The sequence below is a fragment of the Hoplias malabaricus genome, chromosome 18 (genome assembly GCF_029633855.1).
Source record: "Hoplias malabaricus isolate fHopMal1 chromosome 18, fHopMal1.hap1, whole genome shotgun sequence".
NCBI classification, from domain to species: domain Eukaryota; kingdom Metazoa; phylum Chordata; class Actinopteri; order Characiformes; family Erythrinidae; genus Hoplias; species Hoplias malabaricus.
Window position 1 is genome coordinate 18,593,920 of NC_089817.1, and position 58,048 is coordinate 18,651,967.

General features: G+C 37.3%; 1 protein-coding gene and 1 pseudogene across 1 annotated transcript; both read right to left on the reverse strand.

The window, feature by feature from the left end:
- Nucleotides 1-1,702: 1,702 nt before the first annotated feature.
- LOC136675191 (zinc finger protein RFP-like) lies at nt 1,703-17,413 on the reverse strand (annotated as a pseudogene).
- An 8,421-nt stretch (nt 17,414-25,834) lies between these two features.
- On the reverse strand, nt 25,835-34,140 carry LOC136675193 (E3 ubiquitin-protein ligase TRIM35-like). The gene is made up of 5 exons (XM_066651618.1): nt 34,131-34,140; nt 33,578-33,942; nt 31,210-31,305; nt 30,838-31,090; nt 25,835-25,926 (listed from the first exon to the last, which is right to left on the reverse strand). The coding sequence occupies exons 1-5, from the start codon at nt 34,138-34,140 to the stop codon at nt 25,835-25,837; spliced, it is 816 nt and encodes a 271-aa protein (XP_066507715.1).
- Nucleotides 34,141-58,048: the final 23,908 nt, after the last annotated feature.

The following is a 58,048-nucleotide window of genomic DNA, read 5'->3' on the forward strand; positions in this document are numbered from 1 at the left end:
TCTGTTTTTTTTTTTTTTTTAATCTTGGCTTTGGACTTGGTTTATTCCTTTGATCAGTTTACCCTTAGGATTATGGTTGTTTTTTCTCGGATGGTCTTCATGGTTTTTTGACTCCTCTTCAACTTGGTTTTTGTCTCTTGAATAAACCTGCAACTGACTCCCAAACATTTTGTAAGACTTAAATTTATGACACATTATTACAAATCCGGTCACAAAAAAGGACGCATTTTTATTATGCAACATTTACAGACCACCAGGGCCTTACTTAGAATTTCTGAAAGAATTCAGCGATTTTGCTGCAAACGTAGCGGTTTGCAATCACAAAGTTATAATTGTAGGAGATTTCAATATCCATTTTGAGAAGGAAAGTGACCCACTAAAAAGGCATTTACCTCAATCTTAGACTCTATTGGTATTACTCAAAATGTAACAGGGCCTACACACTACTGCAGTCACACTTTAGACTTAGTTCTGACACTAGGTCTTAACATTGACAAAATTATTTATATATATATATTTTATATATATATATATTATATTGACATAATATATGTAAGACCCCTCGCTATTCTACAAAGCGTATAATAAAACTATCTACCGCCCTAAAATTTATAGAAAACCTCCCAGAAATATCAACACCAGTTCCCACTCCATCAGACCCAATGGAGCTAGATGTACTAACTGACTATTTAGAAAATACCTGTCAATCTACTTTAGAAAAGGTAGCACCACTTAAGCATAAAAGTATAAGACAGAAAAAGCTCGCACCATGGTATAATGATAAAACCCGTACTTTAAAACAAACATCACGGAAACTAGAGCGGAAATGGCGATCAACCAAGCTGGAAGTGTTCCATTCGGCCTGGAAGGACAGCCTTATAGAGTATAGAAATGCCCTTAATAAAGCTCCCTCAGCATATCTGGCCTCGCTGATCTCCAATAATAAAAATAATCCTAGAGTACTGTTTAGTGTGTTTGTCAGAACTACAAAAACTCAAGCAGGTTCCGAACAACTAATTCCAGCAACTCTCACCAGTAAAGATTTTATGGATTTTTTAATAATAAAGTTGAGAATATTAGACAACAAACTCAAGCCACAGGATTAAATCTGACCTGGCTGCCACCCGATGTGACTGATATAAAACATAATGAGGCTCCCAGTGTATGGAGTTGCTGCTGGGTAAAATAGAAATATATATTGTTGCTAAATGAAAATACAATTCCCTGGCAAACACTTAACACGAAACAAAATGAAAATAGGAAATATTTTGTGAGGTACAAAGTGAAATATCCTAGAATATTCCTAGAAAATAGATACAGATGTGTTGAAGACAGGGCTGGTGATCAAGTGGCTAGAGACGGATATGTGTGATCAGCAAGTGGTGTGACAAATAGTTTCTGCAATTTTTTCCCCAAAAACTAAACGTGAAAGTTAATAATAATAATAATAATTGTAAAGAAATTGAATATAAAATGCTAATTTTATATATCTCTATTAATAACAGTGGCAAAGAAGAAACTTTGAGTGGATCTAAATCCATTGTTTTATCTACGGATTACTTTCCCTGTCGTGTTCTATCACACACTTCCCAGTAACTTACAAAAATAAAGCTGTGTAGCCATAGATTATATGCTGTTGTGTGTTTTATATTTCAGTATCTACCTCAGTAGGTTCAAACAAAACCCTAAAAACACATTCAGTTTAACTGTGCTGTTCCACTTTTACTGATGTCTTTAGTGGCAAGATTTTCAGAGGATGAACAGAGCTGTTCCAGAAATAGGCTAAAACTCTGTCAGTAAAAGTCTGTGTAACAGTGTGCAGGTGGGTGTTGCTCAGAAGATCAGTGAATGTCACCTTGCCCACGTTAAAGTCTAGCTGCACTCTGACCCTCTGCATTCTCTCTTTTGGGGTGATGCAGTGTAGTGGCTGTCCAGGGCACAGTATCCAGTATTCATTGGTGCTCTTACTGTATTCCAGGCTCCACTGTGCACCCCAAAAAGAGCCCCCCTTTCTCGTTTCAGACTCCTTAATTACCCCTAGCCTCCAATAATCACAGTCTCCAACCTCTACATCCCAGCAGTGTGTCCCTGAATTAAATTCCTCAGAGCTCAGAACACACCAGCCTACATCAAACCTCTCTGGATTATCTGGAAGAGTGGACTCTTGTTCTCTGTATTCTACAGAGGTCAGGTCATCAGACAGGTGGAGCACAGAATGTGCAGTATTAGGGTCCAGAGTAACAGGAGCTGAGGAGAAAGAATATTATATATATTATGTAAGGCGTTTACCTCTACAGAGTATTTTCTACAGAATATTTCTATTCTGATCTTGTCTGTCCCTATAACGACACGAATACATGGACACATATTACCAGAGCGAGGTGTTACTCAAAACAAACAGGGCTGTGAATTTGTTTATCAGTCGGACACTTATAGAAAAGTAAGTTAGTAATAAATATCTAATTCCCAGCAATACCGTGTTCCTGATTACTTGATTGATAAAATGTTAAGGTGCTTGGTTTTAGAAATGTTCAAAAACTTAAATGTTATCTTGTTGCTTTCTGGTAAGCGGGTTGCTTTTAATATCATCTAAACACGGTGCTTCAGTTTTGTAACTTTGTATGAACAGACAATAACAGGCTTTCCATGGTGATACATACACTATCAGCAACTGAAAAGATAAAATATTTTTATAGTTTGTTATTATTGTAAACAAAGACATTTATATGAAGCACCAAAGCTTCTCCAGACCTTCCAATGACAAGAGTATGTATTTTTGGCTTCCCTGTTTTTGAAACAGGAAAAAACCTGTGACAATGGCTATATGGCTAATGGTGGTCCAACTAAACTATGCCTGCCTAGTTTCTCTCTTTGCTCGTTTGTCTGTGCATATGTGCTTACTGCTGACGACATCAGCCAGTACCAGCAGTAACATGCAGACTGTGTTCCAAATAGCTCTGTGCTTCCTACACAGTGCACTGAGTGAGTGATTAAGTTTCTTCACAAAAATAATGCACTAAATGTTAGAAAAGGAGCTATGCCAATGATAGCTGAATACAAATGGATTTGTGTTAGACAACTTGTGCAGTCCTTGGTTGTAGAAGCCATTATTTAAGGACCTAGATTGATCAATATAAAGGGCTTAGGGGCCCATTTGGGATGTAACTGTCTCAAATGCCATTTCAAGGACAGATTTATTCACATTACAGATCACTTACATTTATGAATGTGAACCGGCAAGATAGCCAAATCTGATCTGAGCAAGAAATCTGAAGTGTTTAATGTGGCTTGTAATGTAAACGTAGTTTTAGTTATTAAGACCCTGTCAACGGTCCATACTGCTCTGGTTTTACTGCTACAGTTGCCCTTTTTAATACTGCCAGACACTTTATTATACTGTATGTAACTGCACATTATTCAACTCTGTTGATTTATTTAAATCATTGCTATTTATTTTACAGCATCTAGTAAGGTAAATGAAAAATAAATCACATTCTACTTGTGCAAAGTCCATAGAGACATTCACTTCTCTGTTCTGTTAATTAAAATCTGATGCATTTGTACTTTTCTTCAATATATATTAATTATGATACTTAAGCTTTACATTAGTGAAGTATGTAATATTCCTTATTCTAGCATTGCCATTTAGTTACTAATCACTCATTGCATTTAATTGATGAAAGTGTTTGTACACTGTAAAAAATGTGACCCATTAGTTACTTAAAAAAATTATGGCAACAAAGTGACACGTAATATTAATGAGTAGATTCTAATTTTCCAACTTTTAAGTAACATTCATTGAATAAATTAACTAAATTTAAGCAAGAAGATTATGTAAATGTTAATAAAATGCACAGTTAAAATGTGTTGGATTTAGTAATAACATGCCTAAATATGAATTAATATAGCTCAAAAATATTGAGTAAATACAACTTAATTTCACAAGGAAAGGACAATTTACCTGAGAAAACTTAATTAATATTTACTAAATATCTTGCAAGTATTGATTTACATTTACTAAATATCTGGCAAAAATTGAGTAGCCTGTACTAGGTTTCTGGAGAAAGCTTGTTTCTATTTACTGATTATAGTAACTTTACATCTATTCAATAATATCATGTGTCACTTTGTTGCCATAATTTTTTTTATGTTAAATCTACTTAATATGTCCTTTTTGTGCCATGTTCGAGTCAACAGGTCAATGTGCATAAAAATGATACCAGGTAAACATTTATTCAACTCTTGAAACATTTATTCATACAAACATTGAAAATTGATACAACTACATCAAGGATCACAGGCAGAATATATTTTGGAATGTGATGCAAGGCCAAAACTTGTTGATGCACTTAAATCTCAACAATGTTTTGAGACTGCACTCATCTTATACCAGATCAGTTTAATTAGGATTCAGCAGGCACCTGCAAATAGATGAATATTAGCTTTAACTTCATAAGCAAGTGTAATGTTTTAGTGTTGGTCTTTTCTATTCATCTATGTTTAGGTGCCCCCTGAGTCCTAATTAGATTGACTGGGTATAATTGTTAACAAAATATGATATCTTGTATTTGAAATACATTAGGTACATAAAATATAAACAGATATAACCTTGCTGTACAGTCAAATCATTTAAACCAGACTGTAGACAGAGAGCAAAGACAGGTCATAAAATTGTATAGAAAAGATTGGAATTGGAATTTTTCTTGTTTTTAATAAGTACTAATTATATTGTTTATAGTAGTGCCCTCAAGTCACGCTCGAATTTAGTTTTACGATTCAGATTCACAGCAAAAAAGTAAACTACGAGCCATATCGGCTACAGGCCGCGGTCACGCCATCTGCACTTCGCGAAAACGCAGTCACGCCATCTACACTAGGATTTCTTGTGCGCTTCTACATCACAGTTTACGGTAGAACGTGTGCGAGCGAGAGGGGGGACTCGCAGAAAAGCGCAGATATTGAAAATTCATAAGAAATTAATTTAAAACATAATTCAATACAGTTAATATTAAAAACAGGCCTGATTGGCTAAAAGAACGGTTTGTTACCAGAAAATCTCACTGTTGTATTGAAAAACATGTCCTCAGGTACACAGGGTATAATATTTATGTGCATTTACTGTAAGAATTAGAAGTAATAGGCTTGAAAAAAACTTCAAAAAACCCTATGGATATTAAATTCCATAAAATGGTTAAATCAAACTGTTACCAGACCACTCCACTGCATTCTTGAAGAGCATGTTCTCAGGTACTCATGGTATAATTTCATGGTTAATAATACATTTTTACTGTAGGAATATGAAGTAATATTATTTGATGATGTTTAATTTACATATATGGACAATTTTGAGTTCTATTAAAGGGTTAAATCAAACTGTTACCAAACCACTCCACAGCAGCCTTGAAGAACATGTTCTAGAGTACCCAGAGAATAATTGTCAAACATTTTTACTGTAGGAATTTGGAGTAATATCATTTCAAACTCATAAATATGCTGTTTAATTTACAAATATTGCAGAATTTTGAGAGCTATTAAAGGGTTAAATCAAACTGTTACCAAACCATTCCACTGCAGCCTTGAAGGACATGTTCTCAGGTACCTAGAGAATAATTTTTATAAATTTCTACTGTAGGAATTTGGAGTAATAGCATTACAAACTTCATAAGAATAACAACACAATTCCACAAATTGCAGAATGCTGAAGGCCATAAAATGGTTAAATCAAACTGTTACCAGACCACTCCACTGCAGTCGTGAAGAGCATGTTCTCAGGTATCCAGAGAATAATTTTCATACATTTTTACTGTAGGAATTTGGAGTAATATTATTTCAAATCTCATAAAAAATGATGCTTAATTTACATATGTGGCCAATTCTGAGTGCTATTAAAGGGTTAAATCAAATTGTTACCAAACAACTTCACTGAAGCCTTGAAGAACATGTTCCAAGGTACCCAGAGAATAATTGTCGTACATTTTTACTGTAGGAATTTGGAGTATAAATATTTCAAATCTCATTAAAATGATGTTTAATTTACATATATGGCAAAATTATGAGTCCTATTAAAGAGTTAAATCAAATTGTTACCAAACCATTCCACTGCAGCCTTAAAGAATATGTTCTCAGGTACTCAGAGAATAAGTTTTATACATTTTTACTGTAGGAATTTGGAGTAAGAGCATTTCAAATTTCAGTAGAAATGGTTAAATTTGCAAATATTGCAAAATTCTGAGAGCTATTAATGGGTTAAATCAAACTGTTACCAAACCACTCCACTGCAGCCTTAAAGAATATGTTCTCGGGTACTCAGAGAATAATTTTTATACATTTTTACTGTAGGAATTTGGAGTAATATCATTTCAAACTTATAAATATGCTGTTTAATTTACAAATATTGCAAAATTGTGAGAGCTATTAAAGGGTTAAATCAAATTGTTACCAAATCACTTCACTGAAGCCTTGAAGAACATGTCCCAAGGTACCCAGAGAATAATTGTCGTACATTTTTACTGTAGGAATTTGGAGTAAGAGCATTTCAAATTTCAGTAGAAATGGTTAAATTTGCAAATATTGCAAAATTCTGAGAGCTATTAATGGGTTAAATCAAACTGTTACCAAACCACTCCACTGCAGCCTTAAAGAATATGTTCTCGGGTAATCAGAGAATAATTTTTATACATTTTTACTGTAGGAATTTGGAGTAATATCATTTCAAACTTATAAATATGCTGTTTAATTTACAAATATTGCAAAATTGTGAGAGCTATTAAAGGGTTAAATCAAATTGTTACCAAATCACTTCACTGAAGCCTTGAAGAACATGTCCCAAGGTACCCAGAGAATAATTGTCGTACATTTTTACTGTAGGAATTTGGAGTAATAGCATTACAAACTTCATAAGAATTTTGTTTAATTTGCATATAAGGCAAAATTGTGAGTCCTATTAAAGGGTTAAATCAAACTGTTACCAAACCACTCCACTGCAGCCTTGAAGAACATGTTCTAGAGTACCCAGACTATAATGTTCATACATTTTTACTGTAAGAATGTGGAGTAATAGCATTACAAACTTCATAAGAATAAAAACACAATTCCATAAATTGCAGAATTCTGAAGGCCATAAAATGGTTAAATCAAACTGTTACCAGACCACTCCACTGCAGCCTTGAACAACATTTTCTAGAGTACCCAGGGTACAAATTTCATACATTTTTACTGTAGGAATTTGGAGTAATATTATTTCAAATCTCATAAAAAATGTTGAACTTACATATATGGCAAATTTTGAGTGCTACTAAAGGGTTAAATCAAACTGTTACCAGACCACTCCACTGCAGTCTTGAAGAGCATGTTCTCAGGTACTCAGGGTATAATTGTCATACATTTTTACTGTAGGAATTTGGAGTAATAGCATTACAAACTTCATAAGAATAACAACACAATTCCACAAATTGCAGAATGCTGAAGGCCATAAAATGGTTAAATCAAACTGTTACCAGACCACTCCACTGCAGTCTTGAAGAGCATGTTCTCAGGTACCCAGAGAATAATTTTCATACAATTTTACTGTAGGAATTTGGAGAAATATCATTTCAAACTTATAAATATGCTGTTTAATTTACAAATATTGCAAAATTGTGAGAGCTATTAAAGGGTTAAATCAAATTGTTACCAAATCACTTCACTGAAGCCTTGAAGAACATGTTCCAAGGTACCTAGAGAATAATTTTTTTAGAGAATTAATTTTTATACATTTTTACTGTAAGAATTTGGAGTAAGAGCATTTCACATTTCAGTAAAAATGGTTTAATTTGCCAATATTGCAAAATTGTGAGCGCTATTAAACGGTTAAATCAAACTGTTACCAGACCACTCCACTGCAGTCTTGAAGAGCATGTTCTCAGGTACCCAGAGAATAATTTTCATACATTTTTACTGTAGGAATTTGGAGTAATATTATTTCAAATCTCATAAAAATGATGCTTAATTTACATATGCGGCCAATTCTGAGTGCTATTAAGGGGTTAAATCAAACTGTTACCAAACCATTCCACTGCAGTCTTGAAGAGCATGTTCTCAGGTACCCAGAGAATAATTTTTATACATTTTTACTGTAGGAATTTGGAGAAATATCATTTCAAACTTATAAATATGCTGTTTAATTTACAAATATTGCAAATTTCTGAGAGCTATTAAAGGGTTAAATCAAACTGTTACCAAACCACTCCACTGCAGCCTTAAAGAATATGTTCTCAGGTACTCAGAGAATAATTTTTATACATTTTTACTGTAGGAATTTGGAGTAATATCATTTCAAACTTATAAATATGCTGTTTAATTTACAAATATTGCAAAATTGTGAGAGCTATTAAAGGGTTAAATCAAACTGTTACCAAATCACTTCACTGAAGCCTTGAAGAACATGTCCCAAGGTACCCAGAAAATAATTGTCGTGCATTTTTACTGTAGGAATTTGGAGTAATAGCATTTCAAATCTCATAAAAATGATGTTTAATTTACATATATGGCAAAATTGTGAGTCTTATTAAATGGTTAAATCAAATTGTTACCAAACCACTCCATGACAGCCTTGAAGAACATGTTCTAGAGTACCCAGGGTACAATCGTCATAGATTTTTACTGTAAGAATTTGGAGTAATAGCATTGCAAATTCAGTAAAACTTTTTAATTTGCACATATTGCAATATTGTGAATGCTATTAAAGGGTTAAATCAAACTGTTACCAGACTACTCCACTGCAGCCTTGAAGAACATGTTCTAGAGTACCCAGATTATACTTTTCATACATATTTACAGTAGGAATTTGGAGTAATATTATTTTAATTCTCATAAAAAAATGATGTTTGATTTACATACATAGCATTTTTGAGTGCTATTAAAGCGTTAAATCATACTGTTACCAGACTATTCCAATGCAGCCTTGAAGAACATGTTCTAGAGTACCCAGAGAATAATTTTTACTGTAGGAATTTGGAGTAATAGCATTGCAAAATGCACTAAAATATTATGTTTAATTTGCACATATTGCAAAATTGAGTGCTAATAATGGGTTAAATCAAAATGTTACCAGATAATTTACAAGAAACTGTCCACTGTAGTCTTGAAGTACATATTTTCAGTTTCCCTGGGTATAATTCTCATAACTTTTTACTCTAGGAATTTGGAGGAATAGTATGGTAAAATTCAGAAAAAATTATAATTTAATTTTATGAATCTCGTAATGTTTAAGACCGTAAAAAGTTTATAGTACTAGGTACTAATTACCAGGGATATGTACTGCATTTACAAAGAACATGGTCTCAGGTAAGTATGTTTTTTTGTTTTTTTGTGGGAAATTTTAAATATTACTATTCCGAACACACAAAAAAACAAAAAAACATACTTTTTTTTGTTACCCAGAGAATAATTTTTATACATTTTTACTGTAGGAATTTGGAGAAATATCATTTCAAACTTATAAATATGCTGTTTAATTTACAAATATTGCAAAATTGTGAGAGCTATTAAAGGGTTAAATCAAATTGTTACCAACCAACCTCACTGAAGCCTTGAAGAACATGTTCCAAGGTACCCAGAGAATAATTGTCGTACATTTTTACTGTAGGAATTTGGAGTAATAGCATTACAAACTTCATAAAAATGATGTTTAATTTACATATATGGCAAAATTGTGAGTCCTATTATAGGGTTAAATCAAATTGTTACCAAACCATTCCACTGCAGCCTTGAAGAACATGTTTCAAAGTACCCAGAGAATAATTGTCGTACATTTTTACTGTAGGAATATGGAGTAATATTATTTTAAGTCTCATAAAAATTTTGTTTAATTTGCATATATGGCAAAATTCTGAGTCCTATTAAAGGGTTAAATCAAACTGTTACCAGACCACTCCACTGCAGCCTTGAAGAATATGTTCTCAGGTACTCAGAGAATAATTTTTATACATTTTTACTGTAGGAATTTGGAGTAATATCATTTCAAAATTCAGTAAAAAATTTTAATTTGCCAATATTGCATAATTCTGAGAGCTATTAAAGAGTTAAATCAAACTGTTACCAGACCATTCCACTGCAGTCTTGAAGAGCATGTTCTCAGGTACCCAGAGAATAATTTGTATACATTTTTACTGTAGGAATTTGGAGAAATATCATTTCAAACTTATAAATATGCTGTTTAATTTACAAATATTGCAAAATTGTGAGAGCTATTAAAGGGTTAAATCAAATTGTTACCAAACAACTTCACTGAAGCCTTGAAGAACATGTTCCAAGGTACCCAGAGAATAATTGTCGTACATTTTTACTGTAGGAATTTGGAGTAATATCATTTCAAAATTCAGTAAAAAATTTTAATTTGCCAATATTGCATAATTCTGAGAGCTATTAAAGAGTTAAATCAAACTGTTACCAGACCATTCCACTGCAGCCTTGAATAACATGTTCTAGAGTATCCAGATTATCATGTTCATACATTTTTACTGTAAGAATGTGGAGTAATAGCATTACAAACTTCATTAGAATAACAACACAATTCCACAAATTGCAGATTTCTGAAGGCCATAAAATGGTTAAATCAAATTGTTACCAACCAACCTCACTGAAGCCTTGAAGAACATGTTCCAAGGTACCCAGAGAATAATTGTCGTACATTTTTACTGTAGGAATTTGGAGTAATAGCATTACAAACTTCATAAAAATGATGTTTAATTTACATATATGGCAAAATTGTGAGTCCTATTATAGGGTTAAATCAAATTGTTACCAAACCATTCCACTGCAGCCTTGAAGAACATGTTTCAAAGTACCCAGAGAATAATTGTCGTACATTTTTACTGTAGGAATATGGAGTAATATTATTTTAAGTCTCATAAAAATTTTGTTTAATTTGCATATATGGCAAAATTCTGAGTCCTATTAAAGGGTTAAATCAAACTGTTACCAGACCACTCCACTGCAGCCTTGAAGAATATGTTCTCAGGTACTCAGAAAATAATTTTTATACATTTTTACTGTAGGAATTTGGAGTAATATCATTTCAAAATTCAGTAAAAAATTTTAATTTGCCAATATTGCATAATTCTGAGAGCTATTAAAGAGTTAAATCAAACTGTTACCAGACCATTCCACTGCAGCCTTGAATAACATGTTCTAGAGTATCCAGATTATCATGTTCATACATTTTTACTGTAAGAATGTGGAGTAATAGCATTACAAACTTCATTAGAATAACAACACAATTCCACAAATTGCAGATTTCTGAAGGCCATAAAATGGTTAAATCAAACTGTTACCAGATCACTCCACTGCAGTGTTGAGGAACATGTTCCAAGGTACCCAGAGAATAATTGTGGTACATTTTTACTGTAGGAATTTGGAGTAATAATATTTCAAATCTCATAAAAATTATGTTTAATTTACATATATGGCAAAATTGTGAGTCCTATTAAAGGGTTAAATCAAATTGTTACCAGACCACTCCACTGCAGTCTTGAAGAACATGTTCCAAGGTACCCAGAGAATAATTGTCGTACATTTTTACTGTAGGAATTTGGAGTAAGAACATTTCAAATTTCAGTAAAAATTGTTAAATTTGCAAATATTGCAAAATTCTGAGAGCTATTAAAGGGTTAAATCAAACTGTTACCAAACCACTCCACTGCAGCCTTAAAGAATATGTTCTCAGGTACTCAGAGAATAATTTTTATACATTTTTACTGTAGGAATTTGGAGTAATATCATTTCAAACTTATAAATATGCTGTTTAATTTACAAATATTGCAAAATTGTGAGAGCTATTAAAGGGTTAAATCAAACTGTTACCAAATCACTTCACTGAAGCCTTGAAGAACATGTCCCAAGGTACCCAGAGAATAATTGTCGTGCATTTTTACTGTAGGAATTTGGAGTAATAGCATTTCAAATCTCATAAAAATGATGTTTAATTTACATATATGGCAAAATTGTGAGTCTTATTAAATGGTTAAATCAAATTGTTACCAAACCACTCCATGACAGCCTTGAAGAACATGTTCTAGAGTACCCAGGGTACAATCGTCATAGATTTTTACTGTAAGAATTTGGAGTAATAGCATTGCAAATTCAGTAAAACTTTTTAATTTGCACATATTGCAATATTGTGAATGCTATTAAAGGGTTAAATCAAACTGTTACCAGACTACTCCACTGCAGCCTTGAAGAACATGTTCTAGAGTACCCAGATTATACTTTTCATACATATTTACAGTAGGAATTTGGAGTAATATTATTTTAATTCTCATAAAAAAATGATGTTTGATTTACATACATAGCATTTTTGAGTGCTATTAAAGCGTTAAATCATACTGTTACCAGACTATTCCAATGCAGCCTTGAAGAACATGTTCTAGAGTACCCAGAGAATAATTTTTACTGTAGGAATTTGGAGTAATAGCATTGCAAAATGCACTAAAATATTATGTTTAATTTGCACATATTGCAAAATTGAGTGCTAATAATGGGTTAAATCAAAATGTTACCAGATAATTTACAAGAAACTGTCCACTGTAGTCTTGAAGTACATATTTTCAGTTTCCCTGGGTATAATTCTCATAACTTTTTACTCTAGGAATTTGGAGGAATAGTATGGTAAAATTCAGAAAAAATTATAATTTAATTTTATGAATCTCGTAATGTTTAAGACCGTAAAAAGTTTATAGTACTAGGTACTAATTACCAGGGATATGTACTGCATTTACAAAGAACATAAAAACATACTTACCTGAGACCATGTTCTTTGTAAATGCAGTACATATCCCTGGTAATTAGTACCTAGTACTATAAACTTTTTACGGTCTTAAACATTACGAGATTCATAAAATTAAATTATAATTTTTTCTGAATTTTACCATACTATTCCTCCAAATTCCTAGAGTAAAAAGTTATGAGAATTATACCCAGGGAAACTGAAAATATGTACTTCAAGACTACAGTGGACAGTTTCTTGTAAATTATCTGGTAACATTTTGATTTAACCCATTATTAGCACTCAATTTTGCAATATGTGCAAATTAAACATAATATTTTAGTGCATTTTGCAATGCTATTACTCCAAATTCCTACAGTAAAAATTATTCTCTGGGTACTCTAGAACATGTTCTTCAAGGCTGCATTGGAATAGTCTGGTAACAGTATGATTTAACGCTTTAATAGCACTCAAAAATGCTATGTATGTAAATCAAACATCATTTTTTTATGAGAATTAAAATAATATTACTCCAAATTCCTACTGTAAATATGTATGAAAAGTATAATCTGGGTACTCTAGAACATGTTCTTCAAGGCTGCAGTGGAGTAGTCTGGTAACAGTTTGATTTAACCCTTTAATAGCATTCACAATATTGCAATATGTGCAAATTAAAAAGTTTTACTGAATTTGCAATGCTATTACTCCAAATTCTTACAGTAAAAATCTATGAAGATTGTACCCTGGGTACTCTAGAACATGTTCTTCAAGGCTGTCATGGAGTGGTTTGGTAACAATTTGATTTAACCATTTAATAAGACTCACAATTTTGCCATATATGTAAATTAAACATCATTTTTATGAGATTTGAAATGCTATTACTCCAAATTCCTACAGTAAAAATGCACGACAATTATTCTCTGGGTACCTTGGGACATGTTCTTCAAGGCTTCAGTGAAGTGATTTGGTAACAGTTTGATTTAACCCTTTAATAGCTCTCACAATTTTGCAATATTTGTAAATTAAACAGCATATTTATAAGTTTGAAATGATATTACTCCAAATTCCTACAGTAAAAATGTATAAAAATTATTCTCTGAGTACCTGAGAACATATTCTTTAAGGCTGCAGTGGAGTGGTTTGGTAACAGTTTGATTTAACCCTTTAATAGCTCTCAGAATTTTGCAATATTTGTAAATTAAACAGCATATTTATAAGTTTGAAATGATATTTCTCCAAATTCCTACAGTAAAAATGTATAAAAATTATTCTCTGGGTACCTGAGAACATGCTCTTCAAGACTGCAGTGGAATGGTTTGGTAACAGTTTGATTTAACCCCTTAATAGCACTCAGAATTGGCCACATATGTAAATTAAGCATCATTTTTATGAGATTTGAAATAATATTACTCCAAATTCCTACAGTAAAAATGTATGAAAATTATTCTCTGGGTACCTGAGAACATGCTCTTCAAGACTGCAGTGGAGTGGTCTGGTAACAGTTTGATTTAACCGTTTAATAGCGCTCACAATTTTGCAATATTGGCAAATTAAACCATTTTTACTGAAATGTGAAATGCTCTTACTCCAAATTCTTACAGTAAAAATGTATAAAAATTAATTCTCTAAAAAAATTATTCTCTAGGTACCTTGGAACATGTTCTTCAAGGCTTCAGTGAAGTGATTTGGTAACAATTTGATTTAACCCTTTAATAGCTCTCACAATTTTGCAATATTTGTAAATTAAACAGCATATTTATAAGTTTGAAATGATATTTCTCCAAATTCCTACAGTAAAATTGTATGAAAATTATTCTCTGGGTACCTGAGAACATGCTCTTCAAGACTGCAGTGGAGTGGTCTGGTAACAGTTTGATTTAACCATTTTATGGCCTTCAGCATTCTGCAATTTGTGGAATTGTGTTGTTATTCTTATGAAGTTTGTAATGCTATTACTCCAAATTCCTACAGTAAAAATGTATGACAATTATACCCTGAGTACCTGAGAACATGCTCTTCAAGACTGCAGTGGAGTGGTCTGGTAACAGTTTGATTTAACCCTTTAGTAGCACTCAAAATTTGCCATATATGTAAATTCAACATTTTTTATGAGATTTGAAATAATATTACTCCAAATTCCTACAGTAAAAATGTATGAAATTTGTACCCTGGGTACTCTAGAAAATGTTGTTCAAGGCTGCAGTGGAGTGGTCTGGTAACAGTTTGATTTAACCATTTTATGGCCTTCAGAATTCTGCAATTTATGGAATTGTGTTTTTATTCTTATGAAGTTTGTAATGCTATTACTCCACATTCTTACAGTAAAAATGTATGAACATTATAGTCTGGGTACTCTAGAACATGTTCTTCAAGGCTGCAGTGGAGTGGTTTGGTAACAGTTTGATTTAACCCTTTAATAGGACTCACAATTTTGCCTTATATGCAAATTAAACAAAATTCTTATGAAGTTTGTAATGCTATTACTCCAAATTCCTACAGTAAAAATGTACGACAATTATTCTCTGGGTACCTTGGGACATGTTCTTCAAGGCTTCAGTGAAGTGATTTGGTAACAATTTGATTTAACCCTTTAATAGCTCTCACAATTTTGCAATATTTGTAAATTAAACAGCATATTTATAAGTTTGAAATGATATTACTCCAAATTCCTACAGTAAAAATGTATAAAAATTATTCTCTGATTACCCGAGAACATATTCTTTAAGGCTGCAGTGGAGTGGTTTGGTAACAGTTTGATTTAACCCATTAATAGCTCTCAGAATTTTGCAATATTTGCAAATTTAACCATTTCTACTGAAATTTGAAATGCTCTTACTCCAAATTCCTACAGTAAAAATGTATAAAACTTATTCTCTGAGTACCTGAGAACATATTCTTTAAGGCTGCAGTGGAATGGTTTGGTAACAATTTGATTTAACTCTTTAATAGGACTCATAATTTTGCCATATATGTAAATTAAACATCATTTTAATGAGATTTGAAATATTTATACTCCAAATTCCTACAGTAAAAATGTACGACAATTATTCTCTGGGTACCTTGGAACATGTTCTTCAAGGCTTCAGTGAAGTTGTTTGGTAACAATTTGATTTAACCCTTTAATAGCACTCAGAATTGGCCACATATGTAAATTAAGCATCATTTTTTATGAGATTTGAAATAATATTACTCCAAATTCCTACAGTAAAAATGTATGAAAATTATTCTCTGGATACCTGAGAACATGCTCTTCACGACTGCAGTGGAGTGGTCTGGTAACAGTTTGATTTAACCATTTTATGGCCTTCAGCATTCTGCAATTTGTGGAATTGTGTTGTTATTCTTATGAAGTTTGTAATGCTATTACTCCAAATTCCTACAGTAGAAATTTATAAAAATTATTCTCTAGGTACCTGAGAACATGTCCTTCAAGGCTGCAGTGGAATGGTTTGGTAACAGTTTGATTTAACCCTTTAATAGCTCTCAAAATTCTGCAATATTTGTAAATTAAACAGCATATTTATGAGTTTGAAATGATATTACTCCAAATTCCTACAGTAAAAATGTTTGACAATTATTCTCTGGGTACTCTAGAACATGTTCTTCAAGGCTGCTGTGGAGTGGTTTGGTAACAGTTTGATTTAACCCTTTAATAGAACTCAAAATTGTCCATATATGTAAATTAAACATCATCAAATAATATTACTTCATATTCCTACAGTAAAAATGTATTATTAACCATGAAATTATACCATGAGTACCTGAGAACATGCTCTTCAAGAATGCAGTGGAGTGGTCTGGTAACAGTTTGATTTAACCATTTTATGGAATTTAATATCCATAGGGTTTTTTGAAGTTTTTTTCAAGCCTATTACTTCTAATTCTTACAGTAAATGCACATAAATATTATACCCTGTGTACCTGAGGACATGTTTTTCAATACAACAGTGAGATTTTCTGGTAACAAACCGTTCTTTTAGCCAATCAGGCCTGTTTTTAATATTAACTGTATTGAATTATGTTTTAAATTAATTTCTTATGAATTTTCAATATCTGCGCTTTTCTGCGAGTCCCCCCTCTCGCTCGCACACGTTCTACCGTAAACTGTGATGTAGAAGCGCACAAGAAATCCTAGTGTAGATGGCGTGACTGCGTTTTCGCGAAGTGCAGATGGCGTGACCGCGGTGGCTACAGCCTGTTTTCGAACGCTACAAAAACTCGAAACACAAATTAGTGCAGTTAAACAGTGAATATAACACCGTTTCTGACACAGAAATAACACAGCAGTAAAAATGTCAGAGTGATCTGAATGGTCTACTTTAACAGAAACCATCGGGTATATGGCGCGAAAAGAGAAAAATGCGATTGGGAAATAGATTAAAAAAAACTTAGCAGAAAACCAAAGAGATTAAAAATAAAAACAAATGTAGCTAGGTGTTCCTACACAATATTATGAAAACATGCATTTTGATATACTGAGTATGGAATGCTAACATAATACGTAAAATGTTAAATGTTTAGTAAACAGAGGAATCTTTGCCTCTGATTTCGTGGTGTGCTGTAATTTGCTGAACTCTATTCAAACGCAGCTCTGTGTATGAAGTGAGAGTGCGCTAAAGCTGCAATGACCGTTTGAAAGTATACTCTCACAGAGACTGAGCGTCCTGTCATGGCTTCAATATACCGTCAACAGACACATGAAACGACATGCAAACTACAGAAAGCACAACATCAGCTTCTTAAAACCGTAATTCAGGATTGTAATCACAAAAACACTTTGTTTTTTAATCAAACGTTGTTCCTCACCATCAGCTAACTCTGCAGTCTGTGCTCGAAACCGGTCCTGAAGCACCAGTGTTTGTAAATAAACCGCCTCAGTTACATGCTAGGTCTCTCTCTCCCTGCTCATAGCAGAGGCATCTGGTGTTGTTTTAGACAGAGAAAAGAACTCCAAACGTTGAAAACAACGAACAGAAATGAGGATTACTCTATTCCTGCTCCATGGTTTTGCGGTTTCGGATCTCTTAAGGTGGAAATGCCTCCAAACTCCGGAGACAGCTAACTGCATTAGCGACAGTGCTACAAACTAAACACATCGAGTTACAAATGAGTGTCTCTGGTAATTCAATCAGTGAAACTTACAGACAAGTTAAACTTCATCCACATACAAACAACTGTCGCCCCCCCCCTCCAAACACACCGATCCACCTTAAAAAACCGCGGTAAAGTTGGCTCAACGTTCGATATTCGCCAGACATTCACCCACGAATATTCCGGTTATTAAAAAAAACTAAATGTACACACCAAATGACTGTTTCAGTGCAATTACTATATATTGTGTAAAGGTCTTGGGTATGAGGCATTTAAATATCAGCATTTAAATAAGTAAACCCTGTAACACAGTTTTGAAAGCTGATTGAACATCAGCTTCCCTATGTGTTCCATGTAAACCTTGTAAGAAATTTGTGAAAACACATTTTATATGAGATTTTCTATATTTTCTGGTTTCGGACTACGAAAGATGGGTTTCACAATTAAATGACATGACCCAGGGACCCAATTTCAGTCCTGTGATGAAGTACACCCAAGGACCAATACATTGCATACTCATTTGGACATGTGAACCTTGTAACAAATTTGTGAAAACACATTTTATATGAGATTTCCTATATTTTCTGTTTCTGGACTAGGAAAGATGGGTTTCACAATTAAATCACATGACCCAGGGACCCAATTTCAGTCCTGTGATGAAGTACACCCAAGGACCAATACATTTCATGCTCATATGGACATGTGAACCTTTTAACAAATTTGTGAAAACACATTTTATATGAGATTTTCTATATTTTCTGGTTTCGGACTATGAAAGATGGGTTTCACAATTAAATGACATGACCCAGGGACCCAATTTCAGTCCTGTGATGAAGTACACCCAAGGACCAATACATTGCATACTCATTTGGACATGTGAACCTTGTAACAAATTTGTGAAAACACATTCTATGTCAGATTTCCTATATTTTCTATGGGTTGATGGGTTTCACAATTAAATGACATGACCCACGGACCCAATTTCAGTCCTGTGATGAAGTACACCCAAGGACCAATACATTTCATGCTCATTTGGACATGTGAACCTTGTAACAAATTTGTAAAAACACATTCTATCTGAGATTTTCTATATTTTCTGTTTTCGGACTAGGAAAAATGGGTTTCACAATTAAATCACATGACCCACAGACACAATTTCAGTCCTTTGATGAAGTACACCCAAGGACCAATACATTTCATGCTCATTTGGGCATGTGAACCTTGTAACAAATTAGTGAAAACACATTTTATATGAGATTTTCTATATTTTCTGTTTTCGGACTAGGAAAAATGGGGATCACAATTAAATGACATGACCCAGGGACCCAATTTCAGTCCTGTGATGAAGTACACCCAAGGACCAATACATTGCATACTCATTTGGACATGTGAACCTTTTAACAAATTTGTGAAAACACATTTTATATGAGATTTTCTATATTTTCTGGTTTCGGACTACGAAAGATGGGTTTCACAATTAAATGACATGACCCAGGGACCCAATTTCAGTCCTGTGATGAAGTACACCCAAGGACCAATACATATCATACTCATTTGGACATGTGAACCTTTTAACAAATTTGTGAAAACACATTTTATATGAGATATCCTATATTTTCTGTTTCTGGACTAGGAAAGATGGGTTTCACAATTAAATCACATGACTCACAGCCCCAATTTCAGTACACCCAAGGACCAATACATTGCATACTCATTTGGACATGTGAACCTTGTAACAAATTTGTGAAAACACATTCTATGTCAGATTTCCTATATTTTCTATGGGTTGATGGGTTTCACAATTAAATGACATGACCCACGGACCCAATTTCAGTCCTGTGATGAAGTACACCCAAGGACCAATACATTTCATGCTCATATGGACATGTGAACCTTTTAACAAATTTGTGAAAACACATTTTATATGAGATTTTCTATATTTTCTGGTTTCGGACTACGAAAGATGGGTTTCACAATTAAATGACATGACCCAGGGACCCAATTTCAGTCCTGTGATGAAGTACACCCAAGGACCAATACATTGCATACTCATTTGGACATGTGAACCTTGTAACAAATTTGTGAAAACACATTCTATGTCAGATTTCCTATATTTTCTATGGGTTGATGGGTTTCACAATTAAATGACATGACCCACGGACCCAATTTCAGTCCTGTGATGAAGTACACCCAAGGACCAATACATTTCATGCTCATTTGGACATGTGAACCTTGTAACAAATTTGTGAAAACACATTCTATCTGAGATTTTCTATATTTTCTGTTTTCGGACTAGGAAAAATGGGTTTCACAATTAAATCACATGACCCACAGACACAATTTCAGTCCTTTGATGAAGTACACCCAAGGACCAATACATTTCATGCTCATTTGGACATGTGAACCTTGTAACAAATTTGTGAAAACACATTTTATATGAGATTTCCTATATTTTCTGTTTTCGGACTAGGAAAAATGGGGATCACAATTAAGTCTTAGAACGGCATATTTTATTTAAGTTGGTTGTAGATGCTCTAAAATATAAATTTTTAGCATACAACTATGCAATATCCTACTGAACAACAGAAACTACTATTTAACTATTTACATCAACACACACACAGGGTCATATTACACATCAGTGCAGTGTGGACAGTGCCAGTCCTGTCCAGCTTGAGATAACGTCTCCCATTCTTCTGGTGTCATTGCCAAACATTTCTGGTGGAACCAGAAATTGCACACATTACACTGTATCTGCAGAGTAAAAATTAAAAAAAAGAAAAGAAAACGAAACATGTAATTGACTGTTATTTAGAAACCGACAAAAGTTGATCTTTTACAAACAAGTGGAATACTGACCCACTGTGTATAACAGGGATAAAACCTCCGTGCGCACATGTGGCATAATTCATCCAGATTTTCTGAAATAGGTAATTTTGGAGAAAATTCAATTAACATGACATTTTTACTGATTCCTATATCTTTTATTCTTCGTGAGTTTTTATTTTAATATATATTGTATAAATTGCTGTTCACTCCCAGTGTTTTTGATTATTTGTAGGATTCAAGCTAATTATTTTGTTGATTTTCATAGAACACACAAACTTTGGTTTTCCCAAACCGTATATATTTATTTTTAAATGCAACATTTCAAATAACATTTTTTCTCTTGATGAATAGTTTCCATAAATTCCCAACTCTAATGATCATGTTGTAATACAGCTGCTTCAGTTTGTGATGAACTTTGCAAGTAAGTGCCTTTCCTCCTATTCCTAATGTAACACATTGAGCAGCAATTAATTTAAGTTATTGGAACCTCTAGCATTACCTGAACAGCTCAATATTTCTTCTGCAAGTTCCAGTCTACGCTGTGCAATTTCTGCTGCACTTGATTTTATTTCTATGTTGTCTGGAACATGCGGAAAGGCAGAAATGATGCTTGACCCCATCTGCGCATACATAAATATATATAGGTAGGCTTTTCACTATTGCTTACCCTGTTACAAGAAATGCAATATTATAAAAAGTGAAATTATCCATACATTGTAATTACAGGTACACTACCTATGAATAAATGAACAATCAATGTAATTCCAACAAAACTGCTAATATATTTGTGTGGAAATACTACATCCATAAGCTGGAAACGTGTATTTAATAATCCCGTTCAAATGATGATTTTTACCTCCATCACAAAGATTCCACAACTTGTAGTGTCTTTTTGCCTCGTGTGTGGGATGACACCAGGCTGCCATCGAATGTCAACCCATTCTTCTTTGCCGAGTGTCGTTCTCCGTCTTTTGAAGAGTTCACTTAACAAAAAGCGTATAAATTCATACTGACACTTGTATTAGGCTATATGAACTTATTTAAAGTGTAAATTACTGCCTTTTATATAAAATAGCAAAGTATGTTGTATCAGATTGAGCTTACACTTTCTTTAAATACAGATTAGATTGCTTTGAGTATGTCAAGTTTTAAACATCTGGTAATGTTCCCAGCTACCAGCTCTTCTATTACTGATGCCATTCCTATTTTTTTTATGTATTTATCTTTTTATTTCTGACTATTGCGCTAAGTGCAATAAACTTGTTTTTAAGAATAAGTGGAAGAGAAAAATATCTAAAAAATGTATATAATCTAACTATATAAATATAATGATAATAATAATAATAATAATACTTCAGTTCCAAAAAAATGTTTGTTAATTTGAATAGATTTATTTCTTCCAGTTGGGGGCGACTATTAGCAAATTGGAGTGAATACTCTCAGATATATCCGTATTATCACAGATAATTAGTGCAATTAAAACTGTTTTTCGAAATTGAAGACACATAGTACAGTGGGTAAATAGTCAAGTCAAGGTAAATGAAAATTAAGTTCAGTTCATGGCATGATCTATAGAATCTTTATATTTGTTCTGTGAAGGAAACTCATATTAGCATATATGTGTTTTAGCGGAAAATTTCCAAAGCTGCTGAAATAGCCTTAAAATTAGCTGAAGCATGAAATCAGCAATCAAGCCAAGAAGAAGAAATTAATGGAATGATGTTGGGGGTGTTAAAAATGTGGCAAAACACTTCAGTACTTTTCAAATTTTGCCAAAAAAAAAATACCCTTCAAGTCAGATATGTGGCACACATTATCATTAAGGATTTTTAATGATGACAGTCTTGTGAACAGAAAATGGTTATCGGTGGCATGGAACAGCAACAGACAGAGTCTAAGAGAGAAAGTTGAGGAGTTGAAAAGAGAGTCAGCATTTGCTAAGTCATGTGAGAACGAAATATGTGATGAAACTACAAGCTGCCAAAAAGAAGCTGACAACATGGATGAAAAACAGGATGATGTTCCTGTTGAAAATTTGAGTGAAAGTGAACAACAAGCTAACTCTGATCGAGATCTTAATACAGATGATGCTAGCCACATTCTGACTGAACATAATACTTGCCAGGTCAGTGAGGCAGAAACAGACAAGACACAGTCAGCACATAAGAAAGTGCAAAAACAATGGTGCAAAATAAAAAGTGTTCCTAAAACATTTCACATTACTATCAGCGCAAAGAAATGGAAAAAAATTGCTCCAAAAATAAATGCAAAGCATTTACATAAGTCATGGACACGTGTTTTACAATTCCTTCAGGAAAAGAAATCCCTCATGTACCCTTTCTTTTAAATATCAGTGGCTGAAAAAATCACTCAGCAGAAAACAGCAGGCCCCATTTTTCAAGGCATGTGCCTTTTGTACCTTTTCAACTTGTAAGGCCAAATACACATTTCTTATTTCACACAAACCAGAGGAGGATAAAATGATAAAGGTCCAAGTGAGACGCCAGGGCCGTGTCCTTCATAGAGTGGGGGAATTCCGTCACAGATGGGCAAGCATTCGCAGGAGGGGTAAAATAGCTAAAGCATTATCTCAAGGCATCAGTAATGCATATTACAGCCAATTGCAAGTAACCCCAAAGGAAGAACTGGTAGCTGGGAACATTACCAGATGTTTAAAACGTGACATACTCAAAGCAATCTCTTCAGAGATAAACAAAGCCAACAGACTTCATGACAACGTCATGCTTGAAATGATGCTCACCCAAAACATACTAAAGGAATGTGACACAAATTACACAAACTGGCCTGGATATATTCAGCACTTGCAGGTAAACCCATTTGCTGTTCACCTGTACACAGAGCAGAGTATGTCCATCCTGGTAGCATATCTGCGAAAAAAAAGAAACCTTTCCCTTTATTCGGATGCAACAGGAGGTGTGGTAGCAAAAATTCCACAGCAGTCAAAACGAGTCTTGTACTACAGTTTAACACTTCCAGGGATGAATCATGATGCACCGCCACTCCCAGTGGCTGAAATGATATCCAATGACCATGATGTCCGAACCATTTCATTTTGGTTACTGAAGTTTGCAACCAACTTGGCAAAATGCACAAAGATTCGCATCCACAAAGTAGAAGTAGACTACAGCTGGGCATTAATTCAGGGCACCCTTTTGTCTTTTAATAAGGACAACATTCGTCAGGACCTTGAGAAGGCATTCTTGATTGTCACAGGAAAGGTAAAGGATGTGGATTTCACTGTAGTTCACATATGTGCTGCTCATGCAATAAAGGCATTTTCAAACGCTGCTGGCCGAAAGATTAATGACCGAGGGCTGAGAGAGTTTGCCACATTTTGTTTTGGCCTTCTTCAGAACACCACAATGTTTGAAGAAGCAAAAGAAATCTTCAGGCATATATGTATGGTGTTCACAACAGAACATGAAACCCAAAGGGTACAGGAAAGTGTTAATGAGTTAAGGAAGCTCATTAACAAAACCTCTGATGTCGAGCTCTGCTCCCATATGTGCAGTGAGGAAGAGGAAATTCAAACAAGCCTGAAAACTATCAGTGGTGGATCACCATTCACAGCTGCCTTCAAGGCAGTTATAAATTATGCCAAGGGTGACTCTTCAGTGGCACACGATCAACAGGAATGTGACAAAAATATGTACTTCTGCCCAGACATCCCACAAATTATGTTCGATTCATATTTAGGAATTTTTCCATTATGGAGCGGGCTGCTTCTTGGAAATTTAACACGACACAGCTCTATGGAACAACCATTAACAATTCCTAAAATAACTAGAGATACCAACTGCCATGTTGAGACCTGGTTTGGAATCGTGAAGCAATCAGTTCTAAGGCACAAAAAGAAAGTGCGTCCTGCAGAGTTCATCCGTTTAATGCACTTATCACTAAAGGGGAGATACATTGAACATGTAATGAAAATGGGCATGTCCACAGATCTAACAAACACACTTACTGCATCCATATCTTCTCTGGACACATCCAAAGAACAGTGGGCAAAGCGAACTCTGTCCAATATGCCTCGGACATCAAAATATTTTTCCATTCCACAAAGCATACCAGTGCCCAAGGGGAAAACAACCAAAAGAAAAAAAAAGAAGGCTGGTCTGTCCATCAAGAAAATAGTCAAGAATGATGAGGTACATGATTTTAAAATTATAAGTTCAATTTTGCTTTAACAGTACAATGTTGTACAAACATTTATAGAATTTTGTTTAATTCTTTGTAGGCTACAATTTCTACCACAGTACTAACTCCTGCAAATGTGTGCATGCAACAAAGCACTGCAGAGACAGTGTGTGCCAAAGAAAATGTAAAGTATACCTTTAAATATATTGTATACATTTTTATATATAGCTATATGACAATGTCCTTACTAGTTTTTTGGTTTTTGTTTTTTTTTGACTATGCAGGTGAAAAAGCTCTTTACTAGTAAAGGAGATGAAAAGTTGGTATCAGTGGTGAGCTGCACAGATGTCACTGCTACTCATGTAGTTCGACTTAAAGAATTCAAATCACTGCAACCACATCAAGACATTTATGGAGAGGTAAATCACCTCTAAATTTATTCTACATGAACAGCAGCTGATATAGTATGACAGTAAAAACTAAGGTCAACAAATATATATTTTTTCACAGATTATAGATTTATTCTTCCAACTTCAGAAGAATAGGAGTCCAGGTGGAAGACAGCTGTATCACCTCAATCTTTATACAATGGGGGTTATCTTCAGAAGTGAAGAAAAAGACTTCATCAGACAACGCCTTGGACGAGTATGGCTTTTACTCTCTGACAAGTTTCACTCAGTACATGACTATGTATCAAGCTCATGAGGCCACTACTTAACATAGTAGTATACTCTGAGATGACATTAATCACAGTATTTTTCGTAAATCTAGTCTTGTTTGTTTGATTGGTTTTATTTATTTATTTATTTATTTATATGTTAAAGGTGAATCTCTCAAAATATCAGGGGATGATTGGAGCATGCAACACTGGGGGTCACTGGATATTGGTGGTAGGAGAGAAAGTTCACCACCAAATTTTAACCTTTTAAATAATGTATGGAGCTTTAAATTAAGCTCAGAATATGAGTGATATAATAAAAAAAAACTGAATAATTCTATTTATAGTATCTCAATTCACCTCAAAGTACCATTTACGTCCTTGATCCTCTTGGACATGAAGAGCCGAGGAAGTCCGAGATGGCAGTTAAAAGGTTCACGTATGTAATCTGGAAAAAAATATTTGATTAAAAGAGAAACTGTCTAATCTGTATTTAAAGAAAGTGTAAGCTCAATCTGATACAACATACTTTGCTATTTTATATAAAAGGCAGTAATTTACACTTTAAATAAGTTCATATAGCCTAATACAAGTGTCAGTATGAATTTATACGCTTTTTGTTAAGTGAACTCTTCAAAAGACGGAGAACGACACTCGGCAAAGAAGAATGGGTTGACATTCGATGGCAGCCTGGTGTCATCCCACACACGAGGCAAAAAGACACTACAAGTTGTGGAATCTTTGTGATGGAGGTAAAAATCATCATTTGAACGGGATTATTAAATACACGTTTCCAGCTTATGGATGTAGTATTTCCACACAAATATATTAGCAGTTTTGTTGGAATTACATTGATTGTTCATTTATTCATAGGTAGTGTACCTGTAATTACAATGTATGGATAATTTCACTTTTTATAATATTGCATTTCTTGTAACAGGGTAAGCAATAGTGAAAAGCCTACCTATATATATTTATGTATGCGCAGATGGGGTCAAGCATCATTTCTGCCTTTCCGCATGTTCCAGACAACATAGAAATAAAATCAAGTGCAGCAGAAATTGCACAGCGTAGACTGGAACTTGCAGAAGAAATATTGAGCTGTTCAGGTAATGCTAGAGGTTCCAATAACTTAAATTAATTGCTGCTCAATGTGTTACATTAGGAATAGGAGGAAAGGCACTTACTTGCAAAGTTCATCACAAACTGAAGCAGCTGTATTACAACATGATCATTAGAGTTGGGAATTTATGGAAACTATTCATCAAGAGAAAAAATGTTATTTGAAATGTTGCATTTAAAAATAAATATATACGGTTTGGGAAAACCAAAGTTTGTGTGTTCTATGAAAATCAACAAAATAATTAGCTTGAATCCTACAAATAATCAAAAACACTGGGAGTGAACAGCAATTTATACAATATATATTAAAATAAAAACTCACGAAGAATAAAAGATATAGGAATCAGTAAAAATGTCATGTTAATTGAATTTTCTCCAAAATTACCTATTTCAGAAAATCTGGATGAATTATGCCACATGTGCGCACGGAGGTTTTATCCCTGTTATACACAGTGGGTCAGTATTCCACTTGTTTGTAAAAGATCAACTTTTGTCGGTTTCTAAATAACAGTCAATTACATGTTTCGTTTTCTTTTCTTTTTTTTAATTTTTACTCTGCAGATACAGTGTAATGTGTGCAATTTCTGGTTCCACCAGAAATGTTTGGCAATGACACCAGAAGAATGGGAGACGTTATCTCAAGCTGGACAGGACTGGCACTGTCCACACTGCACTGATGTGTAATATGACCCTGTGTGTGTGTTGATGTAAATAGTTAAATAGTAGTTTCTGTTGTTCAGTAGGATATTGCATAGTTGTATGCTAAAAATTTATATTTTAGAGCATCTACAACCAACTTAAATAAAATATGCAGTTCTAAGACTTAATTGTGATCCCCATTTTTCCTAGTCCGAAAACAGAAAATATAGGAAATCTCATATAAAATGTGTTTTCACAAATTTGTTACAAGGTTCACATGTCCAAATGAGCATGAAATGTATTGGTCCTTGGGTGTACTTCATCAAAGGACTGAAATTGTGTCTGTGGGTCATGTGATTTAATTGTGAAACCCATTTTTCCTAGTCCGAAAACAGAAAATATAGAAAATCTCAGATAGAATGTGTTTTCACAAATTTGTTACAAGGTTCACATGTCCAAATGAGCATGAAATGTATTGGTCCTTGGGTGTACTTCATCACAGGACTGAAATTGGGTCCGTGGGTCATGTCATTTAATTGTGAAACCCATCAACCCATAGAAAATATAGGAAATCTGACATAGAATGTGTTTTCACAAATTTGTTACAAGGTTCACATGTCCAAATGAGTATGCAATGTATTGGTCCTTGGGTGTACTTCATCACAGGACTGAAATTGGGTCCCTGGGTCATGTCATTTAATTGTGAAACCCATCTTTCGTAGTCCGAAACCAGAAAATATAGAAAATCTCATATAAAATGTGTTTTCACAAATTTGTTAAAAGGTTCACATGTCCATATGAGCATGAAATGTATTGGTCCTTGGGTGTACTTCATCACAGGACTGAAATTGGGTCCGTGGGTCATGTCATTTAATTGTGAAACCCATCAACCCATAGAAAATATAGGAAATCTGACATAGAATGTGTTTTCACAAATTTGTTACAAGGTTCACATGTCCAAATGAGTATGCAATGTATTGGTCCTTGGGTGTACTGAAATTGGGGCTGTGAGTCATGTGATTTAATTGTGAAACCCATCTTTCCTAGTCCAGAAACAGAAAATATAGGATATCTCATATAAAATGTGTTTTCACAAATTTGTTAAAAGGTTCACATGTCCAAATGAGTATGATATGTATTGGTCCTTGGGTGTACTTCATCACAGGACTGAAATTGGGTCCCTGGGTCATGTCATTTAATTGTGAAACCCATCTTTCGTAGTCCGAAACCAGAAAATATAGAAAATCTCATATAAAATGTGTTTTCACAAATTTGTTAAAAGGTTCACATGTCCAAATGAGTATGCAATGTATTGGTCCTTGGGTGTACTTCATCACAGGACTGAAATTGGGTCCCTGGGTCATGTCATTTAATTGTGATCCCCATTTTTCCTAGTCCGAAAACAGAAAATATAGAAAATCTCATATAAAATGTGTTTTCACTAATTTGTTACAAGGTTCACATGCCCAAATGAGCATGAAATCTATTGGTCCTTGAGTGTACTTCATCACAGGACTGAAATTGGGTCCGTGGGTCATGTCGTTTAATTGTGAAACCCATTTTTCCTAGTCCAGAAACAGAAAATATAGAAAATCTGACATAGAATCTGTTTTCACAAATTTGTTACAAGGTTTACATGGAACACTTAGGGAAGCTGATGTTCAATCAGCTTTCAAAAGTGTGTTACAGGGTTTACTTATTTAAATGCTGATATTTAAATGCCTCATACCCAAGACTTTTATTTTGAAAAGAAGTTGCGTCGCTAAAGCGCGTCTCCGCCAGAAAGAACTTATCGGTAAATCACATAATGATATTTTCACATCTTACAGCCGTAAAAACATTGAACGCCAGTGTGTGTGAATAAGTTCACAATATGTAGTAATTGCACTGAAACAGTCATTTGGTGTGTACATTTAGTTTTTTTTAATAACCGGAATATTCGTGGGTGAATGTCTGGCGAATATCGAACGTTGAGCCAACTTTACTGCGGTCTTAAAACCGCCCGGAGCTTATAACTGCGTGTCCCCACATTTAAGAGCGCCTCAAACAAAATACACAAATTTAGATAAAAATTGTTCTTTTGCTGTTAATAATTTAAAAGCTGTTCACTTTAGGAAGTCCGTGGACGTTCAGAACCCAACAATGCTGGTGTCCACGAGTTTCAAAATGCGTTGGGCGGAAGTGTATGATGATTAAAATTAAAGACCTCCCAATGAGTAAAATCTATTGCATTTTCTGGATCTTTGGTGTTACTCATAAAATATGAATAAATTCTATTCAACATATCACAGCTAATTTTATTTAGCCAAAATTGTGTAAATTGCAATTAATACTTTGTTCAAATTTGTTGAATTTAGCTCAATTTTATTTCAAACTACATGAAGTCTTTTTATTAAGTTCGAGTTACTATTAGTTTTTAACTAAATATTAATTTACCCAGTCCCACTTTTTACAGTGTACTGCTTTGTGATACCTTTCACATTTGAGGTTTATTTTTTATCTAAGACCAGAACTGGATCAAGCAAAAGGGCCCAAACAAACCTCTGGAGATATGCTGAATGGATTAAAACTTTCTACTGCATTTACAAATATATTAGTAATTTGATCTGCTACCTTTAGTGTTTACTTCTATATCTTCAGCTCTTGCTTATTTTTAATCCCCACCTCACTACACATCCCTGGTTACAGTCCAGTGGCAGATATAACCTGAGTGAAGAATTGTCTAAGGTTCATTCTTAGGGAAAGACTCTTTTATAAATATTTTTGGGGTGTAAAAAACAGTCTGTTTCTTTGAGTTTTCATTAGAAACAGACTATGTGTGTGAGACATTAACTGTAAGAGAAATAGGTTCTCTAGTTCTTCGCAATTTAGGTGTACTTCTTGACTCCTCTCTCTCCTTTGAAGCTCATATTTAGGCCTTAACCAAAACATCCTTTTTCCATCTACTTCATATTGCTCACTTTCGTCCCCTGCTTTCTGTTAAGGATGCCAAAATTCTGGTCCATGCATTCATCTCCTCCTGTTTAGAATACTGTAATTCTCTCTTCATTAGCCTTCTTTAAAAACCATACATTCCCTTCAGTTTGTTCAGAACTCTGCTGCTTGAGTTTTCTCTTATTAAATAAAAAAAATCAGCTCATATCTCCCCTGTTCATCATCTCTCTCTGTATTCAGTTTAAAGTTCTCCTGTTCACATTAAAATCTCTGCACCGCCTGGCACCAGCCTACTTTCTGAATCTTTACACCTCTATGGTCTTTTGTCAGTACCTAAATTCAGATTAGTTACTGCCGGTGGTAGATCATTCAGAGATATGGCACCTATGCTCTGGAATTCTTTACCATAAAGTCTTCACCTCTGCTCTTTGTTTTCTGCTTTTACATCTTAGCTAAATACCTACCTATTCTCTCAGTACTTCTGCACTCCTCTGCAGGTATAAGTGTCTTTTATTTTATTTATTATTTCCCTCTTCCTTGTGTAAAGTGACCTATAAAAGCACTATATCAATATAACCTATTATTATATTTTTGTTAATATTATTATTATTACTATTATTATTGTTATTATTATTACTATTATTATTATTATTAAAGAACTTACTGAAATGGAGATTTTCCTGCAATTGTAAGAATGAAATGTCCTCAGCTTCCATTTCCTTCTGTATGCTTCTAATTGTGTCTGTAAGAATAGATATTTCTCCAGTCATCTCTTCAATTCTCTTTTTAATCATGTCACTCTTTTGCTTCTCCTCCTCCTTCAGTGCAGCAATGCTTGCTGTTTCTTCATCTCTTAGAAATTGGTGAAGCCTCTCAAACTGCTCCTTTATCTGCCGTTCTATGTGCTGGGCCTGGGTCTGGAATCAGCAACCATTATGAAATAAAACCTTAACAGATGTCCTACAAGCGTTTACAACCTATAGGATCAATTGAATATAATCACTCAACCATAGCAAATTTTAAACTGATAATTTACCTTAATGTAGGCAGCAGTTTGGTCATAGTCTTGTTTTACCTCTTTTAAGATATTTAAATTCATCTCTAGAGGCTCCAAAGCATCCTTGAGTTTATTCTGCAATAAAAAAATAAAACGTTTAGCTGAGTGGATTCATCATCATTCAGAAAATTTGATCAATTCAACAATTTAAATATGATGGTAGGCCAAAGAGTTTTTGTATATGAACATAGTGCAATTCTGCCCTCTATCTTAAATTCAGAATAGGTGTTTTCATTCTTGTCGATAACTCACCTGTTATTTATTGCTCTTATGCCTGTAACCACAAGCATGGCCAGAACTTCAACAAACATAATAGGTTATTATGGTAGTTAAATGTGTTATCTTAAATAATTTGGTTGTTTTACATCAAACTACTAGAAGCGTTAGCTTCAGGGCTGGTTCTATACTATTTGATGTATGGGTACACACAGATGAGGGGACACTGTATCCCTCTGCTTGCCAATTAGTTGTAAGAGCAGAACTGTGCATCTAGTAATAAGTCTTTTTAACATTAATAGTTAATATGATTTAACCTTGAAGCGGGCATTTCTCTTTCATGGTTGAGAATGAAATAACAAATTAACATTAAATAATTTTTAGTAACTACATAGAGTTTATATGCATTTTCATTTTATATACAGTTTATATAATCTATCTTGTCAGTTTTGTACCACTTGTCAAAAATGCACCCACATGCCTCTGACACATACAGGTGCTGGTCATAAAATTAGAATATCATGAAAATGTTGATTTATTTCAGTAATTCCATTCAAAAAGTGAAACTTGTATATTATACTCATTCATTACACAGACTGATATATTTAAAGTGTTTATTTCTTTTAATTTGATGGTTATAACTGGCAACTAATGAAAACCCCAAATTCAGTATCTCAGAAAATTAGAAAATTACGTAAGACCAATACAAAAAAAAAAAAGGATTTTTAGAAATGCTGGCCAACTGAAAAGTATGAACATGAAAAGTATGAGCATGTACAGCACTCAATACTTAGTTGGGGCTCCTTTTGCCTGAATTACTGCAGCAATGCGGCGTGGCATGTAGTTGATCAATCTGTGGCACTGCTCAGGTGTTATGAGAGCCCAGGTTGCTCTGATGGTGGCCTTCAGCTCTTCTGCATTGTTGGGTCTGGTGTATTGCATCTTCCTCTTCACAATACCCCATAGATTTTCCATGGGGTTAAGGTCAGGGAGTTTGCTGGCCAATTAAGAACAGGGGTACCATGGTCCTTAAACCAGGTACTGGTAGCTTTGGCACTGTGTGCAGGTGCCAGGTCTTATTAGGAAATGAAATCTGCATCTCCATAAAGTTGGTCAGCAGCAGGAAGCATGGAGTGCATCAAAACTTCCTGGTAGATGGCTTGCTACCTCAGAAAACACAGTGGACCAGCACCAGCAGATGACATGGCACCCCAAACCATCACTGACTGTGGAAACTTTACACTGGACCTCAAGCAACATGGATTCTGTGCCTCTCCTCTCTTCCTCCAGACTCTGGGACCTTGATTTCCAAAGGAAATGCAACATTTACTTTCATCAGAGAACATAACTTTGGGCCACTCAGCAGCAGTCCAGTCCTTTTTGTCTTTAGCCCAGGCGAGTCACCTCTGACGCTGTCTCTTGTTCAAGAGTGGCTTGACACAAGGGATGTGGACTCCAGCTGCAGTCCAGTCTTTGTGAATCTCCCCCACATTTTTGAATGGGTTTTGTTTCACAATCCTCTCCAGGGTGTGGTTATCCCTATTGCTTGTACTTTTTTCTACCACATCTTTTCCTTTCCTTCACCTCTCTATTAACGTGCTTGGACACAGAGCTCTGTGAACAGCCAGCCTCTTTAGCAATGACCTTTTGTGTCTTGCCCTGCTTGTGTAAGGTGTCAATGGTCGTCTTTTGGACAACTGTCCAGTCAGCAGTCTTCGCCATAGCCCACAGAACTAGACTGAGAGACCATCTAAAGGCCATTGCAGGTGTTTTGAGTTAATTAGCTGATTAGAGTGTGGCACCAGGTGTCTTCAATATGCAACCTTTTCACAATATTCTAATTTTCATTTGATATTTTCATTATCATTCATAATCATCAAATTAAAAGAAATAAACACTTGAAATATATCAGTCTGTGTGTATAATATACAAGTTTCACTTTTTGAATGGAATTAAATCAACTGAAATAAACCTTTTCATTAAATTATAATTTTATGACCAGTTTATTTTTATGACTGTCATATACTTCTGTTCATTAATCCAGCATAAATGTTTACTTTTTAGCGCCACAGTTTTAGTAGCGCACAGCAACATTTACTAGGTAAAAATCTATACTTATTATGTGTCATACCTTAAGGTCCGTGAGAGTGTCGTCTATTGAATGGCAGTCATGATTCTGGTGAATCTCCGATGCCTGACAATGCACACACACAGGCTGGTAATCAATGAAACAAAAGAGTGTGAGTTGTCCATTGTGTACACTGCAAATCCCCACAGATCTCAGAGTTTGACTCTCTGAGAAAGTCTGACACATTTTCTGCAGATGCAAGTTAATAGGAGGATACTCTTTTGAGGACCGTCTCTTACAGACTGGACATTCTCGAGATTCTGTAGCTTCCCAGACCTCATGTAGACAGGTTTTGCATGCATTGTGTTTGCACAACAGTAGAAGAGGCTCCCTGAAGATCTGACTACACACAGGACATGTACACTCCTCTAAAAATGGGTTTGTAGTGTTGTGAAAAATAATTTTATTACTTTGTATTAGTGGACAAATATCATTGAATGATGATTAGTTAAAATTAGAAAGTATAATTACATATTCATTGTATGAAACCTTGTATTCATATGAATGATTAACCAGTATTTTAACCATGCATTTAAACAGTTTAGAATCTGCACACCTTCTGACATGCTGACTCAGTGTTTACATCTTTCTAATTCCTTAGATCTTTTAACAGATCTGCACTTAGGCTGGTAGTATAAATTCCAAGTGTTAGTTAGGACAGTTGAACTTTAGGGCACCTCAGTGACCTTAACTCCATTAGTGACCCCTCTGAATCTTGGTGACAGAAAAGGAGTGTGGGTAATAAAACCTACAGAGTCAGAAGGGCAGGATGAGTGTTTTGGGGTCATAGGTGCATGGGAAACCTGCACGCGAGAAACCTGAGTACTAACATGTCTAATTATGCATATTAATATATGTTAATCAGCCAGAAACGCCTTGCCAGCAGGGTATTCGTCATTTGGGGTATAAAAACTGTGGAGTCAGATGGGAAGGTCAGAACTCTGCGTGGAAGTGCACTAGGTTGCGTTTCTCATGTATTAGTTCTCCTGGGTCCAGTATTAAAATAAATACTTTGGTTTGCTTTGAACTTCACTCGACTGGTTTTTGTGAAACTTCCGGAACGAGCACGCCTCCCTCAGGAGAGGGGGTGTATTTTGGATCTTTTGGAGATCTTCTAAATTTTAATTACTTTGGGAACGGTCCAAAAAGAACTTTAATTCTTCAATTGGTGACACCGGACGTGCGGAAGTGTGAGAACAAGACCGACTTCGGACTCCTTTCCACTCGCGGCCGCAATTTATTGAGGTGGGTGAGCAGACCCTGTTTTATTCAAATTCTGCATATTGGAATTTCTAAATCAGAGTGGTGCGGAGGTCTGAAGGCGGTCTGGAGTGAGGTAATGAGCAAATCTATTTATTTTAAATATGTTTTTATAATTTGTTATTGGTTTATACATTTGGGGTTGCTTGGTTATGGAATTAAAAATGGAATTTATAATGGTTTAGATGGATGTTGTGCCCATCATGGAATTTATAATGGAATTTAAAAATGGATTAGATGGATGATTGGTTCCCATCTTCAAACTGAGTGGTGGCGTCCTCCACTGGAACCTGACGAGGTGTCCAGTTAATTGCCCGGTCGGGAAGCCCGCCCGTGGGATTGGTTTCCCCTAAAAGTATATTCAAAGCGGAAGTTGTTCCCGCGTATTTATTAATTTAAAAAGAGCGGAAGTTGTTCCCGCCACGGTTTGAAGTGTATTTTAATGCAACCTGATTGTGTATTAGTGTGTTCTATGTTCTAAGAGGCTGTGTTATTTTTTGGGCTATTTGCATGACTGTTGTGTATGTCTCTGCTCGCTAGAGGGCGATAGAGGAGTGTCTTGCTGTGTATGTGTGTGTGTGTGTGTCAGCTGAAAGAATTTTTTTTTGGGAGAGAATGGAGAAAGTGGGGGACTGATCAACCCCCTTTTCTTCTGCGGTTGTTTTTGACTGTGTGTGTGTGGAAAACCCTCCATGGGCTGTAAAGAGCCATAAATTTTATGTGAGTGTGTTTAGAGAAAAGGGGGGAAAGGACATCTCTGTTTTAAGAGTGTCAGTGAGAGAGTGTGCTTAATGAGAACGGAAAGTGTCAGAAAGAGAGATTTAGAAATTAAAAGGGAAAGAAATTTGTAATGGTAAAATTTATGAGCTTCGTTCAAGGACAGTTATTTAAAGTATATGAACCTCAATAAAATGAGGGGTTTGTTTATCTATGACAATGAGCTTGAACGGAAGACGTTTTAAAACAAAATATATAAAGTAAATTAAATGAGCTTTCTTGGAGACTATACATTAAGAAAATATAGACAATGAGCTGCAGAAAGACGTTTTTAGAGGTTGAGAGTAGGAGAAAGGAGAGCAAGGTGTAAAGCTGAGTTATTAATAGGATATATTGAGGTAATTGTAAGGTTTAAAAATGGGAATTAAAGGGAAAATTGTTAATTGAACACTTGCTCTAATTTTGAATCTGGTTTCTTTGATATTGTTAATTTAGGCTAGTGGTGGATAAAATATATTTTGTTTACTGCTTATTGTCCTAAGAATCTTATTTTTCTGGTTTAGTTAGTATTTTTTAACTATGGTAATTAGTCTAAAAAAAAAATAATAATAATTTTATTTTCTGCCACGGTTTGAATTTTTCGTTAATCATAACATATTTTGTAACCTGCTTGCTATTTCTCTAGTTCATTAAATTTTGCTTTCACTTGCTATAATATATCTTGTGATTTCACTGTGGCTTGTGGACTGTTGAGTGTGGCTGGAACCTTGTTTTCGTTTTTAAAATATAGTCGTTGGTTTAATTCTGTGTTGTGTGATACTAGTCCTGCTTTTCTTGCTTTTTCTATTTACTATAAATTGTATTTCGTATATTGGCGTGGTATTTGCTTCTGCCTAACAAGCTTTTTCGGTCCGTGGGTCGGTTTCATAATTAATGTAAATTAGGCTTGACTTGCTTTTAAATTCAATACTGTGTTTGAAGACGAACTTATGTTTTATATCTACCTGTGAAATTCTTCACAGGGTTGAGGAGGTTCTGCTTTTATTGGCTGAGTTTGTAAACTTGACTGTAAAACTTTGGACTTTTTATTTTATATAAACTAAGGCGGACTGTGCTGAGAGCAGCGGCGGCTGCGTGGGCGATTTGCGTGGGTGTTGGGAAACTGTTTTAATTCACTCTGAATTGCAATGAAACCTAACGGTGATAATTGATTTGCAATTAAAGGGTGAACTAGAACGAAGACCATTTCAGGTAAGGTCCAATTTTTTAATCAGCTTCTTACAGACACTATGGCTACTCCTAGAGACTTACATAATGAATTAAACGCCATTTACGGCGTGGGGAATTGGGAATGGAAACCGTTTGTACAACAAATTGAAATTATTACTGAGGGATTAAAACTGGGAGAAATATATTTGGAAAAGCGGGTTATTGTGCACAAAAGTGTGCTACAGAGATTTGAAATATGGGCTAAAAATACACACAGGAGAGAAAACTTCTTTAATTTCCGGTATTAATCAGTTGAAAAGAGAGTTGGAGGAAAGATTATGTCAGGCTGAAGCAGAGGTTAGTAAGGCTAGCCTTTTCCAAAGACCTAAGGCAAACGCAAGTTTAAAAATAGCTAAAATAGACATTGCGGAGCTTCTAAATTTTAAAATGGCATTCCTCAGTCTCATTCCGCAGCTCTTACTTTGAAAACAACAGGTCAGTCACACTCGAACGCCGTTTAACTCACTGCCGTGAACACGGAAGTGGACATTGAGTATATGAAACACAAGGGGGAGGAGCCTACAGCTCCTACAGCTCCGCCTCCCCCATATAACATAGGTCACGTCACACCAGTTGATAATGTCCCACCAGTTGATAATATCATCCCTGTTTTCAGTGTTGATTCCGGCAAAGTGAGCGTACAGACAGACACAAGAGGTCGGGATTTTGCTTGTGAGCAGCCAGTTCAAAGTGACAAACAAACAAAAGCACACACAGACGACCCATTCCAATTGCGAAAGCCACATGAGTCAATTTTAAATACACATATGGATATTAATACTGACCGTTATGACATTATTGATGACACGGGAAAGCATGTAGAACAGGATAATCTGCGCCTTGTCGATAAACAAACACTAACAACACCATTTAAGAACTCGATGCCACGTAAAAATAAACAAAAAATTAGGATTAAAGCAGATTTAGAGGGCCATGTCACAACGGCTGACTATGATCAGGATGACGGACATATAGCAGATGATGAGGACAGTGCGAATGGACGACGTGGTGGTAGACGGCTTTCTGATTTGAACAAAACATTATGTGCCATGGAAAAACTCATATTAGAAGAACAGAGACAGTTGGACTTAAAAAAACAGACTTTAGAATGCGACATGCAAACTTCAGACAAAACGGACATTTTGAGACGGAGCACCAGACCACGACACCCGCCTGACAGATATACAACTGACATTAACGTTGACACTATGTTTCCATTAGTGGCTACTAGTACAGGAACATATAAATATGTACCATTATCGCTGACTGATGCACAGACTTTGGTCGATCAGCTTCTGCCTTTATGTAGTGGAGCGGCTGCTTGGATTAGAAAGCTGGACAGTCTGACAGGTGGCGTGACTGTAGCACTTGGGGATTTTAGAAATAGTATTAAAAGATCAACTACTTCCATGGAAGCAGCTGAAATAGAGAAAAAGGCTGAGACATTTACTGAACCTGACTATGATCTTTTCTATATGAACAATCATAAGGAAAAATTAGATAATAAAGACAAGGAGATACTTAAGTTACAAAGAGACCTACTAACTGTTCAACTAGCAGAAGCCAGGAAATCTATAAATAATAATAAAAAGCAAATAAAGTCTGATACCATGATGCCTATGACTGCACTGCCACATATGCAATCACCACTAACATTTATGAACAAAAACACATATATGCCTATTCAATCAGGGCCACCACAAAACCCACCGTATAATTATGGACCAAGTCCATATTTCTCATATCGGCCCTACTCATGGGGCAGGGGGCGTGGTAATGGTGGGAGGAGGGGCAGGGCCCGCCGTCGGACAGCGGCATGTCTAAGATGTGGAGCTTTGGACCACTGGGTAGCACAATGTGAGGCACCACACCCACAGGCGGCACCAAAACCGGAGCCATCACATCTTCCTGCTGGCCAATACAGCATGGAGCCGTGGGGTGGACATTGACGGGCCATGAGGAGCACCAGGACAGCAGGGCCAGGGCAGAACCCATGCTGTCATTAACTGTGGGGGCCTCCGAAATCTTTTTTCTGGTAGACAAGAGGAGCCACATGGTCAGCCATCAATAAAGTATTACCTGCACATCTGATGAGCGCTATTTTATGCCAACCAGATGGGATCACACTTATGTGGTTGGACGGACACAAAACTGTGGCAGTGGTGGGGTACACTGACGGTATGTACCTGATGAGACCTCAACAGGATGAGTCGATAGACATTTCCTGGGCTTTAATGACTGGACAGACGGACCGGTCACCACGACTCATTGCCTTGTTCCACCACTGGTCGACTTGGATTACAGCCATGGCACCCTACGTTCCTCCGCCCGACCCATTCCATGTCACTCTGTTTTATGATGTAGGGGGAGATTTAACTTATTATGAATATTTTCAAACAGAATTAGAGGGCATACAGTGGTCAGTTAATACCACAGGGATTTATGTGGGTCTTGAAGGGGTGGCATCTCCTGTTTCACTAACACCACAATAACATTGTTGGTACAACCTGTCTGACACGGCGGCACCACACATTTCACTAGCTGTTGATCAAGAGACACAAGGCCAAGCAGTTGGGCCCTATGGTAAAAAGAGCAAGTGAGGCCACGGATTGGGTCAGGACACAGCTGCTTGGTCTCATGTTTTCGCAGTCCACACAGACATATCACATCACTGATAACTCACTCATCTTGGTCACATTGCACCATTAATTGCTGCCTAGACACCATGGTTGTGAGGACTGTGATTATCTACAGATGGAGGTATTATTAGCATCACTACCTGACACATTGTGGTCCACAGGACCAGATGATGTATGATAGACTAATCAGACATTTGTCTATTTTTGTATGAATATTACACAACCAATTTGGATTGCCCAATATAAAAAAAAAACAAAAACCTGAAACTGTGAAAGACATGTTAGCATTTTTAGGACTGACTGGCTACAGCAGACAATACATTACTGTGTCGGACGAACATAACCTTTTAGGGACATGGTGAAATCGCTAGGGATGAGAAATTTGTCTGGTAAGCTGAATTGGACGGTGGAGTCGGTACAGGCGTTTATAGACGTTAAACAAGCCTTATCAGTTGCAGTTTACTTAGCCAGACTTGACTATTAATTACCTTTTTACACAGATGTTTCTGAAACAGACACTGTGATTAATGGTGTACTGTTTCAGAAAAAGGGGGAAGGTAGAGCAGTGTTAATGTATTTAAGTGTCCCATTGGACCTTATAGAGAGGAGACAACCACAGTGCACAAGACATGTAGCAGGACTGACTAAATTAGTTCAGAAAACAGCACATTTGGTAGCAGGATATCCATTGCGCATTCTAACCACACATGGAGTAGTAGCGTACATAAACTCACAGATGTTCACACTCACTACATTGAGACAGAGACGCATTTACAAAGCATTGACTGCACCCAACATCACCTACACACGAAGGAGTTAATATGGCAGATGGGATGATGGAAGGTCCACCACATGAATGCGAGGAACAGGTGGAAAGGCAAGGAAAAGTAAGACCAGACTTACAAGCCACACCCATTCCAGGGTCATGGAATTTATGGACGGATGGGTGTGGGTACAGGGCAGATACAGGTGAAGTCAGAGCAGGATACGCAGTAGTTCAGGAAGCGAAGGGGGAAACACAAGAGTTTCAGACAGTTATTGCAGACGAAGTGAAACAAAACCCATCGGCGCAGAAGGCAGAACTGCTAGCAGTAATTTCAGCATTAGAAGTGGCACATATAGGAAAACAACAAAACACTGGAAAATTAAAAAACAATGGTGGCACCCATACATGTCAGCATTAGTGGTTGATTACATCACTAAACGTCAGATTTGTAACACTTAGAACGTAACAAAAGCATTTAAAGTAGTTCCAGGAAGGTTTCCATTGCCAGATTTTCATGGACATGAGATTAAAATGGATTACACAGATATGATGACCCCGTTAGGAGATATAGATATCTCCTGGTCGTTGTAGATAGATTCTCGGGATGGGTAGAGGCACTCCCCACTCTGAGGGAAGATGCAAAATCAGTCTGTAAGTTTCTGATTAATTGTTGGATTTCGAACCATGAGTTTCTTAGGAAAATTTTTTTTTATTTTTTATATTTTTTCAGAAAGCGGGAGTCATTACATGAGTAAAACACTGCAGTGGGTGGAGCAGTCGTTGGGGCTGCGCCATAGCTATGGTTGTGTGTATCATCCTGCCTCACAAGGTCAGGTGGAGAGGATGAATCAAAATTTGAAAATCAAATTAGCAAAAATCAAACTGGCCACGGGCATGAATTGGCTTGATGCCCTTCCAATTGTTTTAATTAGTGTCTGTAGTTCAGTAAATAGAACTATAGGATTTACTACTTTTGAATTAGGGAGGGGCATCCCTTTTTAAGGCCCCTCCAGCGCGCTTGCGTCCCCCCAGAAACTACCTCAAGCAGAGTACCGACAGCTATATGAGAACTAAAAGCTGTTTGTAAAGATTTCTCTGTATAGGTGCAGGAAAGGAGAGAAGGAGAAGAAACGGAGGACAAGGATCCAGAAGTGACAGTCTCACCCTGGGTCCTCCTGAAGGTTATCAAGCGGAAGTGGTACGAACCTCGCTGGACAGGACCCTACCAAGTGACAGAGAGAACCAGTTGTGCAGTCCGGCTGGAGGGTAAAGGCTTATAGTGGTACCACCTCACACAGTGCAGAGCCGCACCGACACCTAACATCAAACATTCACTGAAGGAAAACAACACCTCAGAAGAGGCTGATCAAGCAGCCTCAACCAACATAGGGGCAGAATAATCCCCTGAGGCAGGGGCACGACAAGGAAAGTCTATCCTTGCCCCCAGCGCAGATCCCTACCAACGGATGAAGAATACACTTTAACACATACACATATAGGGCTCATTGTAATCTCTTAGTCCAGAGAGTGAGTGGTAGGACAGAGGTGTCCACTCCTAACAGGAGTGGTGTAATTGCCCGCTACCACCACAATCTGCCATCACGCTCTACCTAAGTCACTCGCCAAACCGGGGGTGACCTAGGCAGACCAATTTAACATTAATTACTTACCATTTATTTAAATGTATTGACCTGTCAGTTGGACAGGTCAAAAGGGGGAATTGTTGTGAAAAATAATTTTATTACTTTGTATTAGTGGACAAATATCATTGAATGATGATTAGTTAAAATTAGAAAGTATAATTACATATTCATTGTATGAAACCTTGTATTCATATGAATGATTAACCAGTATTTTAACCATGCATTTAAACAGTTTAGAATCTGCACACCTTCTGACATGCTGACTCAGTGTTTACATCTTTCTAATTCCTTAGATCTTTTAACAGATCTGCACTTAGGCTGGTAGTATAAATTCCAAGTGTTAGTTAGGACAGTTGAACTTTAGGGCACCTCAGTGACCTTAACTCCATTAGTGACCCCTCTGAATCTTGGTGACAGAAAAGGAGTGTGGGTAATAAAACCTACAGAGTCAGAAGGGCAGGATGAGTGTTTTGGGGTCATAGGTGCATGGGAAACCTGCACGCGAGAAACCTGAGTACTAACATGTCTAATTATGCATATTAATATATGTTAATCAGCCAGAAACGCCTTGCCAGCAGGGTATTCGTCATTTGGGGTATAAAAACTGTGGAGTCAGATGGGAAGGTCAGAACTCTGCGTGGAAGTGCACTAGGTTGCGTTTCTCATGTATTAGTTCTCCTGGGTCCAGTATTAAAATAAATACTTTGGTTTGCTTTGAACTTCACTCGACTGGTTTTTGTGAAACTTCCGGAACGAGCACGCCTCCCTCAGGAGAGGGGGTGTATTTTGGATCTTTTGGAGATCTTCTAAATTTTAATTACTTTGGGAACGGTCCAAAAAGAACTTTAATTCTTCAGTAGTAGCCATTTACTCCAACTGCAGCCGTGCTCTTCCTCTGTAACCACTCCTCCTGTCCAAATTCCACTTTTAAGGCATCTGCAGAGATCAGAGCAGATCTTTATTTTTTAAATTTTTAGCTCTTTCCAAATATATCAGCTTAAATACAAACACATTTAACATACAACCACCATTTAACAGCTTGGTCTCTCTGAGTGAAGGCAGAAAAAGAAAGTTCCGAAACAAAGAGGACTTTGAAAAAGGAGGAGCCAAGGAGCCAAACACAAGCACTATTGGAGCCGGATGCTTTCTACACTAGATGGCAGCAGTTGTCTTACAACCTGAAACAAGAATCTCTGTAAAGAGCCCATTTTAGTCCCAGCAAAGTAAATGTGTGGATTTTATGCAATAAATTTAAATTGGAATGGGATGTTGTTAGATTTCACATTTCAATATATGACATATAAGCTGTAATTAAAGCATAAAAAGCAGGTTGTTGATCCGAACACTGACCAAAACACACCTGCATCACTTCACAGGGGTCATCAGGTAGGCACCTCCACTTTTCAGTGTTAAGTTGAATTAAGCCTCCAAAAGTCTCAACAGTGAAGTCTGGCGTCCCAGACCCACCCCCTACCAAGCTAGCTTTACAGTCCTAACTTACCCTTAAGCACCAAAAGCTGTAAATCCACACTGGCCTCCCTGGTGACTAAGGCTGTACCTAGCTCCACTGGCACCATCAATGCATGCTCAGTGCTACCAGTTCCATGTGATCTGTACATGCTACATCACCAACCACCACAACAGCACCTCTACAGTGCATTTCCTGTTTGTGGCAACCCGTTTGGCTGTGCCTGTACCCGTTTAGAAGAAGCTGTTTTGATCGCTCTAGTTTTCCTGTTACTTGTTTCTACTGTTATTTCTTTACTTATTTCTGTTTTTACCACTTACTAACCATCCATAGATCTATTTTTTAGAGATTGTCTCCGCAGCATTATTTATTACAGAGACACTAAAACTGTCACCGGCTCCTGCAGTAACGTTTCTGGTGTAAGTTCCTATAATCAACCAAAAGCTGCAAGTACCTGCATTACCATGGCTAATGCTGGCTGTTTTGCCTGCTCAGAGTGTGGCATGTTTAGTTTAACCCCCTTTTCCACCTCTAGCTACAATGATAGTGGTTGTGTTTGTGCTGTGTCAGCTAGTTATGTTAGCTCTCTGGTGGATAAAGTGGACCAGCTAATAGTGCGCATCCGGAGCTTATTGTTATCATCAAGGGATAAACAAAGAGATTCAATGCTAGCAACTCCAGGTGCCTTAGGGAGAGTTAGCACCCCCTCGACTCTGGCATTAAAGCCCTCACAGCCGTGTGAATGGGTGACGTCTCTGCGACATAGCCGGAAAGCTAAGGCTGATGCTAACGCTGAGGCCAAGGCTAGCCCACCGGGACACCATGCTCCTCCGATTCGTGTGTCAAACAGGTTTGCCTCGCTCAGCGAAGCACCTGCTGAGGAGCCTGTTAAGAGTGCTCTGGTTATAGGAGACTCTATTGTTCGACACGTGAAATGAGCTACTCCTTTAGGGGCACCAGCAGTAACAGTTAGCTGTTTATCGGGAGCCAGAGCGCTGGACATTATTGGCAAACTTAGACTGCTAGCTATTAGGAGATATTCGAGGATAGTCATTCATGTAGGGGCCAATGATATTCGTCTGCGGCAGTCTGAGCTAACTAAGGGTAATTAGAGAGGTGATTAAACTGGCCCAGACGATGTCCGATGCCGTAATCTGCTCTGGCCCCATCCCAATGCAGTGCGGCGCTGAAGCCTACAGCAGTCTTTTGGCGTTAAACTGCTGGATGTCCAAGTGGTGTTCCGAAAATCAAGTGGGCTTTATAGACAATTTGTTACATTTCGAGGGCAAGCCTGGTCTTATAGTTAGGGATGGTTACCACCCCACGTGGGAAGGTGCTGCCTTACTTTCTTGCAGCATAGCACATAGTCTTTTAGTTAGTCAGCTGACAATCCAGAGCCAGGACCAGGCCACAGACAGACAGGCTAAACCGACCGTCTGTCATGGCTGCACAGGGAGGACGAGGAGACGGACGTAAATGCAAGGAATTTTATTTAACAAAGACAGAATCAAAATAAACACGGGTAGTAAAGACAAAACTAACTAAACAGAGCTTAACAAGGACTGACAGGGAAGAGCCATGAACCGGGGTAGACACGTGTGAACAGAGAGACTGTGAAACACATATCTACACACACAAGGACACCTGAGACTAATAATAAAGGGGCAGGGTTACAAACACTGACGAGGACACTGACAAGGAGGAGGAAAGAAGGTGGGACATAGGCGGAGACAAGGACAATAACAAACAAAGCCATGTGCTACATGAGCACATGGTGGGGAAAACAGACAGGAACGGGCCAGGATGTGACAGATGCCCCCTCCAAGACCCGCAACTCCCAGGGCGCATAAAGCTAGACTCCCCAGGAGCCAGCGAAAGAAGCATGCTGGAGTCTCCCCTTTGCTGGAGGATTACCCCCTCGGTGAAGCTAACAAGGGCGCACCTCTGGGGGATCCATGGTTGAAGAAATCCCTCAAGAGTGCACCCATCAGACCCCCTAAACCCTCAACGGCTCCAGCACATGCCCTGCGAGCATCGCAAGCCCCTGCCTCCATGGATGTCGTTGCAGGGCCCCCTGCCTCTGTGGACGTCGCTGCACGATCCTCTATCCCTGAGGACATCATTGCAGGACTGCTTACCGCTGCTGCTCCAGTGTGCGCAGCACCTCCAGCCGCTCCTGTCTCTGTGAAGGCGGCAAACCCAGCCGCTCCTGTACCTGTGAAGGTGGGAAACCCAGCCACTCCTGTCCCTGTGAAGGCGTCGAACCCAGCAGCTCCTGTCCCCAAGAAGTCAGCGAACCCAGCCGCTCCTGTCCCAGAGAAGGCGGCTTCCTCGGTCGCTCCTGTCTCAAAGAAGGAGGCTTCCTTAGCCACTCCTGTCCCCGTGAAGGCAGCGAACCTGGCCGCTCCTGTCCCTGTGAAAGCGGCAAACCCAGCCGCTCCTGTCCCCGAGAAGGCGGCTTCCTCGGCCGCTCCAGCTCCAGAGAAGGCAGCGTCCCCCACCGCTCCAGCTCCAGAGAAGATGGTCTCCGCTGTACCTACTCCTGCGAAGGCGGTGTCTCCCGCCGCTTCTGCACCCGTGACTGTGGCCCAGGCCGCTTCTGCACCCGTGGCTGTGGCCCAGGCCGCTTCTGCACCCATGACTGTGGCCGTGATTGTGGCTCCGGCCGCAAGTCGTGTCCGTAGGTCGGCCCCAAGGACTTCAGGGCCGATCCCTGGAGCTGTGCCCAGGCTGGCTTCTTGGACAGCCCCACAGACTTTGGCCAGTCCTGGGCACCCTCCTGTTATTCTGGTGTTCTGTCATGGCTGCACAGGGAGGATGAGGAGGCAGACGTAAATGCAAGGAATTTTATTTAACACAGACAGAATCAAAATAAACACGGGTAGTAAAGACAAAACTAACTAAACAGAGCTTAACAAGGATGGACAGGGAAGAGCCATGAACCGGGGTAGACACGTGTGAACAGAGAGACTGTGAAACACATATCTACACACACAAGGACACCTGAGACTAATAATGAAGGGGCAGGATTACAAACACTGACAAGGAGAAGGAAAGAAGGCGGGACATAGGCGGAGACAAGGACAACAACAAGCAAAGCCATGTGCTACATGAGCACATGGTGGGGAAAACAGACAGGACTGGGCCAGGATGTGACACTGTCTGTGAACTGCCTTCAGGCGTCACCTAGGTTCAACTGTATTAAGACTGTGTTTTTCCCCCGAATTAAATGTAAAAGAAAAACAAAATCAGCCTGTTTCAGCAACCTAATCAATATTAAATCATACATATATGATAGCAGCAACACATCAGAACTACAATTTGGGTTACTCAACATAAGATCACTAAACTCAAAAGCAGTCATCGTAAATGATATCACAAGTGATCATAAATTCAATGTTTTCTGTCTCACGGAAATGTGGGTTAGATCAAATGAATATTCAGCACTAAATGAAGCCACCCCCCAGACTATAATTAGGTACATAGCCCAAGATTATCAGGCAAAGGAGGTGGAGTATGTGTAATTTACCAAAATACCCTAGAAATTAGTCTTAAACAATGTGACATCTTCACTTCTTCTGAGGTTCTCTCCACCATTATTACAAATCCGGTCACAAAAAAGGACGCATTTTTATTATGTATCATTTACAGTCCCCCAGGGCCTTACTCAGGATTTCTGAAAGAATTCAGTGATTTTGCCGCAAACCTAGCTGTGTGCATTAACAAAATTATAATTGTAGGAGATTTCAATATCCATTCTGAGAAGGAAAGTGACACACTAAAAAAGGCATTTTCCTCAATCTTAGACTCTACTGGTATTATTCAAAATGTAACAGGGCCTACACACTACTACAATCACACGTTAGACTTAGTTTTGACACTAGGTCTTAACATAGACAAAATTAATATCTTATATCTATCCTCAGCAATCTCCATTACCTAATTTTATATGAGCTGCGTCTTAGCCATAATACATTCAAGTCCCCTCACTATTCTACAAAGAGTATAATAAAACCATCTACCACCCTACAATTTATAGAAAACCTCCCAGAAATATCAACCCAAGATCTCACTCCATCAGACTCAACGGAGCTAGATGTACTAACTGACTACTTAGAAAATACCTGTCGATCTACTTTAGAAAATGTGGCACCACTTAAAACAAAAAGTATGAGACAGAAAAAGCTCACCCCATGGTACAATGATAAAACCCGTACCTTAAAACAAACATCACGGAAACTAGAGGAACTAATGGCGATCAACCAAACTGGAAGTGTTCCACTATGCCTGGAAGGACAGCCTTAAATAGTTTTGCACATGTTGCGGTGGCATAAGCACTACATATCGGAGTCAATGATAATTAATTATGATTTTATTAATAATTAATTATTTAATTCATTCTGCTAATCTCCATGTTTAAGAGCCATTAAATAATATGTAGTTTCCTTACCTGTCTTAATTTTAGCTTAGACAAGAAGGCCATCTTCACATACAGCAGAATTAGCTAGAATTAACTATTATTAATGAATTATGCTCATTGACCCGCCGTGGGTTCTTGACTCTGAAATTGAATTTGAACTAGAAGTTATAATTCCATACAAGAAAAGTACACACACAACAAATAACCAAGGATTGGTTTTATCACACAACTGGTTTATTAATTGTAAAATAGAATAATGAATATTGATTATACATTCATATAATGAAATGGATTACCGCAATACATGAGGGAACAGGGAAATTAATGTATGAGGGAACTTCTCTATGATAATTATTGCCCTAAGTTCTAAGAAAGGCTATTGTTTATCCCAGCAAACTTTCAGTACCAACTCATGAGCCATGAGAGACATAAGACCATGTGACCTTACATATCCAGAGATGGACAGGGTGCATGTCGCTGACAGTGCTTTCCAGCACGACTTCCTGGAGAATTGCAGATGCGGGCCTTGTAGGTTGCTCTGGACCACCGCGACCCTGAATTGGAGAAGCACTTACAGATAATGAATGAATGTTATTTTTGGACCACAAGGGGCCCAAGACTGTTGAAGAGAGCCATGAGAGAGCCTGCGCCTGCAGAGACGTCTGCAGAGCAGGAGAGCTCTCTGACTACCCTATCTGAGAAGCATTGTCTGCTGGAATCAGGAGAGAGACGTTCTTTAGAAAAACGTCTTCCTCTCCAAAATTCTCAAAGAGTGTGTCTCAGAGGAGTGTTAAAAGAGTGAGCTAAGTGTGGTGTGTGACTGGCTTTTACCAGAGTTTAGAAAACCCATCAGTACCTTGGTACTGACATCACATACAATTTATGACCCTGGACAAGACAAAGGCTTGAAGACCATCTCCTTTCAATGAATCTCCAAGATTTTGAATCATACTTTTGCAATATAAAAGATTAGATGCTAACACAAAGTAATATCATCAAGACAACCATGTTCTACATAATTATTAACCAACTTCACACATAGTATGTGGATACCTTGGTTCTACATAAATTCATATAAAACAAAAATGGCGTTAAACACGTGTAAATTAATCCCACCCCTTTTGATTGTCCAAATGGAATTAATTTCAAACAGTTATGCCCATGTGCAACTTGTTTTCCATGTAAGCACTTGAGTCTTTTAGAGTTAACAGTCTTTAAAAAGGTGTAAGAGGACATGGAAGAAAGGTGGGTCTGTGTGTCTCTCTGCATTTTGCAAAGATTCTTTTCTTCACCCAGGGGGTCCTAGGGTCACAAAAAAGGGTCCTTGGAGAGGTTTATGAGCCTGCTTTCTGTTATCTGAAAATCCATCTGGCTTGTGTGGAGGAGATGTTTCTGAGACAATATAAAGTTTGGGTATTTAAAATAAAACTCAGAAAGTCACATTTCATATTAGGAATTAATACACATTCATCATATCATACTGCAGCCTTATAGAGTATATAAATGCCCTCACTAAAGCTCGCTTAGTATATCTGGCCTCGCTGATCTCCAATAATAAAAATAATCCTAGAGTACTGTTTAGTGTGTTTTCCAGAACTACAAAAAATCAAGCAGGTTCTGAACAACTCATTCCAGCAACTCTCACCAGTAAAGATTTTATGGACTTTTTTAATAATAAAATTGAGAACATTAGACAACTCAAGCCACAGTATTAAATCTGACCTGGCTGCCACCCGATGTGGCTGATATAAAACAATGTAATTGTAAAAGAAAGACTTGAAACCTTTTACCCACTCCCACAGTTAGAACTAGTGAAAATTATCACATCTGCAAACTGTACAACTTGCACACTTCATGCAATTCCCACAAAGTTACTCAAAGAAGTACTATCAGCTATTATCAGTCCTCCTTTAACTATAGTAAACTCATCCATTAGCCTGGGTCACGTACCCAAAGCTTTTAAACTAGCAGTTATTAAGCCTATGATCAAGAAACCAAATCTTGATGCTAGTACACTGTCTAATTACAGGCCTATTTCTAATCTGCCATTTCTATCCAAGATCTTAGAAAAAGCCATGGCCCAACAACTTAGTTCATATCTACATAAGAATCATATATATGAAAAATTCCAATATGGATTCAGACCACATCATAGTACAGAGACAGCTCTAGTCAAGATAACAAACGATCTTCTTCTTGCCTCTGATCAAGGCCACGTATCCCTGTTGGTGCTTCTTGACCTCAACGTAGCTTTCAATACGATAGACCACAATATTCTCCTAGAAAGGTTAGAAAACATGGTTGGAATCACAGGGACAGCCCTATTATGGTTCAAATCTTACTTAATGGAACGTTATCAATTTGTAAAAGTAAACAATTTAAATTCAAATTATTCTAAAGTAATATTTGGAATTCCACAAGGCTCTATTTTAGGACCATTTTTATTTACATTATACATGTTATCGCTAGGCACAGTTATAAGAAACCATGACATTAACTTTCACTGTTACGCAGACGACACACAATTGTATATTTCAGCCAAGCCCAATGACAAACACAGATTAAAGAAAATAGAAGACTGTTTAAAAGACGTGAAAGCCTTTGTCTTGTCCAGGGTCATAAATTGTATGTGATGTCAGTACCAAGGTACTGATGGGTTTTCTAAACTCTGGTAAAAGCCAGTCACACACCACACTTAGCTCACTCTTTTAACACTCCTCTGAGACACACTCTTTGAGAATTTTGGAGAGGAAGACGTTTTTCTAAAGAACGTCTCTCTCCTGATTCCAGCAGACAATGCTTCTCAGATAGGGTAGTCAGAGAGCTCTCCTGCTCTGCAGACGTCTCTGCAGGCGCAGGCTCTCTCATGGCTCCACAAGGCTCTATTTTAGGACCATTTTTATTTACATTATACATGTTATCGCTAGGCACAGTTATAAGAAACCATGACATTAACTTTCACTGTTACGCAGACGACACACAATTGTATATTTCAGCCAAGCCCAATGACAAACACAGATTAAAGAAAATAGAAGACTGTTTAAAAGACATGAAAGGCTGGATGTTGCGTAACTTCCTCCTTCTAAACAGCAACAAAACAGAGGTCCTGCTTTTGGGCCCAAAGGTGGCAAGAAATAAATGATCAGATTTTATTTTAAATCTCGCTGACTTTCCAGTTAAACCTGGTTCAGCAGCAAAAAATCTTGGTGTCATTTGACCCAGATTTATCATTTGATCAACACATAGGCAGTATCACTAGGAAAGCTTTTTTACATCTTTGCAACATCGCTAAGATTACAAATGCCTTATCCCTGAAGGACACAGAAACATTAGTATATGCCTTTATTACTTCAAGACTTGACTACTGTAAGGCACTACTGTCAGCATGCACCAGCAGAAATTTAAGAAAACTTCAACTAGTTCAAAATGCTGCAGCCAGGATCCTCACTAAAACTAGAAAATTTGAACATATCAGCCCAGTTCTATCATCACTTCATTCATTCAAATTCCGCATCGATTACAAAATTCTGTTATTAACGTATAAAGCCCTAAATGGGCTCGCTCCTGAATACCTTCAAGATACTATTTCCTATTATGAGCCTCCACGATTACTCAGATCACAGAATATTGGATTTTTAATAGTTCCCAGAATTCAGAAGGCCTCAGCTAGGGGAAGAGCTTTTTCTTATAATCCCCCCCAACTCTGGAATGATCTTCCAGAAAATGTTCAGGACTCAAACACAATCGCAATCTTTAAATCTAGGCTAAAAACTCATTTGTTTAGTTTATCTTTTGGTAGTTAATGCTCCTCCATAAATAAAGGTGGCAGATCCAGTGGGTCCATGGACACAGGGAATTATAGTAAACAGAGACGCTGGTGTCGTCCCGTCGCTTCATGCGATCACTCAGGTTTGTTGACGGTGGAGCGGAGGGATGCCAGTGTTTCAGGATGCTCCCGCGTCTGTGTGTCCTTCTGGTTCTCTCCTTTTAGTTAAAGCTGTCATAGTCAGATCTGCCAGAGTCATTAGCCACACTCTGGAAATGTTCACATTTTCTGCTTTACAAACACCAAACAGTTCAAAACTAATTCCATCCCTTTACCTTTTTCCGAGTAAATGACCATCCACCTGTCCATCTGGACACTAATGGATGACTGTCGAGATCATCCTCCATGCATCTTTTCTTTGTTTCAGACCAGCTGCCCACACTCCAGCCACCACCAAGTGCCTTGAAGCTACCCCTACACTGAAGTTCTCACAGACTCCTAACTATTATTACGAGTAGATTGACCAGAGGAGGATAGGTCACCCCTTGTGAGCCTTGGTTCCTCCCAAGGTTTCTTCCTCAGTTGAGTGAGTTTTTCCTTGCCACTGTCTCCCCTGGCTTGTTCACCTGGGTTTTTTTACATTTCATGTCAAATCTTTGTTTTACTGAAATTCTGTGAAGCTGCTTTGTGAAAACATCAGTTGTAAAAAGCACTATACAAATAAATTTGATTTGATTTTCCACAACTAGTCATTGTTCTCCTTATCCACAACCACTGACTAGACCTTTCAGCTGTTTCTAATAACTCCTTCACAGCTGCCCTTAGTTTCTGGCCCCTGATGCCGAACTGCACAATCAGGGATGTGGCAGACTTGGCTACAAATCCCCTAACACCTATTTCCACCAGTCTAACATGTGCCTGCCACCTGCGTTCCCTCACCTCAGCCACCAAGTCCGCACACTTCAGCTTCTTCCTTTCTAATGCTTCTGCATCCTCAAATGTAACTGTTAACTCTATGAAATAAACTATCCGTTTACATTCAGAGTACAGCACCATATCTGGCCTCTGGCCAGAGTTAACATTCATTTTGAGAAAAGTGATGATGATGAAAAAAGGCATTAACATCAATCATAGATTCTGTTGGTTTCACACAAAATATATCATCTCCTACGCATTATTGTAATCACACACTAGACTTGGTTTTGACCCTGGGCACTAACATAAAAAACCTGAATATTCTCCCTCAGACTTCCACTGTCTCAGACCACTACCTAATTTCATATGAACTGAGTTTAGATATTAAAATATGTACATGGCCACATTACTATCTAAAGCGCTCACTAACCTCATCTACAGCCCCTAAATTTACTGAAAACATCACTGATTTATTGACCTCAGTCAGTAGTCCAGCAGACCCACTGGAGCTGGACAGACTAACTGAGTACTTAGATAACACACTTCGATCAACTTTAGATAGTGTAGCACCACTTAAGCATAAAAAGCTACAACAGAAAAAAACTTACAACAAACCATAAGGAAATTAGAGCGGAAATGGTGGTCGACTAAACTGGAAGTATTTCACTGTGCCTGGAAAGACAGCCTTATCGAATATAGAAGGGCACTCGTCAATGCACGTTCAGCACATCTGTCCTCACTGATTGAAAGTAATAAAGACAATCCTAGAGCACTCTTTAATGTAATCTCTAAACTTACAAACAATTGGGCAGCTACTGATCCACAGATCCCAGCCATTCACACCAGCAATGATTTTATGGACTTTTTTAACATCAAGATTGGAAATATTAGACCAACAATCAATACCATATTACTAAATCCAGCCTGTCTGTCATCTGGTGTGGATGATATAGAACAAAACATAGAAGAAAGACTAGAGGACTTTGACCAACTACCACAGCTAGAATTGGAGAAAATCATCTTCTCGTCAAATTGTATGACCTGCACACTTGATGCAATACCAACAAAGAAGTATTACCAGTCATAATCAATCCCCTTTTAACAATCATAAATTCGTCCCTTAGACTGGGTCACATACACAAAGCATTTAAGCTAGCAGTTATTAAACCCCTGATCAAGAAACCGAATCTTGATCCTAGTGTACTATCCAATTACAGACCTCTCTCTAACCTTCCCTTCATATCTAAGATCTTAGAAAAAGTTTTGGCCCAACAAATTAGGTCATACTTACATAAAAATAACATATATTAAAAATTTCAATCTGGTTTTAGGCCACACCAAAGCACCGAACCGGCTTTAGTTAAGATAACAAACGACCTTCTTCTCTCCTCTGATCGAGGCTGCGCATCCATGCTAGTTCTACTCGACCTCAGTGCAGCTTTTGATAAAATTGATCATACTATTCTGCTAGAAAGATTAAAAACATGGTTGGAATAACAGGAATGGCCCTATCATGGTTTAAGTCTTACCTCACAGATCACTACCAGTTTGTAAAAGTAAATAATGTTTCTTCTATTCATACAAAAATGAGATTTGGAATTCCCCAAGGCTCCATTTTTGGACCTTTATTATTCACATTATACATGCTGCCACTGGGCAGAGTTATTAGCAGGCATGGCATTACCTTCCACAGTTACACAGATGACACACAGTTATACATATCAGCAAAACCAGACGACAAACCACCACTAAAAAATGGAGGACTGTGTTAAAGAAGTGAAGCATTGGATGTCATACAATTTCCATGAACCGAGGTTCCAAAAACCGAGGTTCTCCTTCTAGGTCCAAAACCTGCTATAAATAAGGTATCAGACTTAATACATAATTTTGACTTCCCTGTTCTCCCTAGCTCATCAGCAAAAAATCTGGGTGTTGATTCAGATCTATCATTTGATCAGCATATAGGTAACATTACAAAAACAGCTTCCCTACATCTTCGGAAACCTCACTAAGTTAAGAAATTCCTTATCCCTCCCAGATGTGGAAAAATTAGTTCACGCTTTTATTACATCAAGAATAGATTATTGCAATGCACTTTTATCAGGATGCTCCAGTAGAAACTTGAGTAAACTCCAGCTAATTCAAAATGCTGCAGCCAGGGTCCTCACTAAAACTAGAAAATTTGATCATATCAGCCCAGTCTTATCGGCCCTTCACTGGCTTGCAGTTAAATTCCATATCAGTTACAAAATTCTTTTACTCATGTATAAATCCCTACACGGTCTCACCCCTGAATACCTGCGAGACCTCATCACGCACTATGAACCACCAAGATTACTCAGATCTGAGGGTGCCGGCCTCTTACTAATACCCAGAACTCATAAGACTTCAGCGGGGGGGAAAGCTTTCTCCTACAAAGCCCCTCAGCTCTGGAACAATCTTCCAGCTATTGTTCGGGACGCAGACACAGTCATTATGTTTAAGTTGTAGTGGAGTATGTACCCAGATCAAGAAATGAAAAATTAAGACTCTGACTCTCCACTCTGATGATAAGTTTGGGACAGGACCTACATTCCACAGAATGTGTGTGTTGAAAGACTCTGCACCCCCACACACACACAAACTCACGCACACACCTATGTCTGACAACAAAGGCTAAGCAGAACACTTTTCAGTGACCCCCTCCTTCTTCTGGAATATAAAAGTGAAATCCCCAAGTTTATGACCCCATTAAGCCTAAAAGATCAATCAGAGCCTTAGAGACCAGGATTAAAGAACCCCAGCTTATTGCCATGAGCGTCCGGATGGCAACCCTTGTCTAATCGCAAAAAACAAACAGATGACTCAGGACTGCTTTGTGGTGACCTCTCGCAACGCTAGTTCAAACCAGACAAACAGTGCCCCCATGTGGACATTTGTGAAATCACTTCTTGCCCTATCTCCCTCTAAACACATAATGGATGCATATGGATTACTGTTTATAAACATGTTTTATGCAATGTGTATTAATGTTATCCAATGATATTCTCAGGTGACTGTCTACTAACTAACCGAGTGATTGAATTACTGTTTCAATCACGAGGAAAAATTCCTGTCTCCATTTAGAAAGACGAATTAATTTCTAACATCTAGAATAGTTGGTAATGTACTCGATATATATATATATATATATATATATATATATATATATATATATGATAAAAATAATCCAGTATACTCATTATGCTATATTCAAATATGTTTGATTCAATTAAGGTTATGTATCCATCTAGAAAAATGAATTTTCGGAGATGCGAAACTGGAGAGGACTGTGAAACCGTGAAAGGTCATGTGAACCTCAGACCCAGGAACCAATCAGAGAACAAGACCTCCCAAATGGGCGTAACTGCGCCTCCTATGAAAAAGGAGCTGCGAACTCTTAGCTCACTCTCTTAACACTTAACTCGCTGAACAGCTTTTCCATTCTTCTTGATCTCTTCTCGTACGGCTCTCGTACGCTTCTTACGCTCCTTACGCTCTTTTGTCTTCTCTCTATGCCGACAAGCCAACTCTTCAAAGACTCTCAAAGAAAAGAACTTCACGCAACTTCCAAGGGACGCCTTGTGTCAGTTAGCAGTGCAATACAGAAACTAAAGAGTAAACGTTGAGTAATTGTCAGTAATCTTTTCTTTGTTTTATTTGTGTTCGTGTTTGTAGCCCAATCCAAGTTTAATTTTACGACTGATCAAAGCAGGTGAAACTTATTTTGGCCAGAATAAGGGCCAACGTTGAAATCGTAAAATAAGCTAATTAATTCGTAAAACAGCTTCTGAAGATCGGAGGAAAATAGCAAACATATTCTGATGTCCTTTCATCGAGAAGGAGAATGCCAATCCGGAAAATCAGCCAGGCCAGCAGCTCTCTGTGAAGGGAATCCCCGACTAACGTTACACCGTCTAAAGGACGCCAAAAGTGGCTGACTCATCCTGGAGGGACTCTCCCCACTAACTTCAGCCGTGACAAGTCAAACACTGGAAGAACAGAGCGAAAATCTGCTGGACCCATCGGCTGTGATCATAACCAAAAGAAATAAAAAAGTAAGCTAAATTCCTTGTTTTCAGAGCTGAGATCGAATTAAATCTCTTGGTAAAATTATACCCTAATTAAATCATTTAGCAACACCTCGCTCACAAGTCATATAGCCTAGCCAATTACTAAATTCAAACTGGTTTCACCTGCGTTGATTCTGTGAGATTTTGATGATTGTGCTATATTTACCAACCTATTATCTTTCCTTTTAATAAAGTGTTTCCATTATTTGAAATAATACAGTGTGTGGAGTTTGTTCCTTAAGAGTCTGAAAATCCTGAGAACTCATCCCTAGCGTTGACAGTATTTCAATCTTCAATAAATTATTCATATTTTTGTCATTTAATTCAGTAATAATAATAATAATAATTATAAGTGATAATCACCATTAAACATAACTAACTTGAATACTGTTACTCCGCTACAAAGTCTAGGCTCAAAACACCCTTGTTCAGTTTAGCCTTTGGCAGCTAACCTCTTTCTAGTTTAAGGTTGTCGTTTCAGGAACTCATGGACATGGGGAATCAGGGTAAACGTGGATGATGTGCTCGCAATTTCTCTTGCTTGGAGCGGAAGGATGTCTTTGCCTGAGCTCCTTCTGATTTCCCTCCTCCCAGTCTGTTACAGTCAGATCTGTCACTACACTAATGAAAATATTCACATGCTCTTTTTCTCTGCTGCACTCAACTAAACTAACTGCTTCCCTTTACTGTTTTCTGAGAAAATGGTGGCCCACTGATGGAAGATTGTTTACTGGATTCTCCTGCGGCCCAGACCAGACCAGCTGCTCACCTCCATCTACTGCTGCCAGCCTCTGACTACTCACCATGATCAAATACACTGAAGTAGAAATGGACTTAGATTAGCAACACTGACTGATTCTTCCAATCTGATGCACTATTATTATGCCACAAGATTGATGCCACTATTATGATTATTATTATTATAATGTAGCATAATGACACTTCATTGGTGATAATTTAAAATTCAATCTATAGTTTGATCAGAGGAGGATGGGTCATCTTTGTGAGTCTTGGTCCCTCCCAAGGTTTCATCCTCCAACCTCGAGGGAGTTTTTCCTTGCCACTGTCGCCTTCGGCTTGCTCGCATTAGGCTTTGATTTAAATGTTCTGTTCTGAAACTGTGAAGCTGCTTTGTGACAACGTCAGTTGTAAAAGGCGCTATATAAATAAATTTGATTTTATTTGATTAATGAGCTCCTTGCAACCTGCACTGCCACTCATGGGTTCCACTTCCTTTCTGCTTTTATGACTGGTGCTCCTGCTTTAACCACTGCATCCTTCAATCCTGACAAAATCATCTCACGACTCACCTTTGCATATTTAATTTCCTCAGCTAAACTTGTGAGTGGTAGCTTCAGCACCCCTCTACCATACCATGCCACTCTGCTTAAACACTGTGCCATTTCCTTATAGCTTTGCTCATAACCCTTTCTATCCTCTCTACTTCTGTGATCGAAACGTCATAAACTGTCAACGGTCATCTAATATGAGGCAGTAAACCAAACTGCAGCCACCACAAT

Excerpts from the sequence above, each read along its gene's own strand:
- LOC136675193 (XM_066651618.1), bottom strand. Across the intron at positions 31,306-33,577 it reads ACACTCTCACGGACCTTAAG|AATAAACTCAAGGATGCTTT; the intron begins GTATGACACATA and ends TTTTTATTGCAG. Across the intron at positions 25,927-30,837 it reads GCAGGAAAATCTCCATTTCA|ATTACATACGTGAACCTTTT; the intron begins GTAAGTTCTTTA and ends ATTTTTTTCCAG.